Source organism: Ochotona princeps, chromosome 1, assembly GCF_030435755.1.
Source record: "Ochotona princeps isolate mOchPri1 chromosome 1, mOchPri1.hap1, whole genome shotgun sequence".
Taxonomy (NCBI): Eukaryota; Metazoa; Chordata; class Mammalia; order Lagomorpha; family Ochotonidae; genus Ochotona; species Ochotona princeps.
The window spans coordinates 170,985,917-171,058,005 of record NC_080832.1 but is presented as its reverse complement, the minus strand read 5'-3'; the positions used below and the strand labels follow the sequence as shown (position 1 = coordinate 171,058,005).

Below are 72,089 nucleotides of genomic sequence, written 5' to 3'. Positions count from 1 at the left end.
TTTTGACTATTTTACCAGCTGTATAATTTACTACATACGTAACTTTTTGAACAAGTTACTTAGCTTCTCTGCTCATTGGTTTGCAGATCAATAAAAATAAAATCAAATTTACTGCTTTAAGGCAAAACAAAATAATGTAATGCATAACTTACATTAAATAAGGGGTTCTTTTTCACTTTCCCCCCTTCTCTATCAAATTATAGTACAGTGCAGTGTCACAAGCAAATGAACTGTATAGGCATTAAGCAATAATTTATAGTTTCCATGTAACATGTGGAAAGGCTAAGTAATGCTCTGCCATTAAATCATGACAACAAACTTTGCATTTGAAAGTTGATTAGAAAAGAACAAAATGTACCTTGTATGAAAATATGTAAAGAGATCACAAGTAGTTCTTTTTTGTTTTCAAATATCCTATAATATGATTGTTACTCTTATAAAGCAAAGTATTAAGGTTCTGTCACTAGCTGCTTTATAGATAGACATACTGTAAAAATTTCATTTAGCAAGTCCTCGGATCGGGAGAAAAAAGGGGAAGGCAGAGAGAGAGGGCTAAAAAGTGCCAGAAGAAGGAGCAAGTCTAGTTAAAAATAGTATAAACAGGTGTGCGAATCCCACAGGACACTGCAGAATCAATAAGACCCACGCAATTTGGAGAATCAACCAAAAATAACAACAACAAAAAAACCAAGGCAGCGCTCAGCGGCCGGCTCAGCGGCGCGGCAGCTCGAAAATGGTGAGTTGGGAATCCAACAGGGGAAAGGCCGGTGGGAGTTTTGACCGGAAAATATACAGGCAATTTTGGGAGATCATTGCACAAGGCCCCTCCAGTGGCGGCTGGAGACTGCAGGAGTGCTGAAACCTCTAGCACTGGTGGCGATATTAATAACCTTGGAGGGACCCAGGCAAAGACAGGGACGGCTAAGTAACACACATTCCCCCATAACGAAACGCTACGGTACTGGAAGGGCGCTAGGACCCTGAAGTGCGGTAGCCAGCAGCTACCCCAGGATCACAGCTAAACTAAATTCTGGGACAACCCAGACAAAAAAAAAAGAAAAAAAAAATCCAACAGAGGAGACTCCAGGGCCTAGGCACTGAAACCTAAGGCGCTGAAACCTGAAACCCAGAAGGAAAACAAAAACCTAGGCTAGCAAGCCTCAGGCCACCCACTATAGGGCAGTGGTCATCAAAACAGCCTGGTACTGGCACAAAGATAGAGAGGAAGATCAGTGGAGCAGAATAGAAACAACAGATGGAAACCCACACAGATACAGTCAATTCATCTTTGACAAAAAGACAGACAACAACCCAAGCAAATGGGAAGGTCTGTTCAATAAATGCTGTTGGGACAACTGGTTGATAGCCTGCAGAAACAAAAAGATAGACCCACATCTCTCACCATACACCAAGATCAAATCTAAATGGATAAAAGACCTAAACCTACATCCAGAAACCTTCAAACTTTTGGAAGAAAATGTTGGAAACACACTGCAACACTTAGGGGTAGGCCCTCACTTCCTAAAAAAGACTCCAAAAGCAGTAGAAATCGAGACCAAAATAAACAACTGGGACTTCATCAAACTAAGAAGCTTCTGTACAGCTAGAGAAACAATCAACAAAGTAAAAAACAACCTACAGAATGGGAGAAGATCTTTGCACACTACATAGGAGATAGAGGGCTGATCTCCAGAATATACAAAGATCTCCAGAGAAACCAAAACACCAGAACAAACAAACTGCTCAAGAAATGGACACGGGTAATGGGCAGACATTTCACAAAAGAACAAACCCAAATGGCAAACAAGCATATGAAAAAATGCTCAAGTTCCCTGGCAATAAGGGAAATCCAAATGAAGACAACAATGAGGTACCACCTAACTCCAGTAAGGATGGCACACATACATAATACCACCAACACTTGCTGGCGAGGATGTGGGGAAAAGGGAACCCTTCTCCACTGCTGGTGGGACTGCAGACTTGTACAGCCTCTATGGGAATCAGTTTGGCGAATACTCAAACAACTGAAAATCAACATACCATATGATCCAGCAATAGCACTCCTAGGGATATATCCAAAAGATCTCCTACACAAGAAACCAACATGCATACCTATGTTCATAGCAGCACTATCTACAATCGCAAAAACCTGGAAGCAGCCAAAATGCCCATCAATAGAAGACTGGCTAAGAAAGCTACGGTTCATCTACTCTATGGAATACTACTCAGCTATTAAAAAAAACAAAATGCAGTTCTTTGTGGACAAATGGGCCAGACTGGAATCCATCATGTTAAGAGAAATGAACCAATCCCAAAAGGTTAAATACCACATGTTTGCCTTAATCTGAGATGAAAAGATGACAACTTGGAAGATAGTACCTGTATATTGTAATATTAGTGCAGTCTCTAACAACCTGTATCCAATGCAATAAGATAATGCAATATAATCTATAAACCAACAATTAATGTCAGAATATTTAAGATCTACATCGAAAAACTGTAAAACCTAGTATACCCTCAATACGCTATGTTAACCGGTAATGGGGAGGGAGTGCAGGGAAATCTTTCAGGACCATAAGAATAGTGAGAAAAAAGTACAATATAGCCTATCAAGATCAAATCTGGTAATTCATAGACAACAGACTCAAAGCGGCACTAAACAATAAAACTACTATACCAATGCATGAGGGGGGAATCGGGTGCGATCCTGACAACCTCTTAACAGGAGGTCATGTGCGTGGAGCAGGGGGCACTCCAGAGTGGAGCAGGTGGTAAGGAGGAAGCTTGGATCCCAACCATGAAGACTCCCAGACCTTCACCACAAACTATTAATACGAGCAACAAGGACTATATCCCAACTGCCAAGGAGGCCACAGGGAATTGGATGCCCTCGGAGGCTGAGTACTCCGAGGTCACCCACCCCAAACCGGAGCTTCCCCAGGGGATGCAAGAAGTCCAAACAATACCACGCAGAAATCAACATCATCGGAAAGACAACCAGAAGCCCTGAGCGGTCCGCAGAAACAGAAGAACAATAAATGTCCTTCGGGACCAGGGAGGAGAGCTTTCTCTGGTCCGAGCCTGGCTCCACCTCTGGACCCCGCCTTCCCTCACAATGACCATCGGGATCGCTTCGAAAACCCCTCACAGCAAACAAACAATCATACAAACTAAAAAAAAAAAACCTAAAATAAATAGACAAACAACAGAAAGTAGAGTTTGAAATCTGACAGGACAGAGCTGGCGTGGATTGGCTCATGCCTTGCTGGGTGGGACACAAAGATTAGTCACTCCTCACCATGGTGTTGAGGATTTTCCTGCACACCCCACCCCCACCCCCCAAAAAAAGTTCTGCACCTTAAATGTCAACAAATATCTTGTTAGAGTTACAAGCCAGTCTAGATTAGCCCAAAATCTGCCAAGATCAACAAAATTATACTTCAAAACAACAAATGGCTAAATACTAAAATGAAATAGACACGAGACAGCTGAATGGTACCCTATAGCCATTTTAAGGTATATAGCAGCCGGTCCGGTCCTGCATATAAACTAAAATTGAGATGTCAATGAGCTAATCATAGGTTGTGGTTAGGACTTGTTTTTTTTTTTTTTGTTTGTTTGTTTTTTAACATACTGGTTACTCAAAACATGTCAATTCCATAATATTGCAAATTGCTGTTAATGTTATATTGGGACTCATAATTGACTGGGATGATATTCTACCAGCTCTGACTTCGGACCAGAAATGGTCTCCCCAAGAAACTGTTCAACCCATCTGGACAATAAGTAGCTGGACTCCATGCTTGGTATATGTTTGCAAGGAAAGAATCTTGATTGAATTTGAACTGTAATGCTGCACCAAGGTGGAGGAATCCACCAGGGGGGAGGGGAGGGGGAGGGGGGGGATTCCCAGAGCCTATGAAACTGTCACATAATGCAAAATATTAATAAAAATATAAAAAAATTTCATTTAAATTTGCATATTAAATTCAAAACCTAAACATTTCCATGAATTCTTCATCAATAAATGTACTTTAAAATGTTACACTCCATTCTAAATAACTATGATCTTCCTAATCCTAACACTTAAACTAGAGCAAATAATTGACTCCCATAGACTTCTCTTGTTTATCTATTCAGTTTGTTTCATTTTAACTCCATACTTGTGAGCATGTATTCGAATCATATATAGGGAATGGGTAGGTGATCACTTTTGAAAAACTTCAAAGTGTACAAGGATAAAAATGAAAAGCCTGCCAGAAACCTCCCCCCCCAAAAAGAAACAGTAGTAAGGAATTTGTACTTAAACTTTAGACAGACCTAAAATATGAACATTTTAGTTCTATTACTGACAAGTTGTGTGACTCTAGGCGATTTAAGTTTAATATTTTTATTTGTTTTCTTTCTAAATCTCATTGTTCCCATGGCCAATCTGGTAAAAAGAACAACATACCTCACAGAATAGCAGTGAAAATTCAATGAGATAAGAAAATCATCTAATTTACAGTTCCTGAAGCAAAATAATGATTTGTTTACTGATGCGTTTTCAATTATAGTTTCCCTAGAAATTGATTCTAAAGTTAGTATAACAGAATGTTTATTATTAAAGTCTCAATATACAAATACAGGGAAAATATATTCTCTACCCTTTAAACTATTTACAATCAGCAAAAGCAGCAAAAATGTTTTTCAAAGATATTGTTAATGTGAAAAAATGTGTCCAAGGATATATTTGGGTTATATATGTTACTATGGAAATAATAATAATAATGGTTTGGTTTATGAGGAAGAAAGTACCAAAAATCTCTAAGGAGATGAGTTAGGTCTTGAAAAGACAGGTCATACTTTTGTTCACTAATCAAATCAAATACAAAATAAATAGATTCTGTTTTTCTCCCCTGTTTTCAGTATTATTCATTAAATAAATAAGTACATATATCTACTGTAAAAAGGAAGCTCATGCTATTGTAGCAATAGTGAAGCTGCTTGAGAGGTCGGTATCACAGTGTATAGGTTTGACCTCTATTGTGCACTATTGCTGTGCTCTCTGCTCGTGTGCTGCATTGGAAGCAGCAGGGAATGATCAGTTCAGTTCCTAGTAGTCATAACAATTATGGATTCAGCTTCCAGCTCTGGGTTTCGAAGAACCCATAGTTGGTTCTTTCAGATAATGGGAGAGTGAAACAAAAGTCCGATATTTATCATTTTGGGGGCCCAGCACTGTAGTCAATAGCTAAAATCCTCACCTTAAATGCTCCAGGATCCCATATGGGCACCAGTTCTAATCCCAGCAGCCCTGCTTCCCATCCAGCTCCCTGCTCCTCGACTGGGAAAGCAGTTGAGGATGACCCAAAGCCTTGGGACCCTGCACCTATGTGGGAGATCCGAAAGAAGCTCCTGGCTCCTGGCCATGGATAGGCTGAGCTCTGGCCTTTGCAGCCAGTTGAGGGTTGAATCATTAGCTGGAAGATCTTCCTCTCTGTCTCTCCTCTTCTGTGTATATCTGACTTTCCAATAAAAATAACTGAATATTTTAAAAATATTTAAAAATATTTTTAATAAATATAATAAAATATAGTAAATATTTTAAATATATTTAGATTTTTAAATATCCTTTCTGCTTTGATCTTCAGATGAAATAAAATGATAGAAAAAATCAAAATTTAAAGAGTATTTAGAATATACAAATATGATTTCATCCATGTAATATTGAGTAAGTAGAAGTATGTTAAATGAAAAAGTTAATGAAAGGTAGTGCTCTATTTGTGAAGATTTTGTTCAAACACCCTGCTCATTATTAGTATTTTATGTACAATCAGTAAGTCAAGAGAGTTTTAGAAACAAAATGAGACAATTTTGGAAAAGAATTGGATAAACTGAAGTACAGGACCTGGCCCTTCGGAGAAATAGTGCATACTGACTGGTGTTGGCGTGTTCAAGGATCCAGAAGGGGGTGGAAATGAGGCAAAAGAGATTTACCTTTAGGGGAGTTTTCTCCAGACAAGGTCCTTAGTTCTCAACTTCTGAGAGGAATCCTTGTTTCCCAAATTGTCCCCACAATTACCCAAGATGCTTCTGTTTTTGAAAACAAGCCAAGTGCTCAGGAAGCAGGGCTCCTCAAGGACACAACAGTCCTGCTCACCAGTCTTCGGAGCGCCTCTGTCGTGACTGGCCCTGGTTAGGCATGACGTACGCAAGCTTCTCATGGTGTTGCTTGGCAATGGCCATTGTGACTGAGCTGTGGAAGACCAGACCTGTGGCTGGCCTTGGGTTCTCCAGACTGGGGAAACTGCAGGTAGCGTCAGTCACGAAGGATCTGCTTCACATTTAAAAAGGGCCAGTGTCTATTGAATGCCACTGAGGGTCAGGATGTCAAATGGGATGAAATCACAGTCTGAGAATTGGTTCCCAGGTTGGGATCTCGGGAAGCTGCACGGAGAAGCCAACGCAGAGGAGGAAGGCCGAGAACAGCACCTCCTGCGGCTAGGGACAAGAGGGCAGATCAGATAAAGGGATCTGTGAGCCTGCCTGCATACTGAAGGGTGGGAGAAACGGTGTCTCCCGGGGTCCTGGCACCCAAGAGCCAGACACTTCTGTGACTGGGGACTCTGGGCACCAGTCTTGGCTGGCTGTGCCATATCTGTTACACTTTAATATTAATAGGAAAGATAAATTGTAACAGGAAGTTGTCTTGACTGGGGAAAACTAGGTAGGCTTTTGTGTCATAAAACTCAGCTTTGAAGAAATAGGTTAAAATTTTGTAGGCAGCAGTTGTGGTGTAGTGGTAAAGCTGCTGCCTATGATGGAAGCACCCCATGTGGTCACTAGTTCTTGTCCTGACTACTTCACTTTCAGTCCAGCTCCCTTCTAATGCGCCTGGGAAAAGCCGCCCAAGATGGTTCAGGTGACTCCTGGCTCTACCCTGGATGAGTGCTGGCTTTCATGTCATGTGGAGAGTTTATCAGCAGATGGTAGTGCTCCCTCTCTGCAAATAAATAGGTAGATCTTTAACATAAAAACAAAGGTTTAGGGCCCGGCGGCGTGGCCTAGTGGCTAAAGTCCTCACCTTGAACGCCCCGGGATCCCATATGGGCGCCGGTTCTAATCCCGGCAGCTCCACTTCCCATCCAGTTCCCTGCTTGTGGCCTGGGAAAGCAGTCGAGGACGGCCCAAAGCATTGGGACACTGCACCCGCGTGGGAGACCCAGAAGAGGTTCCTGGTTCCCGGCATCGGATCGGCGCAGCACCGGCCGGTTGCGGCTCACTTGGGGAGTGAATCATCGGACGGAAGATCTTCCTCTCTCTCTCTCCTCCTCTCTGTGTATCCGGCTTTCCAATAATAATAAAATCTTTAAAAAAAAAAAAAAAAAACAAAGGTTTAAAATGTACAAAACGGCAAAGGTCCTAGAAGAAAGCACACATTTCAAGAAATTCTACAGTGAAAGAAATTACAAAAAAAAGAACTGAAAAGTACATAATTCTGAGAATTGATTTATTAAAATCAAAATCAAACTCGGGGTGAGTGTCTGGTAGAGCACTCAGTGCACTGTTTGGAATGGCCACAACCATTCAGCAGTGCCTAGTTTGAGTCCTGGCAGTGGTTTTACACTGTCACAGTGCCAGCCCCTGGTGTTCTTGTGTTAGCTCATATACATTTATAATTGCTAAGTCTGTTTTGTTAAATTAATCCTTTTTATCAAGATAAGATATCCTTTATATCTTTTTTACATAAGGTTTGGATTGAGATCTGTTTCATGTGGTATGAGTATAGCGATTTTCATTTGTGGTTTCCATTTGCTTGATGTATCTTTTTCCTGTCCTTTATTTTCATTCTCCATGTGTCTTCTTTGTCTTTGAAGTGAATTATTGTAGGGAGAATATATACTTTTTTTCCTTTTTAAAAGTCTAGTCAGTAACCCTATAGCTTTTAACTGGGAATATAATCTACTTGCACTTAATGTTAATATTGATAGATTAGAACTAACTCCTAACATTTCAAATATCTACTGATTATGTATGTTTTATTAGTGAATTTGATAGTCATTTTTCATGATGTTTACTTTTAATGTAGACTTTCTTCAAAATTCTCATAATGCTAGTCTGGTAGCAAATCAGCTGTGCAGGAAATACTTTTTTTCTTCTTCATTCTAAAGGATATCTTCACTGGATTTCATCATATTTGAAAGTTTTTTTCTTTCTTTCAAGATTTGACTATATTGTTCATTCTTTCCTGGCTTGTAAGGTTTCATTTTGAAAAGTCTTTGTTAATCTAATTTATTTTCCCTTATAGGTTACTTTACATATTTTTCTTACAGCTTTTATGATCCTCTCATTTTGCTCATATATATTTCAAACTTGAGCAGTTTTAATTATTATTTCAGGCTTTTTCTTTTCGTCTCCTATATATATCCTTATAATTATTTCTTTAAAAGATATTTTTGATGATGCTTAAGTAGTTGAGAAAGATGCATGCTCATGTGGACTACTGATTATGGAGGGAAGGGTTGAGGATTAGGAAAAAGTGGATGAGAACATTGTTTCCAATATCCTTTTTCTTCTTGTATCTGGGGAAGATGGGAGAGAAGGGAAGAAGCCACACTTAGCATCCAGTATCCATGGATGGGGAACAGACACCTGACATCATCCTAGGGTTCACAATGTGCACCATGTGCTGAGGTTTCTGCTTAAGTGGTTTCAATAGTTCTGAAATGCTGTTGATCTAATTGCTCCAAGGATAAGGAAATCTTTCCAGGTCCACTGGCTGACACAGTCCACCTTAGAATCTTCATAATCCAGATATATGGTATCTATGCTTTGCTGGGTAGTTATCTAATTTGTTCTGTCCTCCATCCTCTGCTATGGTAGTAGATGTACTCTGCAGGCCCCAGTGAACTGCCATATCTTCTGTGACATCTGGATATGCTGTTCACTGCTGTATCTTAGCAACTGAAGAGGCCCAGTTCTGACAAATGCATGCTCTTGTCAGACCACAGATCCTGCCGTTCACCCCATGGTTGGAGTTTCGAGTCCAGTGATTCACTTCGGGGACTAGGGGTGGTTGCTGAAGAGATTCTATCTGATTGGTCACAGACTTGATCCTTGTGTGTGCTTGACAGTATGGGGTCTGGCTTAGTATATCATCCTCATCAGCCTACACATGCACTGGTAATTGCAATTGCTTGGTCATTTCTGTCTCTGGACCCATCTCTTACTCAAAACAATGGATGCTATAGCCCAGTCCAACCCTGCCCAGCACACACTTGGCACTCATGTACACCATGGGAACTGCAGCCCAGTCAGAGTGACTCGCAATAACCCCACTAGCCCCACCCCAACCCCCACTGCCCTGGTTCCTTTGCTTGCCAGTGTGTATAGCAGACTGGTCTGGTCTTTCCCACATCCCATTCAGCTCTTGTATGCATCAATGGGTATTGGAGCCTAGTTCAGTCCAACCTACCCCATTATACAGCCCACACTCCTTCCAGCAGGTGCTATATCATCTCTAGCCAGGCCCTCCTCAAGCCCTGGTTCTCATGCTCACCAGTGGGAGATATAGCTCATCAGGAAAGTGCCCATAGTTTCCCTGCAAGGCCCGCTCCCTGTCCCAGATCTTCCACTTTCCAGGTGGATTAACAAGACTTGCTCTCAGTCCCAGCACTGACAGCTGATGATGTGGCAAAGCCCAACCAGCCTGCACTTACTCTGCCTCATGCATGTATACCAGTGGATATAGTTGCTTAGCCCAGCCTGGCTCTCCCCCTAGCCCAGTTCAATGTGGGCTAACAGGTGTTGTAGCCTTGCCTAACCTGTCTGCCTTTGTCCCAGTTCTCATGCTTACCAGCAAGTGCAGTGGCCGAGCAGGGGAGTCCTTGCAGTCACTGCCAAGCTCAGCTCCTCCCACCATCTCAGATCTTTTGTTTTCTGATGGGAGTTGTGGCCTGGACTGGCATAGCCCGCCTCACCTCAGCATTTGCTCTAGGGCGTTGTCTGGCTCAGCATAGTCTTCCCCTAGTTCCAGCTCATGATGGTAGGTACTTTAGCTGGGGAATCCTGGACAGACCCTAGTCCTGGCCCTAATGTTAAATGGCTGGTGTTGTAGCACAAACTAGCCTATTGTGTACACTGTCCTGGTTCTCAGATCTGCCAGTGGATGCTATGAACTAGCTCAACCTGGCCCACCCCCATGTATTTCGGCAGGTGTTGTAACTTGGTCTTGTCTGGGTTGCTCTCAGCTTTGGTTCTTACATTTACCTGCATGGACTGTGTTCTGATAGAAGAGTTTCTCAATCTCTTCTATCAAGTTTTGTCCAAGTTGCAAATCTTGCTCACACTGGTATGTCCCTGGCACAGGATGAGTTGGTTCACCCCCTTTCGTGGCAATAGCAGTGGCTTCCCTGACTGGTCCACACACATTCTGGTTCTTAGTCTTGAGTGCTACAGCCTAGCTATACCTGGTACACACCCAGACACAGATCTCACAATTTTTCAGTGGGTGCAGAGACCTAGCCCAGTCTGTCCTACACTTACCCTGCCTCTCACAAGCACCAGTGGATGCTGGAATCTAGCCCAGTCTGTCTTACCCCAGATCCAGTCCAAATCCATGCCAAGGGATACTGAAGTCAGGTCCAACCCAGATCTCTGCCCTCATTCCAGCTCTTGCACTCTCCAATTGGAGCCACAACCTGGGTGGAGTGTCTCCTTAGCTCCCCAGCCAGGCCTGTTCCAAGCCACAAATCTTGCACATGCCAGTGGTTGTTCTGACTCAGCCTGGCGTAGCCCATTCCCTGTCCTGGGTTTTTCCATCAGATGCTGCAGCCTTGCCTGATCCAACCCATCTTCAGTCCAAACTCTTGCTGGTAGGTGCTCCAGTATAGCCTTGCCCAGTTTGTCGCCATCCTTGTCTCTTGCAAATTGGTAATTGTGATTCCCTCGCCTAGCTCTGCATGGCCTGCACCCTATTCTGGCTCCTGCATATGTCAGTGTGCTATGGTTTGCATTTACCCTGCCTGGTCCACTCACCCCAGCTCCCAAACAAGCAACCCAGACACTTGCCAATGAGTAGAACTGCCTTGCTCAGTCTGACCATACCCAGGTCTGAATCACATGCTTCTCACTGGGAGGTTGGCCCACCAGGGGAGTTTCCCAAGTTACCCTCATCAGTCTCACTCCCAGACCCAGATATCACATGTGCCAGCATATGCTAGGCCCTTACCTGGCATAGTCTTCCCTGCTCTCTCTTCCGTTGCATGAGCTGGTGGATTGCAGCCCTGCCTGCCTATAACCTATTCTTGGGTGCAGCTGCAGGTGCTACAGCCTGAACCAGCCCAGTCTCTTCCCAACTCCAGTACTCATGAGTGCTAGAGGGTTCCTTGGTCATGCCTAGCTCATCCCTTTACTTCACCCTGCTGTTGAGCAAACCAGCTGGTATGGCAGATCCAAAGGGATGAGCCTATATATCCCCCACAGAATATGCCCCCAGACCTGGTTTTCTTGCATGCTGGTTAGTATCATAGTCCAGCCTAATATTACTTGTCCCATTATGACACTTACTGGTGGGTACTGTGATCTAGACCTGCCAGTTAGGCCCCAGCCCTAGCTTTAGTTTGCATTGGTGAGCAGTAGTCAGTGATGGTCCATGCTAACTAGCCCAAACTCAGCTCTCCCACATTGTCGGGTGCATTGGTCTGACCTAGGATGGTTCTCCAATTGCCCCTTTGAAACTGATTGGTCTCAGCTCCCTTGCTTACATGCAAACACAGTGGCCTCTCAATGCAAGTCCCTCAGAAGTGATTCCTCTCCCCTCAGTGGTCCTCCCTCCCACACATTCCCTTACCCGTTTCCCTGAGCAATCCACAGTTCCTCTACCTGGGAGCGCATAGGTTCCCCAGCCCAGCCTTCCTAAGCCCAGTATTCTGATGGGGTGGTTTGCTGGCTAGAGCTCTGCCTGCCCACTAAGGTCCCAAGCTCCTGACACACATGCTGGCCTGTGATTCTACCCCTCCCCACACCCAAAATCTAAGCACATTCAGTTTCCCAAGCCTGTTCCACCATCACACCAGGGCTCTCTGCTCTTCTCCTCCCACCCCATCTGGGACCAAGCATGTGGCGAAATCCCCAGACTCTCTCTGCCTGCTTGAGTGTGACCCCCCAAATCCCCAACATGCCCCTGATGGCACAGGCCTCCTGCATGCCCACACCTCCAGGCCACAATGAGCATGCCTGCACCAGTACAAAGGCAGTTGCCTGTCCAATATAATTATTTATTTAATGGTATTGTTCATGCAAGTCTTCATCATTATATTTTATTTTTGTCTGAGTTATTTTCAAAGTCTTTCTTCCATATTAGAAATTCTGTTTTTTTAATATATATTTTTGTTTTATTTATTTGAAAGGCAGAGTTATGGAGGGAGGGGAAAAGATGTCTTCCATCATTTCTTTTACTCTCCAAATGGTCTCAATGTCTGGGGACAGGCCAGAAAGAAGTAAGGAACCCAGAATTTCTAGGTCTTCCACGTTGGTACAAGGGCCCAAATACTTGGGCCATCCTCTGCTGTCTCCCTGGGTGTATTAGCATGCAGTTGTATTGGAAGTGGAGCAGCCAGGGCTCAGGTCGACAGCTTTTTTTTTTTTTTTTTTTTTCATTTTTTTCTTTATTTTTGACAATCTTTACATAGTTAATTAGGGCACATAGAGTCCAGGGCTACAGGAAAGTGGGTAAGACTACTATTCCCACATTTTTCCCTGTATCTGTGGTAAAGGGGGAGGTAAAGGGAGAAGCCCCATCCAGCCTCCCACCCATCCTAGGTCCCCGATGTGGGGCATGTTCTGAGGGTCTTGCTCAAGTGGTTTTGAAAGTTCAACAGTTTTGAATTGTTGCTAATCTCACCATTCCAAGCATGATGAAGTCATTGTAGAATCCACTGATTGACATAGTCCACCTTAGAGTCTCTGTTTGCCCAGGTTTTTCACTGCCAACATATGGCTGGGGTAGTTGATTGATTTGTTCTGTGCTCTGTTGTGGTGCCAGTTGTCCTCTGCAGGTTCTGATGAACTGCCATATCCTCCATGTGCACCTGGTTATGCTGTCCACTGCTCCATCTGAGCCTCTGAGGAGGCTTGGTTCTGACACTTGCACTCCATGACAGACCAGGGAACCTGCACTTCTTTTCATGGTTAGGGTTCTGAGTCTGGCAGTTCGATTAGGGGGATTCCCAAAGAAACTTTGTCTGAGGTGATCCCAGACCAGATTCTTGTGTGTACTTGCCAGTGGAGGGTCTGGCACAGACCATCGCCCCCAATCAGCTGGTGGTCGCAATTGCTGGGTCGGTTCTGTTTCCAGCCCTGCCTTCCACAAGAACCAATAGGTGTTGCAGTCCAGCCTGATTCTGCCCAGCATACATTTGATCCTCACATAAACCAGTGGGAGCTGCAATCTAGTTGGAGCGACCAATAATAACCCCCACCAGGCATGCCCCCCACCCTAGTTCCCGTGCTTGCTGGTATGTGCAGCAGACTAGTCCAGTCTGTCCCACATCCCATTCAGCTCTCATACATGTCAATGGGCATTGAAGCCTAGTTCAACCCAACCAGCCCCACTGTCCAGCCCACATACATGCTGTTGGTTGCAGTTCTGTCCAGCCATGTCTGCCCCAAGTCCTGGTTTTCATGCTGTCCAGTGGGAGTGGTAACCCAAGAGGGAGGTGCCCATTGCTTCCCTGCCGGGCCCACTCCCGGATCATTCACTTTCCGGGTAGTTCTGTAGTTTAACTTGACAGATTAGCCACCAGTGCCAGCATCTGCTATCTGGTGCTGCGGCAAAGCCCAATCAACCCTCACCCATTCTGCTTTATGTTTGCACCTGTAGGGACAGTCAACAAAACCTGGCTCTTCCCTGATTTGGCTCACATGAGATCCACAGATGTTGTAGCCCTGCTCAGTCTGGTCTGCCCCCATCCCAACTCATGCTCCCCAGTGGGAGAGATGTTCCAGCAGGGGGGCCCTCCACAGTCCCCCTACCAACTTTACCCCCTCCCTCCCTGGTTCGTACTAGTTGGGCTCTGCGGCCCAGTCTGGGATGACCCACCTCACCTTGGCATTTGCTAGTGGGTGCTGTAGCCTGGCCTGGCCCAGCCCACTCCCAATTTCAACTGGTGAGGGTTACAGTCTAGCCCAGCCCAGAATATACCCTATCCAAGCTGTAATTTGTACTGGCATGTGTTGCGACCATACCTAGGCTGACAAGTGTTAAGGAATGCAGACACTGCAGAGAGTGGCTTAAATTACTATGCCACAGAACTGGTCCCCAAAGTAAGTTTTTCCTCTGCTTCATCTTTTCTGCTCTGGTGGTCTCCAGTGGAATTTTTTATTTCATTGATGAAAGTTTTCATCTCTAAAATGTGTTTCCTGTTACTGATTATTTTCTCTATTGTATTTCTCATTCATGTTATCTATTGTTTTCCTCACTTCTCTTTCTCTCAATGTCTGTATTCCGTTGCATTTTATTTTCCTTAGGATCATTATTTTGAATATTTTTACAGGAACTTTATGAATTCCTTATAGGTCAAAATGTATCTCAGGAGAACTACTGGGCTCTTCTAGAGATGTCTTTCTACCTTATTTCTTCTAGTTCCTGTGTTCTGCTATTTGCAATTGAACATCTGGAATAATAGTTTTTACTTATGAAATAGGTTTTCTGATTGAAATCTGGCTTGAGTTGCTAATTTGGTTTAAATTATAGTTGAGCATAGCATTGTGACTTCTCAAAGATTTCCTCAGTGCTAAACAATGTCAGCAAGTTGTCTAGTCTGCAGCAGTTTGTGGACATTGTCATGTTACTGATTGGGGCATGAACTGTGAAAGGCATGCTTTTTTGTTCCCAGAGTGTTGGATGTCAGTCACACCAGACTTTTTTTAATGTATATTGCTGTGTTTCTAATGCTATAGGACACAGGTTCTTTTCCCTTTTCCTGAGAGGCAAGCAAGAGTGACACTGGGCCTGTTCACAAACAGCCGTGGCCTTCACACTGTACTATGTAGATAGAATCTCCTCACGAATAATGCTGGGGCTTTTAGCACCAAAAATCCAGTTCTTAGCCCTGCAAAGTATTAAGAAGACATCGTCTAAACCCTATGTGGTGAATACAGAAATACTAAAAACTCCACATTTTCATTTGTCAGCCTATGGAAATGATATGCAAGCAGTTTCTTCCCTCAATACTTCAGAGTTTGTTCTAAGGACTTTGAGAAATATAATACTGACTGCCACTGACCTGGAGCTGTGGGATACAGTGTGTTCCTTTCCCAAAGCTCACAAGATGAATGGCACTTTTATTAGTCATTGTAAAGTGACAGTAACTAGTTTGAAACAGAAATAGTGGCAGAGTTCTCTAGCTCCTAGTTAAGTACAAGCTGTTCCAGAGGTTATAGCACCATCAGCAACAGTCACAGTTCATACAGGGCATGCACAGGTGAAGCCTGGATTTGTGCTGTGACCTCCAGCACCCTGTGGTATGAACTTTGGAGTGTATTTCCTTGGGCGTGGTCCTCTTATATTGAATCTTAACTGCCGTAACAACTATCTCCAAGTAGCCCTGGGAAATTCCCTAGTTGTCATAGAGTAGGCTCATGGCCTTGGTCCAGTACTACCATGGTAGTAGGAATCACAATGGCATGCCCTCTTTCCTGGAAATTTCCCTTGCTTTTTCTAGGGACATCTGGTCGTAACGGAGGTTAAGGCAGGTAGAAATTTGCAGCTTCCCAGTAGCAGCATGAATCTGATGCATTGGGGATGGAAAGAGGATGTGTGGTTTTCCTGTTTTTTTTTTTTTTCCAAAGTATTTTCTTGGACATAAATCACCCTCAAGATTGTGCTTAAAGGCCTGGTGTGATAGCCTAGCAGCTAAAGTCCTCACCTCACACAGGGCAGGATCAGTGAGGCAGAATAAATAATCTAAGAGTTAGAAGGAACTTCAGACAAAATGCCTAGTCAGAAATCTGTAAGAGGAGTTGAGCAAAGTTAAAAATATCCGGAAACTAAGTGAAACCATCAAAAGGCCAAATATGTGGTTCTTAAGAGTGCCCGAATGCATGGAAGGAGAATTTGAATTAAAAGATATATTCAATTAAAAGTTTGGGAACTTCCTTTACACCAAGGAAGGAAATGGAAACCCAAACACAAGAAGGACAGAAAGCCCCAAGAAACATGACCAAAAGAGATGTCCACCATGGTACATCACAGTTAAATACTCGTCAGTTGGCCATAAAAAAAAATACACAAACGTTCATACAGGAAATGTTGGGCAGCTTGTAAAGGAACACCAATCAGACTCACAGCTGACTTCTTATTGGAAACACCACTGACCAGAAGAAAATGGAGTGACATATTTCAGATCCTAAAAGAAAAAATAAAAAACAAACACATAAGCAAACAAACAAAGAACTGTGAGCTCAGAATAACATACCCAGCAAAGATTTCATTCATGTTTGGACATGAAATAAAACATGTCCAAAGCAATCCAAAATTTAAAAATTTTACCCCTAACAGACCAGCCCTACAAATTTTGCTAAAAGATGTGCTAGCTATAGAAAAAAAGGGGATCTACCATAGCCAAAGAAGGAAAAAAGTGGGAAGCATCTCAGTGAAACCACGAAAGAAACTTCAATCAAACAATGAGAAACGCAATGCTAAAATGGCAGGAACGATTCATCTGTTGATATTAACCCTGTTTGCAAATGACTTAAATTCATCAATCACAAATGTAGATTATCAAGCCAGATTAAAAAAACAAAACCAGGATCATTTATTTTTGCCCACAAAAAGTACATATCAGCAACAAAGATACATAAAAGCAAAGTGAAAAGATGGAAAAAGATATTCCAGGCTAATGGGAAAAAAAATCAGCTGATATAGTCATTCTAATAGCAGATAATACAGATTTTTATTGGAAAACTATTAAAAGAGATGAAGGCCATGACATTAATTGATCATTAGTTGATCCACTCTGAGAATAAATAATGGTAATAAATATACTGTGCAACCAATTCTAGCACGCCCAGCTATGTGAAACAGAGATATATACTGCCAATACAATACTGCTGGGGAACTTTAACATCACACTAAATCCAATGAACAAAAATGAGACAAATTCATAAGGAGACAGCAGAACTCACCCACACAACTGAACAAATGGACTTGATATCTACAGAACATTTAATCCTACAGTCATAGAACGCACAGTACCTTTTCCAGGATTGATCTCATTACAGACTAGCCTCAGCAAACAAGCCTCAGAAAACAAGCCTCATCAAAATTTTTAAAAATACAAATTTATACCAAGAATCTTCTCTCACCATCATGGAATGAAACTGGAGACTAACAAGTTGAAAAGCCCCAGGAAATATGCAAATACTTGGAAACTGAACAATCTGAAGGAGCTATGGAAACAGCAGAAAAATAAACCCAATATTAGCAGAAAGAGTAAAAAATTAAACACACCAAAGAGAAAAAAAGGAAAAATATGTAAGATCAATTAAAGAGCTGGATCTTTGAAAAAATTAACAAAACAGACACACCCCTAGTCCAACTAATGAAAATAGAGAGTGAAGATACGGGTTAATAAAATCAGAAATGAAAAAGGAAATATATAATAGATACCTTGGGCATTCAAAGAAGCATCAGGAACTACTATAAGCAACTATACGCCAGCAAATCAAAAGATTTAGAGGAAATGGATAGCTTTCTGGACACATATGATTTAGCAAAACTGAATCATGAGGTAATTAAAAACTTAAGTGGGGGCCTGGGTGCAGTGGTCTAGTGGTTAAAATCCTCGCCTTGAATGTTACAGGATCCCACGTGGGCGCTAGTTCTAATTCTGGCAGCCCCGCTTTCCATCCACCTCCCTGCTTGTTGTCTGGGAAAGCAGTTGAGTACGGCCCAAAGCCTTGGGACCCTGCATCAGCATGGGAGACCTGGAGGAAGTTTCTGGTTCCTAGCTTTGGATTGGAGCAGTTCCGGTCATTGTGGTTACTTGGGGAGTGAACCATTGGATAGAAGATATTCCTTTCTGTCTTTCCTCCTTTCTGTATACTTAATTTTCCAATTAAAAACAGAAAAAAGAAAAAAACCCTAAGTGGACCTATAACCAGGATGGAGATCGGTCAGTAATTAAACCCCTCCCAATAAAGAAAATCTTAAGACTGGGCTTCACTGCTGAGTTGTGCCAAATATTTCAAGAACTTACACCCACCCTCCACAAGCTATTCCAAACAATAGAAAGAGAGACAATCCTTGCAAACTCGTAATATTAAACCAACATGACTAATACAAAAAACAGATAGAAACACGATAGGAGAACTACAGACTGATATCCCTAATAAAAATAGATACAAAAAATACTCAACAAAATACTAGCCAACAGAATGCACAAATATATGAGACAGATCATTCACGCAGATCATATGGGAGTTATCCCTGGCATGTAGAGGTGGTTTAATACATGCCAATCAATAAATGTTATATACCACATCAGCCAAATGAATAGAAATGACATGATTTTCTCAATAATTGCAGTGAAGGCATTTGCTAAAACATAATGCAATTTCATGATAAAAACTCTAAAAGAAAGGTACAAGGGGAGCATTCTATAATACAAAGCAATTTATGAAAAACTGAAGAGCAGCATCATATTGAATGTAGAAGGCTTCTAAGCTTCCCTGTAAGATCTGCAACTAGACAAGAATGTCCACTTTAATCATTGACAGTATAGTATTGGTAGTCCTAGCTAATACTATTAAGCAAGAAAAAATTAAAGGAATTAGATGTGGAAATGAGAAGTCAAATTATCCCTGTTAACAGATAACATAGGAGAACCAAAAGACCCAATCAAAGAGTTTTAGAACTTGTAAGAGCATTGGGCAAAGTATTAGTGTACAAAATCAATGAATATAAATTGATGGCCTTGGTGTACACAACTCTGTGGCTGAGAAAGAACTGCTAAGAGCAGTCCCAATTAAAATAGCAGAGAATGAACTCAGCGTAATAGCCGAGTGGCTAAATCCTCACCCTTGTATCTACCATAATACAAGGTATTGGTTCATGTCCTGGCTACTCCACTTCCCATCCAACTCTCTGCTTATATCTTGGAAAAGCAATAGAGGTTGGCCTAAAGCCACCTGCATCCACATTGCAGACCAGGAAGAAACTCCTGGCTTCAGATCAGCTCAGCTCCAGTTATTACAGCCACTTGGAGAGTGAACCAGAGGATGGATGGCCTTTTATTCTGTGTTTCCTTCCTTCTCTTTGTATATCTGCCTTTCCAATAATAAAATAAAGTAAATCTTAAAAAAAGATAATACAGCAGAGAAAAACCTTATATACCTTGGAATAAACCCACCCAAAGTCATGACAGACCTCTATGATGACAATTTCAGAACATTTAAAAAATTGAATAAATCATTAAAAGATGGAGAAATTTACTGTGTTTCTAAAATGGTAGAATCCATATAATCACAATGTCCACATAACCATAATTTACAGATTCAATGCAATCCCAGTCAAAATCCCAACAAAATTCTTCTCAAAAATAAAAAGGACGATACAAACACTTATCTGGAAACACAAGAGTTCATGAATAGCCAAAGCTACCCTGTAGATTAAAAATAGTACTGAAGAAACAAAGCAAACTACCCAATTGGGCAAGCAAAGGAGCAGGTATTTTTCTAAAGATCAAATTCAAATGATTAATAGACATATGAAAAAATGCTTAAGCTCCATAACTATTGAGGAAATGCAAATAAAACCACACTGAGGTTCCACCTAACTCCAGTGAGAATGGCCTACATATAGAAACCAACTAACAGCAACTGCCCTGTGGGGATAAAGGTGTCCTGTGTCATTTTTGGTAGGGGTGCAGACTAGTGCAGCTGCTATAGAAGCCAGCATGCAGGGTGCTCAGACTACTGAGACTTAATCTACCATATGACCCAGCTATCCCATTCCCGGGAATATATCTGATTGAAATGTAATCTGTATACAAGAAAGCAACTTGTCACTCTGCATTTAAAGCAGCACAATCCACAGTAAAGACATAGAAACAGCTCAACTGGAGACCATTATGCTTAGTGAAGTAATCAACTCCCAGGAGGCAAATATATGTTCTCTCTGATGTTAGTCAGCTTTCTTGCAAAGAACAAAAATCAGTAAATATATTGATAATCAAGTATATACATATATTCTCATAGATGAACTGCAAAATGCAGACTAGCATACGAGGAAGTGAGCATACGTTGTCTTATGTGTCTCTACTCCTGTGTTAAAATGAAGACTCTCAGTAAAATAATTGGCAATATGATGCTAGATTTCTGTCATTTCCTTTACCTACAATTCCATGAATCACGAAGTTAACTTGCCACTGTTACTTAAGGACTATGCTACTGTCATAATATGGGGAAAATGGTGGGAAGGAAAAACTGGGAAGGAGGAAGGGGGGATGGAGGAATCACTGAAGTGACAAAAATGTATCATGAAAAATAATACATTTAAATTTTTTTAAACTTAACTAGATGTAAAATATTATTTAAAGGAATAAAAAACTTTTTCTTAATTAAGTATTCAATATCTAAATAAATGTACATATATAATATTCATACATAATTAATGTCCATATGCACTATTATAATATATTATATACTTATTTGCAACTGTATAGCATATGTATCTGTACAAGAAGAAGAGAAAGCAGGCTGGGAACTGTTGTGTCAATATGAGCTAGTCTGAAGCGTCTTCCAGGTCTCCCAAGTGCCTGCAGGGTCCAAAGGCTTTGGGCCGTCCTCGACTGCTTTCCCAGGCCACAAGCAGGAAGCTGGATGGGAAGTGGAGCTGCCGGGATTAGAACCGGCACCCATATGGGATCCTGGTGCATTCAAGGCAAGGACTTTAGCTGCTAGGCCACGCTGCCGGGCCCACATTCATTTTATTTTTCATGATATTTAAGTACTTGAGAGGGATGCGTGCCCATGTGGACAACCCATTAGGGTGAGCAGGGTAGAGGACTAGGGCAAAGTAGATGAGATAACTGCCTCTAGTCTTCTTATTTCTTTAGGTATTTGCAGAAAGTGGAAAGAGAAGGGCTCAGGGCCTCTCCTAGCAAGCCAATCATATCACTACCCAGGAATAGGGGAAAGATACCTCGTGTCATCCCAGGATTCCCAGTGTGAAGCATGCTCCAAGAATGCTGCTTAAGTAGTTTTGATAGTTCTGAGATGTTGCTGATTCCATTGCTTCAAGGTTGAGGAAATCCTTCCAAGGTCCATTATTAGCTAACATAGACCACCTTAGAGTCTCAATTTGTCCAAATACTTGTCCAGAAGGGCTGCCCAATTTGTTCTGCAATCCATGGTACTAGATGCCCTCTGCAGGCCTATTGGTCTATAGTTCTGTTTTTCTTTTGCATCTCTGTTTGGCTTTGGTATTAAGGTGATATTGGCTTTATAGAAAGGGTTTGGAAGGATTGCCTCCCTTTCTATTGTTTGGAATAGCTTGTGGAGCATTGTGGGAAGTTCTTTTTGAAAATTTGGTATAATTTTGCAGTGAAGGCTTCTGGTTCAGGGCTTTTCTTTGTTGGGAGGGCTTTTATTACCTGTTCAATTTCAGTCCACATTATAGGTCTGTTTAGGTTATTAACTGTCTCATGATTTAATTTTGGTAGATTATATGTGTTATGGTGATGTCATTTCACTGCAGCAGGTATGGGAGGGCAATATAATCCCTAAGTAGTTTATATTTTTATCCTAATGTAAATACAAATTTCAATTTGTTCATTTTTATTTTATTTTATTTTTAAACTTTAAAAAATATATATTTATTTTTATTGGAAAGGCAGATGTATAGAGACGAAGAGAGCCAGAGAGGAAGATCTTCTGTTCGCTGGTCCACTCCCCAAGTGGCTGCAATGGCTGGAGCTGAGCCATTGTGAAGCCAGGAGCCTCCTCTGGGTCTCCCACGTGGGTGCAAGATCCCAAAGCTTTGGGCTGTCCTCGACTGCTTTCCCAGGCCACAAACAGGGAGCTGCACAGCAAGTGGGACTGCCGGGATTTGAACTGGTGCCCATTTGGAATCCTGGTACAATCATGGCAAGGACTTTAACCACTATACTATCGTGCTGGGCCCTGTTCATTTTTATTTTGAAGTAAACTTACTGATTTTTATGTATTTACCTTGTATCCTACAACCTTGAAAATCACAGCTGTTTGTTTTAGAAAATTTTTCTGGAAACTCAGGAATTAGGCTGAAATAAGTCGATATTACTGCTTAATGAAGACCCTGAAAAGACCCTTGTGCCTCAGGAACAGTTCACGTCCTGGCAGTGGCTCGTTTCATGTGATCATGTGCGTGATACCGAGGGAATAAAAAGGATCACTAATCTTTCAGTCCAGGCTTTACCCAGGGAAGCAGAGAAGAGGACTCAAATGCCAGGATAACTGTGTCGTTTACTGAAAACATGCTTTCAGTTCACTTATGTCTTAGGACTGACTCAAAATCTAACAATGAAAGATTTTCTCCCTGGCACATAGCAGTTGTTTCATAATTATAAATAAATTGAAGATTGATAAATACTGAATGAATCAAGACATCAATTTCAAGATGTCCTTTATGAGGAAGAAGAAATGTCCATGAAATTGACCGGGGCTATCTCCAGTCTCATTGAGCTCTACACACACACACACACACACACACACACACACCCCACACACATACACTAAAGCAAGCTCTTATGAACACCAAGGAACTGTGCTGTTTTTAAATTTTCAAAGAAGGTTGTGACCCAGGAAACATTTGTAATTGCTTTCTCTATATTTTTCAAATGTGCTGATGAATGAATAACTGGAACAAAGCTCATTGGTTCCCCATGGCCAAATATGGGCCAGGGTTGGCCTCTAGGAGAGTCTTGATGACTACACAAGATATCTCCTGATATGTGAGTCTGAGCTTAGGGCTCCTTTACCTGTCTCTTAGTAATAAACCTCCCCAGGCAGCGGGCACTGATGAAGCAAACCAATTAGCATCCATTGAAACCTTGCCAAGAGAGCAGTTCATTTTTCTGCATGGCCGGGAGAAGCCCCCGGAACATGGCCTCTCAAAGAAGGGACTAAGCCTGGATGCGGTCTTTGTTCCATTTTTACCACTCCAGCCTTCGACATCTTATCTTCCCAGAGGTGAGATGGTGGGCAAGGGAGGAGACATTCAGGGCCTGACTTCCTGCAGGATGTGCAAGCAGAGGAAGGAAAGCAAGCGAGGGATAGGGCACATGGTTCGGCCCCAGCCACTCTGCTTCTCCTCACAAGGCATACTTTGCATCTGGATGCACCTGGAATTTTATTAGGTTCCATTAAATACGAAAGGTATTGAGACTACTAGAAAGCAGCCTGAGCTCTGGAAAGAATTAAAAAGCTAGTGCATCAATGCAAAGTGCAGAGCAAGACTGGTCATTCACACTCTAAACAAAGCGGGTGATTGCAGACTCGGAAATGGCTTCAGTTTACTGATTGCTAGAAAAGGATATATCATTGTACTTCTCGGAATTCGGTGTATAATTGATGCACTATTGCCTTTATCACACCAAAAAGGAAAACACTGCACTGAATAAAGATGCCTTTGCACTTTAGCCCTACTTTTTTACTGTATTTGGCTTTTGAATGAGAATGACAATGAGAGAGATTAAGAATGAAACTGAGACCTCTTCTGTGTGTTTTATCCCTCACAATGCAATCTTGCTTCCTGTGTTTAATGAGCTAGAATCAGCAAACCTGTCTGCAGCTCAGACACTGCGAGTTGCTCTCTTTAAGACTGAAAAAGAAAATCCAGGTCTCAGACAAGGTATCATTATCAAACGGTTAGAGAACAAAAAAGCATAGACATGAACTTCACTGACTCTTCTTAATGTCACTGCTGAAGGGATCTAATGTGGAATGGGATGAATGCCATCTTATTATTTTTTCTTTTTAAAGATTTATTTATTTTTATTGGAAAGGCAGACTCACAGGGAGAAGGAGAAACAAAGAGAATGATCTGCCATCCACTGGTTCACTCCAAAAATGGCCACAACTGCTGCAGTTGAGCTGATCTGAAAGCAAAAGCCTGGAGCTTCTTTCAAGTCCTGCAAGTGGATGCAGGTCTCAAGACTTGTGGCCATCCTCAGCTACTTCCCCAGGCCACAAGCACGAAACTGGATCAGAAGTGGAGCAACTGGGACATGAACTCTTGCCTGTATGGGTTTTTGCACTTGGGGGTGGAGGATTAGCCAATTCAGTCATCATGCCAGGCCAGGTGAATGCCGTTTTACACCATATTTTTGTGAAATAGAACTTACCCGTAATCTCACACTGAAGATTTCATATCACTGTTGCTATTTGCTTTTCATAGAATGGGATAAAACTTTTTCTTTGTAAGTTCCTTTCATGAACAAGAGGCTGAGAATGCCCTTGCCACCTCTGACAGAAAAACAGGAGCAGCATAATTAAAGCAAAACAAATTTAAAAATAACTTGAAAAAGTCCCTTTTATTGTATATGATCAAATAAAGGAAGAAAGATAAACAGCAGTTTTCCTGTTAGCCAGAAAGTGTGTTTCTATTCATTTGGGCTTTGAAGTTCAGTGTACCCAACAACTGTGTGCATATAGGTGTCTGTGTTTGTGTAACCTATGCAGCACAATAGCCCCTAATATTTTCAACTAGTTTGCCAAACCATTAAGCTACTTAGCCAAACAGAATACTACTATATTACATTGAACAACTTTCCATACTTGCTTCTTTAAAATATGAGGAACACATTTATTTAGCTTGTACGGGACTGGAATAATACAGATATTATCTTTTTGTTGTGTTTTTGTTTCAAGAATATGGCTCTTAAAAAATTGGTTTTCTGATCTCCAGAAGGAAAGGTCCCTTTAAAAAAAATCTGAAACTGACCTGAAGCAGGAAGAATGTTTTCAGATTTGGCCAAAGTTAGATTGCATCTAAACTTTGACGGAGAGGCCTCTAGGGGGCCCTTGGCCGCCAACAGTTTTCAGGCTGATTTGCTATGAAGCACGTTTGTCGAAGTATCTCCACTCGGCCAGCAGAGGGCACTTTAAACATCTCTACACCACTTTGAGAGTAAGTGCAGCTGATGCAGAAACACAGCGCTCACCCTACATCAGGAAAACTCTCGCAGATTTTCCTTTTGAAATTCACACACACACAAATAGAACACATGGACTGTGCCACAGGGTTTCATTTGGAAAGCAATGAGCATGTGTGACGTCAAAGAGGGAGGGGCATGTGTTGTTTATGACGTTGACATCCAGCTCGCTTCTCTTCCCATCGACTTTTCCTCTTTCTCTTCCACCTAAGAGGGGAGGGAGAGGAGAGTATTTTATTCTTCTGTCTGTGGCAGCTGAACACAGGATAAGGCTTCCTAACTCACATGAGACAGAAATCACATACTCTGTCAGATGTACTCTGGAACCAAGTGGTTCCTGGAAGCCCCAGGCTGCCTAGTTCTCATTGTTCCATTCAGAACGTTGGAAAAGGAAAAAAAAAAGTGTGTTCTGTATGGCTCTGCCAAACTCACTAGCATGAGGCTATGCAAATATGGGAAAAATACTGTTTTGTTGTTGTTGTTATTGTTGTTGTTCTGTTGAAACGTTAAAAAAAAGATTAAGGCATCTTTTTTCACAGGGGCTATACCTACTAGCTTTTCTGAGCAAGGTTTAGCTGTCTGCCACAGTGTTGCTGTTCTAGATCTGTGCCCTGTGTCTCTTCCATTTATCTCTTTCCTATGGGCTCCAGTTTGATGTAGAAACAGAGAACGGATTCTGTGTCTGTGTGCTCACAGTTTCTTAAAGGCATTCCATCTTTAGAGAACTAGAACACCTAGGAGATAAATTTTTGTTACTGTTTGCCTTTACTGTGAGCACCCTTTTGTTTCACCTCCCATGCTGTCTCGTGAGTTCTGATTGGTTCTACAAACTGAGGGGATGGGACTGCCCGGCAGCTGTGTGTGGAAATGACGATGCACTCAGCGAGTCCTCGCCCAAAAAAGATGATGAACTTATTGGGCTTGGCCCAGTCATTCCTCAGCTGCCTTGGGTTGTATGTTTGCTCATGTGTTTTGTTTTGTTTGTAGCTGCACCATGTGTGATTCCTTGTGACATTTTCTTTTTTGGTTACTATTTGGGTGACCCAGCTATGGCTTATGCCACGATGCCAAACACGATTCAGCCTTGGTTGTTTTTCCACATTTTGCCGATATAAGCCTCAGAGATGAAATGACAGAAGAGCACAAGGGAGTTGAGTTGCATGAGTATTGATCTGCTTCTTTCAGTGGAAGACCAGGTAGTTAATGACAGCCCATCAGCTTCTGAGTGATCTGGACAAGGTGATGAACACAGAAACTCCCGAGAGACTCAGAAACCCTCAGCCCACAAGGCATAGCAAGCACATTGTGGCATGCGTGTCGTTGTTCATGCGCACAAACTAGCTGTCCCTGGCCATCACGCCCTTGTAGGAGTACCAAGCACATAGGAGCACAATGATGTCATGAAACCAGTGCAAGAAGATCAGCTTCTGCTTCTTTAGAATAATGAAGACTGTATCTCCTAGCTCTGCTGCTTTGCTTTGGACAAATGTGTAAGTCCAGAATTTGATGACAGGTCCATTGTAAAGACTGACTAAACTCTGGTCAGAAACTAACTGCATCCAACCTTTGGTCATCAGAATATACACCATAGAAGCACAGTTCAAACAGCACCAAGTATACTGAAGACTGAAAGGGTTAGATCCCAGAACACAAATGGTTTTCTCAGTTCAGTCTTAGTTTGTCCAGGAGGGGCCTCCCACTAAATATAAAAGACAGCATACAGGGTAGAAAACAGGGCAGATTTCCTACAGTTTTCCCACATCCACTGGATGGCCTCATTCTTGTTTGAACTGTTTTTCAAAGTCCTGTTCTTGTAAAGTCAACACTGACATGTTCATTGGGGCTGATCTCTTCGGAGTTGCTATGTGCTCTGTTTGCTCACAGAGCTTCTTAATTATGTGCTGCCAGGGGAGGATTGATGGTAGCAGTTCTTTAAGAACTGCAAGTCAAAAGAATTTATACCTTAACGTGGTGTTATATAACATTGCTAAAAAAGCATTATAATTATTGGTGTTTATTTTTGTTATTTTAACTTGAAAGTAATATGCTAGCGAATACTATGTTTACCAATATTTGGTGGCAAATATTGAATAGTTTACATCTGCTAAACATTTATTTACTTAAAAAAATAGCGACAAGAAATAGCAGTTTGAAGCTATTCCTGTGTTTGTTCTGAGATTTGCCTGAGGGTTAACGTTCTATATAATCTTTATCATCCATAGTTTGTTTCACCATAGAGAGGTTTCACGGAAATATGCATGAAATATTCATGTTTTCATTTTCAGCTGTAAAAAAAATGAAAAATTCAGAATTTATCTTTCATAAAGTTTTCAAATGTAAAAAAAATGGCTAGAAACTTAATATGGTAGTATTGTCTCACAGCTGCTTCAGTGGGTCAAAAATCCAAATGTGGCCAGGCCTTCTGCCACAAGGTCTCTCTGAAGCCTACGTTCACAGGGTTATCCAAACCTACCATCTCAACTGTGGGAAAATTTTCCTTCAAGTGTACTCACAGTGCAGTCAGTGTGACTCATTTTGTGCGAAGGTCTTTGGTCCAAGGGTCCCAGCTTTTGGCAGTCATCAGACAGAGATCAGATGCAGTACTTTGTCATGTGTGGCTCCTCAGAAGGAGCTAATGGGGCTGTTAACTTTCCCGAAAACCAACCAACCAGAGAGTGAGAACAAGAGGGAAGCCACAGTTTTTTCTTTAATTCCCCCAATCCTGAGTGCTATTCTTGTCGCCTCTATTCAGAGGAAGCAAATGATGAGTGCAGTTCACATGCAGGGGCAGCCATTTACATGGGCAAAGAATCCCAGAAGATGTGTGATGGCAGTGTGGGTGGGTTATGTCACCTCATTGTGATGCTAGCATCCCATGTGGGAGCTGTAATTGAGTCCCAGCTACTTCACTTCTCATCCAGCTCCGTGCTAATGCACTTAAGGCGGCAGCATATGATGGTTCAAGTGTCTGGGCTTCTGACATCGACATGGGAGGCCAGAGTGGAGGTCTCAGCTCTTGACTTCAATGTGGCCTGGCCCTGCTATTGTGACCTTTTGTGACACGAAATGATGATGGAAGATTCTCTCTCTATCCTTCTTTGTCTTTTAGATAAACACATCTTTAAAGACCTTAGCAATTAAGAATGTTAGGAGCTAGAAGGTCTTGCCTACACATCCCTAAATGCAATAGCAACTGCTTAAAGTAGAGAAATCATTAGGTGAACAAAGAGAGATGCAAACAGTAAGCTGTTTAAAAGAAAATGCAAACTGAATTCATCTGGGCTCACAGATCTGATCACCACACACTAACCGTGGAAGTGTCACACACCTGGCTGGCTGTATAGCCAGGGTGATCGTGCCAGGAGGGATCTCTGTGTCACTGCAGGCCTGGTTTTCCAGTGAGGGAGATGAGCACACACTGCACAGGTGTACAAGTGTGGCTTGGGCTGCACAGATGTAGCAAGAACTCCCAGACCTTCAAGGATTGGGAAAGCCTAAACCTGCAGCTGTTCCAGCAGGTGGGACTTAGAGAGAGAGGAGCCCCTTTTGGAGGCAATGAACAGTGCCTGCCATCCTAACAAAGGCAGAGGAGGGCCAGCTATGGCTTCAGGCCAACCACTGGGATTCTCTCCCAGCCTTCTCAGCCTCCTAACATGTACTAGCTCAGCAGCTGCCAGCAACAAGGGCAGCCTGGATCTACCAAGGGACAGTAGGGGTCATGAGCAGTGTAGCACAAGGGAGCTGGTATTTACCTTATTCCAGTCACCTCCTGCCACCCTGGGAAAACAGCATTAAAACAGTCCCATTTTCTAGAAGATACTGTTGCTCAAACCTGGAAAGACCCTTGCTGGAAGCTACAATCCAGCTCCCTGTTAATGTGCTTGGGAAGGAAGCCAAAGACGGCCAGAGTACTAGGGCTCCTTCTACCTATATGAAAGACCTGGATGGAATTCCTGGTTCCTGACTCTGGCCTGACCTAGCTTTGACTATTGTTGGCCTTTCACAAGTGAACAAATAGATGGGAGATTGATCTAAACATTGCCATTTCTCTCTCTCCTTTTCTGTAATTATGCCATTCAAATGAAAAAAATTTTTGAAACAGCAACATGCAGCCTGGAAAACCCTGACGCATGCAGCTCAGCCCTCACTTGCCCATAAGCCCTGCCTCCTGCATAGCCCATCCCAGCACTCGGCCCTAGAGAAATGTAAAATGGCAGCTCTCCACTCAGTTGACAGTACCCAGGCATAGATCCAGACCCTATAGTGGCTTCCTGCTGTGGAATAAAAAGCTTGTGATTGCAGGTGAAGCATGTGTGAGCCCTACAAACAAGCGCTCATTATCCCTGACCAGCTTGTTGACTTGAGCATGCGCCCTCTAGAGGCTCAGATGGGCGCATGCGTTAAGGGAGTTGCTTGGCAACACTCATTGTGAGGCTGGATTGTGGGAATGCTGGTTGTGGCCTGCTATTTCAGTTGGGACCTCCAGGTGAGACCTCTGGCTCCTCTGCTGGGCTGGCCTTGGACTCCCCAGGATGGGAGAAACTCTGGTAGTCTCGCCATAAAGGTTCTTTTCTCCATTTAAGGGCGAGTGTCTCTTGAAGGTCATCCGATGGGAGGATGGCGAGTGGGGTGATATCACAGTCCGGGGATCGCTTCCCACAGGGGGATATCAGGAAACCACCTGCGGCAGCCAACGAGGGGGATGAAGGAACAGAACAGCAGCTCCCGAAGATCAGGCCAAGAGGCAGGAACCATGGAGACCAGACCTGGTAATGGGGACTGCTGCCGGGGAGGGTATTGCAGGGCTGGGTGCTAACCTGGCCACGGACAATGCTGTGACTCGGGATGCCGGGGCTCAGGTGGCTCTGTCAGCTGTTTGGGTGTTTATCTATTTTACATAAACAAAATAAGCATAGCAGGGTTTTACAATTCTTTGTTACCGCTACCGTCTTTTCTTTACTCCTGTAAGAACATTAGTTGCCGTCATCAATTTGAAAATGTGCTATCAACGTTGCTCAAAGTAATCATTTGTTGCTTATTGAAAACACAAATGATGGAACTTAATAGGAAATTTAGAAATCACCAAATATCACATAAGAATTTGCAACTTGATAATGGTTGTATTTCGTATTAATACAAAAAGATGTTATAACTGAAATGGATATTGACTAGAGCAAACTAGGCAGATTGTCATAAAATGAAGTTGCTGATGGGTGAAACTTAAAATACACAAGCTGAGAAAAGTACAAGAAGGAAACCGAAATTCCTATAAATAATTTTGATAAATTGTTTTTAATTTTATGCTAAAAAGAAATTACCAAGCATCAACTCAAAAGTGTTTTGAAGGTTTATTTGCCAAAATAACAAACAAATCCTCCTGAGGTTGGTATTTGGCACAGAGGCTAAGATGCCTGCTTGTACGGCATGTCCCACACAGGTGTACTGAGTCTGAGTTCCAGCACCACCTTCATGCTTGTGAGCAGCCAGGGAAGCAGCTTGAAGATTCAAGTCCTGTATCTCTGACATCCATGTGGGAGACCTATACTGAGTTCAGCCCACACTGTGACAGACATTTGGGGAGTGAAACAGTAGATAGAAAAATCTCTTTCCCTTTCAGTACAATGAGAAAAAAAAAGTCTCACATGGATCCCACGTCTTAGCCTAGACCTGCATGGTGTATTGTCGTTTGAAATTCTTGTCTTTCCTGCTGGAAAATACTATTTGCTGGAAATTAGCTGTCAGGTTCATATTATGTTGTAAAATCAAATTTCTTTCTTATATTCGATTTTTATGCAAAAACCTTTTTGTGTTGGGTAGCACCTTTTTCTTAGATTATGGAATGTCCATGTCACTGTTTCCCAGAGCAGGCACCATAATGTGTTTGTACACTTAAGTGATCTGTTTTCTGTAATGAACCCTAGTGAGAAATCACTACCACAGTTTTCAGAATATTTTGAGTCTATCTTAGAAAGGAAAACAGAGATGAAAAATTCATTATTTATTGATTGTTGTAGTGTGAGTTAGATATTATTTAATGTGGTTAACAATGGTGATTTCTCATAGAGATTACAGTAGTTTTGAAAAGGATAGGTTATCATAATTAGTTTTTATGCTAATTAAGCAACTGTGGTTCAGCATAGTGGATTAATTGACCCTTAATTCCATAGTTAACAAGTATGTGACCCATTAGTTGGTGGTCAGCCTGGCTCCCAAATACATTCTTTTGATCCTTAGGCTGGATGTACAATGACCTGTGCAGCATTGGGTGAAGACACAGCTACAACTCAGATAAATTCTGAAAGTGATTTATGTATAACTGCTTTAGAGATTTTTATACTGACAACTTCAGTGGCAACCAGTGTGTTTCTGTCATGTTAGCTTTTAGGACAGATGTGTGCTTTGTTTCCAGGATCGCAGGTCATAAGCAAAGACACAAGCAGTATTACGTAAGCTCTAAGGAGGAACTAGTTTACGTTAGTGAGAAATATTTACGTATAGTTGTGTTTGTTATAGATTGCATGTGGTTATAGGATATTTCTAGTTGGCTTGTCTACTTATATTTCAGTTCGGTAGTTGCTTCATCTACTGGCTTATATTTCAGCTTTACTATAATGAAGTATATTTCTAACTCAGTTTTGCATGACTCTCATTCTTTTGATTTTTTTACTTTGCTTTCTAGTTTTCTTATTTCTTCTGTCCTGATTTTTCTTTCTTCTTCTAGTTGAAATATTCCCACTTTTCTGTTGACAGAATGGAAAACACATAGGATTTTAGAATTTTAAGGTATCTTGAAGAATAATGAAATGTCTGTTATTACTCCAACACGTGTTTAACACACAATTTATATGGTTATTCAGATGGGATACCTGAAATTCAAACAGTCTATAGTGACTTATATAGGTGTAGGATTTGGCAGAAATGAAGTATTTAACTCAGGTTTCTTGATTTTAATCCAAGAGCTCAGCATTATTTGTTATCATCTAGATATGTTTTAATAGTAGAGACAGGTAGTAGAACTAGCGTACCCAGTGGACAGATAAAAACAGAATTAGCAGTCATACCCAACGGGGAAAGATAAGAATGTATTTAAGAGTTAAAGACCAAGTTCTAAGAAGAATAACAATAACAGGATCATCAGAATTGGGATTTTCTGATCAAGGTTCAGTATAAGAAGGAAGGACAAGGACTTGGGGAATTGCCTAGGAAGGTGTGCTAAGATTAGAATTCCATGAGCAGGCAGTGCGGTGCAGCTCGTTAAGCTGCAGCTGAAGATGCTCCCATCCCCCATCACAGTGACGGCTTGATTCTGGCTACTGTGGTTCCAGTTCATCACCTTCATCTGTTTCTCTGCAGTCTGTTGCATATCATTTTCCTTATTATCATTATTTTAAATTCTTTTTCAGGACCTTTCTAGATTTCCTACAGATCAATGTCTATCTCTGGAAAATGACTGATTTCTCTTAGAGTAGTTATACCACTTTGTTTTCTCATATTTCTTATGCTCTTGTACTGACATAAGTACATCTGCTATGCTTTTTCTTAAAACATAGATTTCCATTTTTTTCTAGGGACAATTTTTCTTCAGCTCTTAAAGACCATGGGTTTCGGTCGAGGTCGTGGAGCAGCATGAGCAGGTCTGAAATCAGGGTGGTGGGGTCCAGTCCTAGCAGGTTTCATGAGATCAGTTTCTAACCACCTGGCTGTGAATGGCACAGCTCACACAGTAACACTTCACGTACAGATTGGGAAGCATGTAGATGTTGGACAAGCTTGCTTCTGAGACATCCCTCACAGCCATGGCCTCTACTACATTCTGGTTGATAAACTTCTTGCTGGCTTTGTCTTTGGGCATGTACCACACCCAGTTGGTGCAGTGTATATGGTGCATGTGGCTACACCCTTTTTTTAGCATAGTGGTTTTTCCTCCTGCTCTTTGTCTATGACAAGATGTGGCCACAGCTACCTGTCCCAGCTCATCCGACCCTCTCCCCATCCCAGTGTCCTGAGTTCTCAGGTCTCCATGTCCACTTCCTCACTGAGGCCTATGACCTCTGGTCCCCACGACTCGGCAATCGGCACCCCTCAACTCGCTCTTGGACCCTGAACTAACAACATGCCGCTGCTCACCATCTTGAGATGGAGAACCCCAAAACTGCCATGATCACTTTTATTAGAATAGGTTTCACTGGAAAAGACTTTTTTGAATGTTGGGTGTGACTTGGATTATTGATTGGGCTGTGGTTATACTTGACTCTCACAATATAAGTCTTGACAGATTTCTTCCCAGGTGGTCAATGTCTGCAGTGTCTACAAGAGCCACACTTACCTAGTCTGCAGCAGTATGTGCAGGCAGTGAAATTACTGGAGTGGACAGGACATTCCACAGGTGTATTTTTTAGTCCCTAGGGTGTTTGGTGTCAAGTATACCCAATTGGAAGCTTTTGTTTGTTTGTTTTAATTTGTAGTCATGTTTCTGATGCTTTAGGACACAGAGGCCCTTTTCCCCTTTTCCTGCTAGACAAGCAAGGATGATGCAAAACCTGTTGCTCCAATGACTATGGCTTTCAGACTGTAAGACGTGGATGGCACTACCCCAGGTTTTGGCAATGTGAGACTCAATAACCCAAGACTTTTAGCACCAAAAACCCAATTCCCAACCCTTGGAGATATTAAAGGGACTTTATCCAATTGCCACAGAGTGACTAAGGGACAATGCAGAGGGTTGTGCACTAGCCAGTTTTTGATTGAAACAGCACATTCTTCCCTTAGTCTTGTAGATTCTGTGCCAATGACTCTGAGGAAGGTAGTGCTAGTGGTACCAGTTGTCACAGTGCTGCAGGATGTACTGTGCTCTTTACCTAGAGCACTTCTCTCAGGTTGAAGGCCATTTCTTCCAGATGTTGTGAACTGACTAACCAGTCTGTAGCAGTGGGATGTAGGCAGAGCCTTCTGGTTAACACAGGAGAGAGCAAACTACTTCAGGAGTCATAGTACCACCACCAGCAGTCCTGGAGACCTAGAGCAGGTGACCCAGTTCTTGCAGGACATCCAAGGTGATACCTGGGATTGTACTGTTGCTTCCCAGACCATGTGGCAAGAACTTCTCAGGCTGAGGCTTAGCATTCTACACGACAATGTCACCATCTTATATGAATGGTGGTTGAAGTCCTGGATACTTTACTTCTCATCCACTTCCCTACTAATGTGCCTAGAAACAGTGGAAATTGGCTCAAATATTTGGGCCCCTGCACCCACAGGGAGACCTTTTAGATTCCAACTGGTCAAGCTCTGGTTATTATGGCCATTTGGGAAATGAAATATTTGGTTCAAGATCTCTCTCTTTCTCTTTCTCTCACTTTCTATATATGTGTTTCCCTTCTCTCTGTAAATCTTTCCAACAAACTTCTTTTTTTTTTTTTTTTTTTTTAGAACTGTGGAGTGTGCTTCTTCATGTGTGGTTTTCTTGTATTGAGTCTGGACTTCTGACAACTGGCTCCAGGCAGTCCATGGAACTTCCCTCAGTGGCACAGAGGTTTAGGTCCAGGGCTTTGGCCCAGAACTCCCATGGCTGTATTCACAGGGACCTGCTTTCTTTACTGGAAATTGCCCTTGTGTTTTCTGGGAACTTCTGGTATAGAAAGGATAGCTTAATTCCTCCTAATTCAGGTGGAGTTTTGTAGCCTCCTAGCAGCATGAATGATAGTTTGGGGAAGTTAGGAGGTGGTGTGGTTTTCCTGTTATGAGCAAAGTACTCTCGGACGTAAGTCTTCCCTCTAGACTAATTCAGATCAGTATATCTGAGGAATTTTCCCATAGTCAGTGCTGCCATTCTGCAGTGGGGGTGGGAGTTGTAGAGTTGTAGTCCTTTCAGATTACATCTTGTAACAAAATGGTTTTCCCAGCAAGGAAGCTCGGGAAGGAGCTCTGATTGGCAGCATCAACTGGTGTGTGTGTGTGTGTGTGTGTGTGTGTGTATGTGTGTGTTCACATGCCTATGCTCACTCATTCGCTCTCTCTCTGTCTGCCTCTCTCTGCTGACCTTCAGATCTGTACTGTTTGCAGATCTTGTCAATTCTTTACTGAAACTTTTTCCATCTTTTCATTTCTAATATAGAGTCCCTCAGCAGATAGAGTCCCTCAGTTGAGTGGACAGGATAGGAGTGGGTGGCAGTGGCAAGGCAGCACAAATGGCAGTGGTTATGATGAGCTTTGCTTTCTGTTGGTCCAATGGAAAGCTCTCTGCCATTTACAGTTCTAATCTTTACTGAAGTGTTTCTTCTGTCAGTATGCTCAGTTCTGATATTGTATGTTTATATATATATTTATGTTTATATATATTTATTTATATGTATATATTATAAATATAAATATTAAAGAATACAATATATATTTTATAAATATAAATATTATATCTATATTATAAAAAATGTATATTTTTTCCCAACATGATTGTGTTCCCTGGCTAAGACACTGGGGTAAGAGTGACAGAATTTTTCATTTTTCTCTCTAGGCTGGATTTTAGTCTGCTGTTTGTTGTCCCTGTCAATTATAAACTTTTCCTAAGTCTTCTAGAAATATTGTTTGTTTCTCATTGAAACTTCCTTGGTGAGATAGATGTAGATTCTCTGTTTTCAGGCATGTTCTGTCATTTGTAATTTGCCAAAATAAGTAAAATAAATGGATAGTAGATAAAATGGATTTGGAAAATTCTGGCCATGGTGTTACAAACCATCGTATTGTAAATAAATCACATAATGCTGAAATGTATTGTCTTGTACAGACTGTTATCTAGGCATGTCTGTCTTAAAAGAGCTGTTTAATGCTGTATAGTTTTGGGGACAGTTGGAATTTAATAATTAAAAGGCCTGCAGAAGCATAAGGGGATTAATATCCATCTATCATAGCAGCCTAGTATTTAGAGGCAGACTATTAATTCTTTGACACTCAGGGTGTGTTTACGATGTAAGCTAGCAGGCCCAGGTTGTGAGAAAGGATACTTAGTCTAGGGCTTTCATGTTGCCAGCGGTACAGTTTCTTGAATGGTCTCCATTGCCTCTGAGTAAGTTGGAAGTAGGAACCAAAACTGGGAATAAAAATCTGGCACTCCAGTGGGTTATTTGAGCATCTTAACTGCAGATGGGATATTATGATAGGATTGAACATTAGAGTATTGAAGTAAAAGTTAAATAGTTATTCATAAATTGTATATCTGTGATTACAAAAATGCTTAGGCTGTACTTTACAGAATTCTATTATTCCTTGCTAATTCTACCTGTTACAGAATCATTGACATAATCAACATGAGCACCTATGACTTTGCAAGGTTCTCTAAAATAGTTCAGCTTCTGAGGGAAAGGAGAGAATTTTTTGTAAAATAAAAGAGTAAACTATTGATGATCTGTCACAGATCATGACTTTTGCATTACAAGGTTCTAAGAAATAAAATTCATGGTTCCTTGTTGATATGTGTTAGGTGCTCAATAAGTATTTTGTAAAATGCAAGGATAAACAACTTAACAAATTGACTAATGTCTGCTAATAAATTTCTTCATTCAGAAAGATACATTTTAGTTCATCTAGTGTAGACTTTGAAACATGCCTATATATGAAACTTATAATTTTGACAGATATCTGCAGGAGTCACAATGTAGTGTTCATATAGCAATAGCCAATAGAATGATAATATTGGTTATTCTATCTTTAAATTTCTTAGAAGTAAAATTTGTACATTGTGGAGCCATAATTCCTAGGATTGAATCCAGAATTTGCTGCTAAGAAGCTGTGTAAACTTAGGCCACTGTCTTGGCCTTGTTCTGCCTAGGTTATTTCTTCTGTAATATTTCTAGTATGTTACTTTCTCATGGAATTGTGAGATTTAACCCTCACCATTGTGAATTTAATGCATGTACAATACTTAAAATTATATTTACTGATTGCACAGTAAATCCTGAGTAAATCAGTAACAGCATCATTAATAAAGGGTTAGCTCACAGAAATACAAATTAGTGTTTTCCAGTTAGGATTTAGTGAAAGGGAGAAGCCCTACCCAGCCTCCCACCCATCCCAGAATCCCTGATGTGGGGCATGCTCTGAGGGTCCTATTTAAGTGGTTTTGATAGTTCAACAGTTCTGAATTGCTGCCAATCTTGCCATTCCAAGCATGATGAAATCTCTCCAGAATCCACTGGCTGACATAATCCACCTCTCTCATTCCTAGCTTTCCAATAAATAAATGTTTAAAAATGCAAATAACATTTTTGTTTAATTTTGACTGCCAGAAAGATAAACTAAATTACTTTGTGTTAATATTGCTGATAGCATATTTTTTCTTTTCTGATGTTACTATTGATGTTCATTAAATTTTATGCAAAGTACTATGTAAAAAGATAAATGAAAAGACATGTTAAAAGTATAATAGTATATGTCTTACATTTTGTATATATAATATTTTGAAAGTGCTTATTTGTTTTTTAGGCCTTCAAGGAAAGCGATTAATGGAATTAAACAGGTATTATACAAAATAATAAAATGTATTATTGCATTGAAAAAATATATCACAGAAGACAAAGTGATATATTACAAAAGCCTGAATTTCAAAATAAAATGTGAAAGGTAAATTCAGAAAAAAACCCAGGAATTTTGTAAAGGTCTCTATTTTAGAAGTGTGATTGAAACAGTCGGATTATTTTCTTCAAGGTTTTTAATTTTTGTTTTCATTGCTTTAGGAACACATTAGTAATTCAGTAGCATGGTATTTAACTTCATGATGTTGTGAATTTTCTGTTTTTATTCATGTTGTTTATTTTGTTGTATTTTCTTTATTTAAGGGTTTATATACTAACTGTGTAATAGAAACTACATGAAGATGCAATGCAGTATGCATCTCTACTTCCAAATCAAAGAAGAATCCCCAATGGAACTGTTGCATGTATCTTGACAATAGAATGCTGGATGCTCTGCCATTGTCCATACCTACAGTGTCAGGATACATAATGATGGAACCAGTGCTGTTTATGAAGGGCTATACTGCTGTAATAATATAGGAGAAATTAGTGGAAGGGGGAAAGGGGCTGTGGAGAGGGCAAAGTGAAATTCTGGAGCCTATGGAACTGTATCATGAAATAATAAAATAAATAAAATACTTCTGTTTTTAAGAGCAAAATTCAAGAAACTAAAGAAAAAGCAGTACCTTTGTATCAGCATCTTTTTGACAAGAACTCAGGCCTTGTGAGAAGTATGTGTCATGTCATTTTTCTTATGCAGAAAATGAGTCGTCATTACTCTATTTATAAATAATTGTCTAGATTTTAAAGGACACTTTAAAACGTATTTACTTATTTAACAGGGTCAATGCCAAATAAGTTCCGCAGATGATGAGATAACCCAGTCACTGGAGACAGTCTCAGAGGAATATGAGTGGCCTCAATCTAAGAATTCTCTGTTACTAATTGAAAAACTGCGAATGGACTGTAAAGGTGAGACATCCACCTTACATTTCCGTATGTACCATAGTAATATCTGCACATGCTGTTCAGCATTGAGATGAACTGTGTATTAAAACTGAATGAAATCTGGAATATATTTGTACTCTCAGCCAACACTAATGATAATTTATACAGTCATTTTCTCAGTGAGAATGACAGTCCCAGATTTTGTTGATTTTCTTGGTTATCACATTCTCCTTCCTTGATGCTGCAGTAACCCTGATCCTTTATGTCACCAAAACATGGTCTGGTCTGCAGCATAATTTTATTCATTTGAAAACCATCAGGTGATGTTATTGCCTTGTTTAAAAACCTGAGTGTCACTTGTCATTTTAGTGAATAATCTTGTTAGCCTTTATACTGCACCATATTATTTGCTTTGTATGTGCCAACCACTGTCTTACATGTTTGTTGCTGAAGTAGATTTTGTTCTCCCTTGTACTTACTTAGGTGTAATTTCTATGTAATAAGTATCATATTTATAAAGTATCCAATTTATATGTTTTTTTTTAAGATTTATTTATTTTATTGGAAAGACAGATATACACAGAGGAGGAGAGACAGAGACGAAGATCTTCCATCCGATGGTTCACTCCCCAAGTGAGCCACACGGCCGGTGCTCGCCAATCCGATGCCGGGAACCTGGAACCTCTTCCGGGTCTCCCACGCGGGTGCAGGGTCCCAAAGCTTTTGGGCCGTCCTCGACTGCTTTCCCAGGCCACAAGCAGGAAGCTGGATGGGAAGTGGAGCTGCCGGGTTTAGAACCGGCGCCCATATGGGATCCTGGGGCTTTCAAGGCGAGGACTTTAGCCACTAGGCCACGCCACCGGGTCCCAATTTGTATGTTTTAAGTTGTGAGGAGAAACTGAATTTTTTGAAAAATTTATTTATATTGGAAAGTCAGATATACAAAGAGCAGGAAAGACAGAGAGGAAGATTTCCCCCACAGTGACTCACTGCCCAAGTAACCACAATGGCTGGTACTGCTCTGATCCTAAGCCAGGAGCCAGGAACTTCCTCCAGGTGGATGGGAAGTGGAGCAGCTGGGATTAGAACCTGTACCCATATGGGATCCCAGTGTGTTCAATGTGAGGACTTGAGCCACTAGGTTACCACGCCGGGCCCGAGAAACTGAATTTTTAAGTAGCCCCATGAGCAAGATGTTTAACAGAGCCATCATACCCAAAATGTGTCTATGTCCTTCTGTAAGATTTAATAATAATAATTAAAAAAAAATGCTGATTGGGCCCAGCGGCGTGGCCTAGTGGCTAAGGTCCTTGCCTTGAATGCACTGGGATCCCTTATGGGCACCGGTTCTAATCCTGGCAGCTCCACTTCCCATCCAGCTCCCTGCTTGTGGCCTGGGAAAGCAGTTGAGGACGGCCCAATGCTTTGGGATCCTGCACCCGTGTGGGAGACCTGGAGGAAGTTCCTGACTCTTGGCTCTGGATTGGCACAGCACCGGCCGTTGCACTCACTTGGGGAGTGAATCATTGGATGGAAGATCTTCCTATTTCTCCTCCTCTCTGTATATCTGACTTTCCAATAAAAATAAATCTTAAAAAAACCCTGCTGGATTATTTTTCAAACTATTGGCATCAATGTCCAGTCTCATCAATATTTTATGAGAACTCTAGTCCCCGGTTATCTTCACAAATAGTATTGTCTATTTTTGAAATATTAGCTATTCCACTGGGTATGAGTTGTAATTACCATTATGTTTTTACTATTGATTTCCATAGTCACTAATAATAGTGAGCATTTGTCAAGGAACTAGAATGTTTCACCAGCTTAAAATAGATTTTTTAAAATAGAAACCACTAGATATGTATTAGATAAATATATAGATTGAGAGATACCCGGTGTTTTTGTGTTTTATTGTTATTTTTTTTTTTTTGCAAAGAGATTTTTTTTAAAGATTTATTTATTTTTATTGGTAAGGCTGATATACAGAGAGGAGGAGAGACGACAGAGTGGAAGATCTTCTGTCCAATGGTTCTCTCCCCAAGTGACCACAGCTGCTGGAGCTGAGCCAATCTGAAGCCAGGAGCCAGGAACTGTTCCAGGTCTCCCACATGGGTGCATTATCCCAAGGCTTTGGGCCATCCTCGACTGCTTTCCCAGGACACAAGCAGGAAACAAGATGGGAAGCATGGTTGCCTGGATTAAAACTGGCGCCCGTATGGGATTCTGGCGCGTGCAAGGCGAGGACTTTAACCACTATGCTATCAGGCTGGGCCCTCCAAAGACATTTTGTCCTGATATTTTTCTTAATATGTTTTGAGCAGAAGTTTTAAATTTTGATGATGTCTAGAATGTCTGTGCTCAAGCATGGATTTTACTTTTTCTATTATATCTATCAGTGTTTTCCTAGAATGAGGTAAAAATATTTCCTCTTATACTTTCTGCTAGAAATCTTATTATAGTTCTAAGTCCTGCATTTAGATTTATGATACTTTAATGCTGATTTTTTGCAAAAGAGTTTATATGTAAAGCTAATTTCATTATTTGAATGTATGTATCTAATCATTTTATTCCATATGTTGAAATAATTATCCCTTCTTCACTGAAATGTCATTGTGAGTTAATCAAAATACATTAATTGTTTATATGTGCACCTATATCTGAACCTTCTGTTATGTCCCATTGACTTATGTGGTGTTATTATAATTTTCATTTTGTTGTGATTAAAACGTATTTATAGAATAATTCTTGATGTCATCCACCTGATCTTATTCTTTTTGGAGGAGTATTTTGGGTGACTCATATACTTTGTACCTCCACATGACTCTTCAGTTAAGATGATATTCTGTTGTCTAGCTTAGAATCAGGATGAAATTTATTGTGTCTGTAGGTTAAAATGTAGAGGGAATTGATGTTTTAGTAGTAATGATTCTTGGGTCTACTGTTGTGTGCTCTTGTTGTGTGAATACCCCTCTCAGATGGTTCACCCTCCAGATGCTCATTCCTCAATGGTGTGCCCTCCTTGCTGGGGGTGGGGAGCGGAAGGGGATTATTTTTTGTTTGTTTTGTAACTGTTCTTTATTCCATTATTTTCTTGTTATCTTCCTTGTGATTTGATTTTTTTGCAATTCATTTTTTATTATTAATTACATTGCATTATGTGACACAGTGTTATAGGTACTGGGATTCCCCCACTGCTCTCTAAACCCTCCCCCCATGGTGGATTCCTCCACCTTGTTGCATTACCACTGTTCTAGGTTCAGTTGAGATTCTTTCATTGCAAGCATATACCAAGCATGGAGTCCAGCATCTTATTGTCCAGATAAGTTCAACGGCTTCTTGGTATGAAGATAGAGCCAGCAGAGTGTCATCCCGATCAATTAAGAGCCCCAACATAACATCAGCAACAATTTATAACGTTATGGAATTAATTGACATAGTATTGAGTAACCAATATGTTAAAAGAAAAAAATGCCAGTTCTTAACTACATCCTGTAACTTCTTCATTGACATTTCAATCTTAGTTTATATACAACCGGGTTCTATACACCTTAAAAGGTTATAGATTATTATTCAGCTGTCTCGTGTCTATTTTCATTATAGTATTTAGCATTTTATAACGTTGAAGCATAATTTTGCTGAACCTGGTTGTTTCTCGGGTAGTCTAGACTGGCTTATAACTGTAACTATACATATGTCGACAGTTTAGGTACAGAAGAGTTTTAGGAGGGGTGTGCAGAGAAATCTTCAGTACCCTAGTGAGGAGTAACTAATCTTGGTGTCCCACCTAGCAAGGTATAAGTGAATCCACCCTGACCATTTCCTGTCTGATTCTAAGCTTTCCTTGTTGTTCTCTGTCTATTCTAGATTTTTTCTGTTTGGTTATTTGTTTGTTTTGAGGGGTTTCCGGAGTGATCCTGATGGTCATTGCGAGAAAGGGTGGGGGTCCAAAGTTGGAACCAAGCAAAGACCAGAGAAAGCTCCCTTCCGTATTCCGGAAGCAAATTTACTGTTCTTCTGTTTCTGCAGACCACTCAGGGTTCCTGGCTGTTGTTCCGATGACCTTGGATCATACAAGGAAGGATTTGGACTTCTTCCATCCCATGTGATAGATCCAGATGGGGGTGGGTGACCTCAGAGTTCTCAGCCTCCGAAGGCACTCCAATTCTAGAAGGGGATATTTGATTGAGCGCCTGGGAGTTTCTCCTCAGGTTTGTCTTTCGTCATTGGTGTTTTGCCATAATTATTTTTACCCCCCACTGTCTCTTTGACGAGGATCCTGTTGGAAGTCTTCATGTTCCTGTTCCTTCCATACTGATTCAAAACTCATTATGCTTTTGCTTGTGGTTTGGGGTGCCTTCCCATGTCTTGACTGCACTCACATCTATGGTCTGCTAGCTGCAATCCTGGAAATTCTCAGAAAATTTTCCTTGTCTGGGTGTCACCCATCTTCCTTCGGTGAACTCCAGGGAGTTTCTGTCATCTCTACTGGCAATCCTCCCTTTCCAGGTTACTGCTCCACTTGATCCTGTCTTAAAGCTCTCTGCACGTTCAGCTACCCCTGCCTTTCCTGATTGGCCTTCCTGTCATCTCCAAGAATTCATTTTTTAACAGCTGGTTTAGTTTCTCATCAAAATTAAGGGGGAGATACAGTTATTTGTTATACAACCCAAGTTTGTCCAGCCACCTCTTTTATCAATATGATCCTTCTTTCAAGAAACCTGTTTATTTTATGTAAGTTGTCATTTCGTATACACACACATTTCATATCATCATATTGTTCTTTTAGCAGCTGTGGAAGTTGCAGTAATATTGTATTGTTAATTTTTTATGTTGACACTTAGTATATTTTATTTTCACTGTCAGCCTGACTAGACAGACATTTGTCAGTTTTATGATGTAAATGTTGTAATTTCATTGAGTTTTGCTGTTTGTTGTCAGTTTTCTGTTTAACCAATTTCAGATTTCATGTTGTCACAATTTGTCCTGACTTCTGTAATAACCTAACAGTGTGTAGCTTATGAATAACAGAATATATTTATTTATTTTTCTTTTTTATCTATTTTATTGTATTGTTGTTGACAATCTTTACATAGTTAATTACAGTTAAAGAAAAAAAAAGGGTCAGGGGGATAGGGAAGTGGGTAATACTATTATGTCCATATTGTTTCCATCATGTATCTGAGGTAAAGGGGGATATTGAGGGAGAAGCCCCACCCAGTTTCCCACCCACCCCAAGTCCCGGATGTGGGGCATGCTCTGAGATATTTGCTCAAGTGGTGTTAATAGTTCTCCAATTATGAATCGCTGCCAATTTCTCTCGATGAGGTCGTCCACTGATTGATATGGTCCATCATAAAGTCTCTGTTTGCCCCATATTTCGCTGCCAACATATAGCTGAGATGAATGATCTGTTCTATCTTCTGTCTTTTTATAGATATATTTTTATTAATTATTATTTTTTATTATTTATTATTTTTAATTCATTAATTACATTGTATTATGTAACACAGTTTCATAGGTACTTGGGTTCTCCCCACCCCTCCCCAAACCCTCCCACCATGGTGGATTCCTCCACCTTGTTGCATAACCACAGCTCAAGTTCAGTTGAGATTCCCCCATTGCAAGCATATACCAAACATATAGTCCAGCATCTTATTGTCCAGTCAAGTTCAATGGCTTCTTAGGTATACCCTTTCTGGTCTGAAGACAGAGCCAGCAGAGCATCATCCCAGTCAATTGAAAGCTCCAACATACCATCAGCAAAAATTTACATCATTATGGAATTAATTGACATAGTAATGAGTAACCAATATGTTAAAAGTAAATGAGAGTTTCTAGCCACCTTCTGTGACCACCTCACTTACATTTCAATTTTAGTTGATATACAACATATAACATTCATAACATAACATGTTATACATAACATCAAATCATCTTAAATTAAGGCAAACATGTGGTATTTAACCTTTTGGGATTGGCTCATTTCCCTTAGCATTATGGTTTCCAGTTTGGCCCATTTGGCCACAAAGAACTGCATTTTGTTTTTTTTAATAGCTGAGCAGTATTCCATGGAGTAGATGAACCATAGCTTTCTTATCCAATCCTCTGTTGATGGGCATTTTGGCTGCTTCCATGTTTTTGCAATTACTGATTGTGCTGCTATGAACATAGGAGTGCATGTTGGTTTCTCATAAGACAGGTGTTTTGTATATATTCCTAGGAGTGCTATTGCTGGATCATATGGTATGTTGAATTTGAGTTGTTTGAATATTCTCCATACTGATTTCCATAGAGGCTGTACCAGCCTGCAGCCCCACCAGCAGTGGAGTAGGGTTCCCTTTTCCCCACAACCTCGCCAGCAAGTGTTGTTGGTGTTTTTCATGTGGGCCAGTCTTACTGGCATTAGGTGGTACCTCTTTGATGTTTTAATTTGGATTTCCCTTATTGCCAGGGAACTTGAGCATTTTTTCATATGTTTATTTGCCATTTAGGTTTGTTCCTTTGTGAAGTGTTTGCCCATTTCCCGTGCCCATTTCTTGAGTGGCTTGTTTGTTTTGACATTTTGGTTGTTTTGTAGTTCTTTGTATATTCTGGAGATTAGCCCTCTATCACCTATGTCGTGCGCGAAGATCTTCTCCCATTCTGTGGGTTGCCTTTTTACTTTGTTGATAGTTTCTCTAGCTGTACAGAAGCTTCTTAGTTTGATGAGGTCCCAATTGTTTATTTTGGTCTCGATTTCTACTGCCTTTGGAGTTTTATTAATTATTTTGCATTATGTGACAGTTTCATAGGCTCTGGGAATCCCCCACCCCTCCCCCTCCCCTCCCCCCTGGTGGACTCCTGCACCTTGATGCAGTATTACAGTTCAAATTCAATTAAGATTCTTTCCTTGCAAACATATACCAAGCATGGAGTCCAGCTACTTATTGTCCAGATGGGTTGAACAGTTTCTTGGGGAGACCATTTCTGGTCCGAAGTTACAGCTGGTAGAATATCATCACAGTCAATTAAGAGTCCCAATATAACATCGACAGCAATTTGCAACATTATGGAATTGACATGGTTTTGAGTAACCAGTATGTTTAAAAAAAAAAAAAAAACAAGTCCTAACCACAACCTATGATTAGCTCATTGACATCTCAATTTTAGTTTATATACAGGACCGGACCGGCTGCTATATACCTTAAAATGGCTGTAGGGTACCACTCAGCTGTCTCGTGTTTATTTCATTTTAGTATTTAGCCATTTGTTGTGTTGAATTATAATTTTGTTGGTCTTGACAGATTTTGGGATAATCTAGACTGGCTTGTAACTCTAACAAGATATTTGTCGACATTTAAGGTGCGGAACATTTTTTTTTTGGTGGGGTGTGCAGGAAAATCCTCAACACCATGGTGAGGAGTGACTAATCTTTGTGTCCCACCCAACGAGGCATGAGCCAATCCACGCCAGCTCTTTCCTGTCAGATTTCAAGCTCTACTTTCTGTTGTTTGTCTATTTATTTTAGTTTTTTTTTTTTTTTTTTTTTTTTTTTTTTTAGTTTGTATGATTGTCCAGCAGTTCGATTGGGGAGATCTCCAAAGAAACTTTGAGGTATTCCCAGACTAGTTTCTTGTATGTTCTAGCAAGCACAGGGCCCAGCACAGTCCATCACCCCGATCAGCTGGTGGTTTCAATTGCTGGGTTGGTTCTGTTTTTGGTCCCGAGTTGCACTGGAACCAATGGGTGTTGCAGTCCAGTCTGGTTTGGCCCTTACATCAACCAGTGGGAGCTGCAGCCTAGTCGGGGCGACCCACAATAACCCCCACCAGGCCCGTCCCCTACCCTGGTTTGCTAGCATGTGTAGCAGAAGACCAGTCTGTCCCCCATACCATTTGGCTCTTGTACTTGTCAATGGGTATTAAAGCTTAGTTCTATCTAACCAACTCAACCATCCAGCCCTCACGCGTGTTGTTGAGTGCCTCTCTATCTAGCGACTCTATCTAGCTACTCCCACTGGAGAGTGTGGGCTGGGATAGAGACAGACCAGACTAAACAAGGCTACAACACCTGTGCGCTGCATATGGACTAGATCAGGGAAAAGCCAGGCTGGGCTGATTATTCCTGTGGGTGCAAGCATAAATTAGAGTGGGTGAGGGATGTTTGGGCTTAGCCGCAGCATCAGCTGGCAGAAGTTGGCACTGGGGACTAATTCTGTCAAGTCAAATCACAGAACCACATAAAGAGTGTATAAACCGGGACAGAGAGACCTGGGAGGGAAAAAATGGGTTCCCCCTTCTTGGGTCACTATTCCCGTGGGAGGGCATGAAAACTAGGACTGGCCTGGGATGGCTAGACAGAATATATTTATTCCCGTTTCTGGGAGCAGACAAGTTCAAGATCAAGACTAAAATATTTGGCCACTGATGGGCTCCTTCCTGGTTTATAGACATCAAAAAGGACAAAGACACTTCCAGGTGTCTTTTTTATAATGCTTCCACATCCAGTTTAACTTCCGTAAGGCCTTACCCAGTAATGATACCATCACCTCTGTGATGACATTTCTGCATTTGAATTCTGTTTCTAGAACACAGTAGATGTTTTGCTGGATTTCTTTTTCTTTTCTTGGATTTAATGTACTCTTTTTCCCTAGTTTTTTAAGTGGAAGTGAAGGTCATTGGTTTGAGATTCTTCTGAGTGGGCTTAAAGTGCAAAGAAAATACATTTTTTTAAAGATTTATTCATTTTATTGGAAAGACAGATATACACAGAGGAGGAGAGACAGAGAGGAAGGTCTTCTGTCCGATGATTCACTCCCCAAGTGAGCCATAACGGCCGGTGCACGCCGATCTGATGCTGGGAACCTGGAACCTCCTCCGGGTCTCCCACGTGGGTGCAGGGTCCCAAAGCTTTGGGCCATCCTCGACTGCTTTCCCAGGCCACAAGCAGGGAGCTGGATGGGAAGTGGAGCTGCCGGGTTTAGAACCGGCCCGGGTTTAGAACCGGCGCCCATATGGGATCCCGGGGCTTTCAAGGCGAGGACTTTAGCCGCTAGGCCACGCCGCCGGGCCCAGAAAATACATTGTTTTAAAATTTTCATGCAAGCTTTCTGAATGTATTGTATAGATAGCTCTAAAATGTTCTTACTCTATCTGTTCCTGTAACTATATTATATAAATTCTGTTGTTGTGTTTTAAAATTCCTTCAGTAACAAGTGTTTTGTGTTTTCTCTCATCAGTACCTCTAAGACTCAGAGCTATTTCAGTGTGTATTCCTTTGTTTCCAAATGCCCGAGTCCAGCTCCACCTGAGTTCAGAGCTTGAGAAGGGTGTGTGGAGTTGGCAATAAGAAAAGACACAGACACTGTCACTTGGTGCCCTTTTGTAACAGCTCAAGATAAAGTTGTCCTTTTTATTTACTCAGACACAGTGCAAGCTTCTGCACAATCGTTTGATTGTTCCATTTTAACTTCCTGACTGTGTAGGTATGCACAGAAATTGATTATTTTATGTTTTACTTCATGGTCAACCAGGTGCTCTTAAAGATAATTCTGTAAGTTACTATAATCATTTTCTTCAAAGCAAGCCATTATTCATTCTTCAGTAGTAGCCATTGGGTGACAGCCAGGGCTCCGAGGCCAAGGCACCTGAAATTATATACTAATTAGTAATACAGTCCTACCACATTTCTAGTTCCACAACTTGCCCATTATTTAATGGGAAAATTATGTTACAAGGGAAAAAAACATAAAAATCCAAGACAAAAAGTTTAAATATTAAATCCCCCTATAATTACAGGTTCTGAAACCCCACAAACAATAACCAAACATATATCTCTATGATATTAATAAAATCACCCTATAATTCCTCTAGTTAAAAACAATTATTAAAACGGCTGCATTTTCTATGTTGTAAAGAGTTGCAAGGGCAGGCTAACCTTTTAGGGTCACAGTAGGTATATTTTTTTGCCATAGCAGTTTCAACTCAACTCCCATCACTTCCATTAGTTTGTAAGATTCTTATCAAGCCATTTCCCAGAAGGCATGCTACATGTCTGGCCCAGATCTTAGGGCAATGTGTAGGCACACAATAAGATGTCTAGAAATGGCATGGGCTTAATTGTACTCCTTTGTGTAGTTAAAGGCCCACTCACCAAGACATTATCAATAACATTAAATCCCAAGCTCACATCACCTTACACAAGCCACCTCTCAGGGACAAACAACAATGCCTCGATAGATTACAGAATTATTAGTGGGGTGTTTGAGTGTCCATGCAAAAAGAGGGTGAAACCTCATCAAGGTGGTCAGAGAGACATCTGCCAGGCCCTACCAAACAGCTGGAAGCTTCCCGGGGCCCTGCCAAACAGGGGAGCTGTTTTCTTCACACCTTTGTGTCATCCACCCCTACTGCATGCACCCCAGCATCCAAATACGCATACAATTTGATTGCTTTGCAGTTAGGGAGCATTTTCTGCACAACTTAAATCCTTTGAGATTAATTTATTATTTATATCTTCATGGTATGTCATCTAGTCTATTTTAGTAAAATATCCATGATTGAGAAGAATAATGCTCTCAAATGTATATTCTTGTTGATTTTCACTCTACATCTTCTGTAATTGATTGATTATGGCATCTTGAAATACAGGATGTTATTTCTAAATTTTCTTTACAGTTCCATTTTTCCTCACATATTTTGAAATTCTTTTTAGATAGAATTAGGTTTGTCTATCCTTATGTTGGTTGATTTTTTTAAAAGATTTATTTATTTTTATTACAAAGTCAGATGTACAGAGAGGAGGAGAGACAGAAAGGAAGATCTTCCGTCTGATGATTCACTCCCCAAGTGAGCGCAACGGCCGGTTCTGTGCCGATCTCAAACCAGGAACCTCTTCCAGGTCTCCCGGGTCTCCCATGGGTGCAGTGTCCCAAAGCCTTGGGCCATCCTCTACTGCTTTCCCAGGCCACAAGCAGGGAACTGGATGGGAAGTGGAGCTGCCGGGATTAGAACCGGCACCCATAAGGGATCCCGGGGCTTTCAAGGCGAGGACTTTAGCTGCTAAGCCATGCCGCTGGGCCCTATGTTGGTCGATTTTTCTCCCAACTTTTTTTTTTGCTTGTTTTAGATTATTGCAATGCTTTTTAAGAATTTTGTCTTCTTTCTCTTCTGTGAAGGATTATTAGCTATAATTCTTGATTTTGTCACTTTAAGAGTTGCTTCAGTATGTATAATTTTTCATTGCCCAGTGTGGCCATGTTTTTCTCAGGGAGATTTGCCCTGGGCCCAGTGTAGATCAGATTGTATAATGTGATTATAGAATTCTACTTTCTTACAGAATTTCAAGGTTGTAAATTGATTTATTTCCTCCAGTAGACTGTAAGCTAAATGAAAACAGGGATCTTCTTTCTTATCTGGAAAACTCAGCACAATATATTACATTACAGATATGAACTATACATGTGTTCAGTGCCTAAGTGAGTGAAATATGAAAACAATTAAAGAGTTTATAGGGAAAATATCATAATTTATTTCTATATTTATTTCTTTATGAAAGATTCTGTCAGCTTATTGAAAATCCAGGATGCGGTACTTGCATATGAAAGATTAATAGAATTTAAAAAAAGTCACTGCAGACTGCTGAGAAGAAAAACTAAACATATGGAAAATAAGGTCTGTAGACTACACAAAAAGCTCTCAGAACTAAGAGAAGTGAAATCACAGTTGGAGCACCAAACAGTAGAATGGGAACAAAAGTGCTGCAGTTTGAGGTATGACATTCTACTTACAAGGAAATATTTAAACTATGTCATGTTTCCAAAATCATACTGGAGAAAGAGAAAGAGTGTGTGAGACATGACTGTCTGGTAAACTCATCAAGTACCTGTGAAGACCTGGGGAGGATCAGGGCCAATGCCAGCATCTAAGCATTTTGTCTGAGTGGTGAGCAGCCAGGATTACCTGAATCATAAGCACTATTCTCCAGAATCAGCATTGGCAGGAAGCAGGAACTGAACCCAGACCTTCCTGCAAGGGGCACAGATACCTTAATTGCTAAATAAAATGCAGCCCTGAACTATTTACTTTTTTGCTGCAAATGTGCAGGAGAATTTGCGTTCCTGTCATATCTGCAGATACTTTATAGAAAGGACCTTTTAGTCATGAGGGATGAGAAATTTATGGAAAGGACATGTATATATCAGGTTTATAATTTGATAATTCTGATACATAAATGCTTATTTTTCAAAATCATAATTTGAATGGCTATACAAGTTTCTGTAAAATGAAATTTCATTCTTACCAAGTTGAATTTTCACTGTTTTTTTTAAAGAGATGTATTTATTTTATTGGAAAAACAGATTTACAAAAGGAGACAGAGAGAAAAATTTTCCATCCACTGGTTCACCCCCCCAGATGGCCTCAAAAGCCAGAACTGAAACATTCTCAAGTCAGGAGCCAGGAGCCTCTTCCAGGTTTGCCTCGTGGGTGCAGGGTGCTAAGGCTTTAGGCCATCCTCCATTGCTTTCCCAGGCCATAAACAGGAAACTAGATCAGACATGAAGCAGCCGGGATATGAACTGGCATCCTTATGGGATGCCAGCACTGCAAGAGAGAAGATTAGCCATTTGAACCATCATTGGTTCCACTTTATGAAAATATTGCTAATATAATAAGGAACATCATTTTATAAATCTTCTTTTACATTTTAATTGTGTAAATTCTTCTATAGATGTGTTTATCAAATTGAAACTTAAAAAAAATCTAATGTTCCTGCATCATTCTCAAGAAAGCTTATATTCATTTACAATTGAACAACAGAGTTTGAGGTGACCATTTTCTAAATCCATGATGCTTTTAAAGGTTATTTTATGCTTAATTGTAATAAATTGTAATAATTGTAATAAAAAGTAAAATCTTCACACACAAATATAATTAATTATTATATTTGAAAAGCTTTGTTATTCTTCATTACATTTTTTTCCTTCAAAATTTTTTGAAACTGTTTCTAAAACTTAGAATACTTTTGGCCGGCATGGTGGGCTATCAGTCTAATCCTTCACATGTGGCTCTGGTGTCCCGTATGTCTACTGGGTGGGGTACTGGCTGCTGCTGTTCGAATCCAACTCCCTGCTAATGGTCTGAGAAGGCAGCAGAGAATTATCCAAGTCCTTGGGACGCTGAACCTGGAAGAAACGTTCGTCCCCTAGCTTCAGAGGTCAGCTCTGAAGTTCATTTGGGGTTCTTGTCAATTCTCTTCTCGCTGAAACTGAAGCAAAATTAAAATAAATAAAACATTAAAATAGTCAACAACATAATAGAACAATTGTCACCAAAAGAGCAATGAAAAATGTGTATAGTAACAGATACTTTCTTTTCTATTCACGGATTACTGTACTCTGAAGCTATATTGTGTGAAGATACTGGATGGTGCTGCCTTCTGTTGTGAATCATTTTCAAGGATTCTTGAAATATGTTATGGAAATATTATATAAGTGCTAACATTAAAGTTAGTGAAAGCTAAATTTTGTTTTAATTAAACAACTCTCTTTTTACAAGGCAATTTTTAATTTGTAACTTTGCTGAATCATTTAAAATTAACACACGCTTCAGATACTCATAAAGGAAAGGAAATTTGTCAGTTGTTAAAATGTTCCTTCATCACCAGTTTTCAAGTGTATCTGTTGTATGGGAAGGAATAAAATGAGAAATTAAAAATGTACAAATTAGAAGAAAAATACTTCATAACGCAGACATTAGGATAACAAACCAAATCACTAAAATAACTTTATTTTCCAATGAAATTAATTTTGAGATAATCTTATATACCTGCAGATTTACATTAAAGAAAGAAAAAGAGAAGAGAAGAAATGCCAATATACTGTGTGAAAAAATTAGGGAGGAGTTAAAAAGAAAAGAAAAGCAATATAGTAAAGAAGTTGAAGAGAAAGGAGAACTTGAGCTTACCCTGAGAGCACGAGAAATGGAATTGAAGATTTTAAGAAGTAATTTGAATCAGGTGGATGAATTTTTTGTACAAGCTGATATTTCTAACTGTATTTATTATTACTTACACTTAGCCCCTTATTTGAAATGTATTATTTAGATTTAAAGCAAACAATAGATATAATCTTCAATTATAAAACTTATACCTGAAAGTTATTTATTGTAAGTCTGGCGCTGATAATGCTTAGTACATTTTTAAGAATAATGCAATGGAAAACAAGTTGAATTTAAAAACTAGTTCTGACACTTTTATTTTAAAATTCAAGCATTCTAACTTTGAGACATGTGAAACTAGTCAAATATTTTACAATGTCATATTATTGCATATTCCCTACCTCCCTGCTTTATACAACAGAATGATAGAGGAGGATAGAAAGAGAGATGGTTGAACTACTGATTCACTATCTCAATGTTCACAATACCCGAAGCTGGTCCACGCCGAAGCCAGGAGCCTGGAGCTCTTATCTGAATCTCCCTCATGAATGACAGAGGCCCAAGTATTTGAGCCAAGCTCCATCGCCTTCCCAGGCACATTGGCGGTTATCTGTATCAGAAACAGAACAGCTGGGATTAGAGGTTACACTCCAATATGGAATGCTGACGTCTTAGACAGCAGCTTACCTTATTTATTGTGCCACAGTGCCAGCCCACCTGCCTGTATTTAAAAAATGTTTCTTCCTCTTTTTAGTTGTAATCTACGCAGTTAACATGTGAGCTATTTTTGTGAGAAATTTACTGAAATGTATCTTCTTTGACACATATACATCAATATTATAAAATTTAAAGCTTTAATTTTCTGAGTGCATTTTAAGCACTTCTAATGTAAAATTAAAAGCACTTAAACCTAGAAGATAGTTTTCTTTCAAATATTCATGTTTTCTAACTACCAAAATATTTAAATTTTATTTCATTTTATACTCAAGTTTATATTCATTATAAGTGAGGTTTATAACAAGTACATGAACCCTAACTATATCTTTTCTGATATGCCATATCATGTAACGTTAATCCACTCATCTGAGAGCTTGCTTCAACAACTTCATATAGTTGCCAGGGTGGAATTTATTTGGGAATGCTGTCTCATAGAAAGGGTGCAAGTTTTATGATGTACTGGGAATGTGTCTTGCGCTGCATGCCCCTTGTGTTGCCAATTTCAATAATATGAAAAACAAATCAGTGAAGCTTGTAAGGGGTCAGTTTTCTGCCATGCCATCTAAGCAAAATGTCAAAATGAGCAAGAACATGAAATCAGTAATATGACTCACTATGACCACATGCTCTTCTAAGTACTCTACCTTTACTCACAAACTTACTTTCCGTGTAATTTGATTTGGTGGATATTATTCTTATCTCCAGTATACAGCTAAAGATCCAGAGACATAGGAAGTTCATTTGCTTGTGATCATACAGTTGGTAATTGGTAGATCTGAGGTTTATAGTGTGGCATTCTGGCTTCTATGCAGATACTGGCCAATTAAACAATTTGTCATCTAAAATATTAGGTTAATTTTTAAAATCCCTAGCGAAGTCATCATTATTCACTTAAGTCAATTTTTAAAAACTATGCTTAATATGGTACATTTGATATTCTAAATATAGAATTGCTTATCATACAACATGATTTTTAATCTTTGTCCAGTTGATCAGTTTTGTGTAATTATCTGATAGTGTATAATTTAGAGCAAAGAGCTAATGTGCTTGAACCTAAAGCATGGTTATTGATGTTATTGTGGAGGACCAGAGAATATTATTTTAAGTTCTTCTGTGCCAGAAGATCACTGGTAGAAAAGCTCAGCTCTGCAGTTAGAGTGTAACACAGCCCTAAGCAACATGCAGATCACATTGTATGGCAAAAATTTACGCACATTTTAGTGAAGAATGCAAGCCATGAGCAGAGTTATTTAAAATGATTAATAAAATTTTTCCATTGTCGCCTTTGTTTCAGGTGCAAGAAGCCCAGAATTGCAATGCTGTGCAAGAAACCATGAAGAGGCAGGACTACTTGGAGAAGTACAATTGAAACTAGCACACCAAATAGCTTAAATATTTACAAAGGGAATGAGTGTAGTATGGGAGTGGTATCAGTGAAACCAGAGAAAATTTTCAGCCTTAAACCATCTTAAAACGCACAATTTTCCATGTTATTCCTATATTTGTGATTATCCAGAAAACACATTAAAAAATGGTAGAATTACTGAATTATTTACTTTTAAATCATTCAAGGATTAATGTAAATTATGTCTTAGATGTTAATCATTTATGTGGTTGGGTTTGTAGTTACATATGAAAATAAATAATTAAAATATATGTTTCAGCCTTGAAAGTGAAAATTTGCAGTTAAAACTTACAATCAAAGAGCAATCAGACAAAATAAAAGAGATTCAGCAAAACCTGTTAAGTTCAAGTTCAGTAAGTCAATTATAAAAAGTTTATGTCTGTCATAGTTTTGTATAAGATATTTTAGGAGTGTAAAGGGCTTCTAATACAAGTTTTTTTATTTATACGCATATTCTTGGCACTCTTAGTGTTTAACCTCTTCTTTTAGAAGAAATCAACTGGATTCATAGACTTATTTTGGTAGTAACATCTTAAAAGTCATGGTAGTCTAAAAATAATATTTCATGTATTTTATAGTTTTGCTCATCCACTTATGAACATTTCCTTTTGATTTCTAGGAATCATGTTGCTGTAAGCAATGATACAAAACTTTATGTTTAAATCCTTGCTAATATTTGTATTTTCAAATATTTTTTCCTGAGTCTAAAATGCTTTCTATGAGATTGTGCGACTGAAATACTTTTATGCTATAATCCTGTCAATAATGGAAACTAGGTCATTATACAAGCTTTGTTCAATAATGGGAATTTAGGAGAAAAGGAGAGATTAGTGAATAAGCAGAGATGGTTCCCCAAGCACATATTACCAGGAACATAATGCTGTTAGCATTGTAAGTTTCGAAACTAACTTTCCATGAGCATGTGTTTAATAAGCCTTTGAAGGCCTTCGTCAAATCTTACAAAATATTGGTGTGTGTGTAATCCATAATTCCTATTTCTAGATGCATAGTGGAAACTATATAATTATGTAATTAACTAAACAAGGATTGTCTACTCCTGCTTTCCTTCGTAAAAGTTAAGATCAAGGGCTAGTGTGGCGGTGTAGCATGCCAATCCTCTGCTAACTAGTGCTGACACTCCATGTGGGTGCCTGTTTATGTCCCAACAGTTCTATTACCAATTCAGTTCTCGACTTATGGGCTGAGAAAGCAGCAGAGGATGGCTCAAGTCCTTGGGCCCCTGCACCTATGTGGGGGACCAGGGAGGAAGTTCCTAGCTTCTGGTTTCAGATGAGCTTAGCTTTGGCTATTGTGAACATTGCTGAAATAAACCAACTGGTGAAAGACCTCTCTCTGTCTTTCCTTCTCTCTTTGTAAAATTTGCCTTTAAAAGTATATAAATCCTTGAAAAATAAGATTAAGAGACTGTATGTAAACACTAAATTAAATCAGTTTAAGTGGCAACTCCTCATATTTAGTATCAGGATCTGTGCTAGTTTTTTTTTTTTTTTTCTCACGTTGTAGAGAAACACTTCAAAATTCCCAGTTCCTGGGCAGGTATAGCCCAGTACTGAAGGGTGAAGGCACCTCAGTGTAAGGGAGGAATGCTTGGGCTTGATTGCTGCAGGCTCCTCTGGCTCTGGATCCTAATTCCATTTCTGCCAGTGGAGGCCCTGGCAGATGGTGGCTACAGTACTTGAGTCCTTGCCACCCATATAGGAACAAGGATTGAGCTCTGGTTCCTGGCTCTCCCCAGCCACTGGGGGTATTTAGCAGGTAGGAACTCTTTGCATTTGACTTAGTGTGCTATCTGTAATTTCAACAAGACTCCATGAACCACTAATTTCTTCTCACTTGACATCATCTGCAGTGATTTAAAAATGGGGATTGGAAATAATATAAATACTTATTCATATATTTGATAGTTAAAACTGGCTTTTGGCTGATTATTCACCTCGAGGCTTGTTGGTTTTCACAAGATGATTGTTGGGCTGTAAGCATGGACTTGTATAGTTGGGAACTGCATCACATTTGGTAACATACAAAGGTCACAGAGAAGTTCTGTAATATTCTATTTACTGAGGCCAGTTTATGTTAAGGGGAGGGGATTTAATAGGAGAAATATCAGAAAAGTTGTAGACATGTTCTGAGTCCAGCATTCTACTGGCCTTTCCAAAATTCAATAATGATTAGGTCTGCAGGAAATTAGCTCTTCCTGATTCCAGACATATTATGCTCTAGCAATGCTTTTTCCTGTTCTTGTGTAGCACAATTCCTTATTTTGTGAAGTTTCAAAAAACTACAAAACAGCATTGCTAATGTTACTTATTAGAGAACATAGGGATCATGTTACATCTTATATCCACCAGAAAATGTAATAGATCCTTTACCTCAAGGGTGATTTCTCTTTGAAATGAAATTCAGTGTTGTGGTGTGGTGAATTAGGCCTCTGCCTGCTATTCCACCATCCTACATGTGCACCAATTTTAGTACCAGCTGCTGCACTTCCAGTCCAGCTTATTGATTATGGCCTGGGAAAGCAGCATAGGATGGTTCCAGTCCTTGGGAACCTGTACCCACCTAGGGGATATGAAAGAAGCTCCAGGCTTTGGACTAGGCCAGATCAGGCATTGTATTCATTTTGGGATGAAGTCAATTGTAGTCCAGAGAAAGGCTTATGCCATTAGAGTCTCTACTCACAAGATCTAGCAATTTTCAAAGTCTTATTCAGGGAGCCATTTATTGACTACAAATTAAATAAAATAATACAAAATCCCTAAAACATCTTTTTTAGAATATGCTGAATGAAAGTGGTAGAAAGGAAGGAGTAAAACATTTTTTGTAGATTACACAGGTTATAAGAATACATTAATTCATTAGATTCTCAGAGCAAATGCATGATGATTATAGCACAATTCTCATCAATTCTGATATTATTGTGATATTAATACAAGCAGTATATGTTTTTGTATATTTAAAGGTTTATGTATTGCTTTGAAAGGTAGAGCTACAGACAGAAGGGGAAACACACAGAGATATCTTCTTTCCTGTGGTTTGCTTCCTAAAGGGTCTGGCTGGTGCTGTGCCAGAACTGGAGCCTGGAACTTTATCTGGGTCTCCCCCATGGATGCCAGGGCCAAAAGATTTGAGCAATCTTCCACTGTTTTTCCAGACACATTAACAGGGAGCTTGATTGGAAGAGGAGCAGGCAGGATCCCAGCCTGGTGTTGGTATAGGATGTTAGCAGTCTCAGGCATCAGCTTAGCCAGCTGTATCAGAGTGCTAGTCCCCCTCCCCCTTTTTAAGTGTGACTTAGAATCATCTTAAATGAGAAAGACCTGAAACAATGATAGGAAATAAAAATTTAAGATCAAACACAAAGGAAACATGACAGATACAATGAGAATAAAGAATACATTTTGTGATTCTTGATGGTTTTTGCTTTGCTGATAATTTGAATAAGTAGCTCAAGGTTACTGTATGATTTTATAGAATGTATTTTACTGCCTTTGGATTTATTTCAAAATGTATCACCATTTTTGTAATAGACTGATTCAGCCTAAGTTTTCCATTACTGACCTATATTATTTTATCCATGCAGACTGATGATCTGAGAAAAAAGTTGGATACTGTGTCTTCAGACTTTGAACATCTGTATACAATGAATGAGGCTCTTCAACAACAGTTGATATCTTTGAAAACAATTGAAAAGAAATACAAAAAACTGAAAGAAGAGAAAAATCAATTGAAACAGATAGTAGCAAACTTGAGAAGTCATATAGAAATGAATATGACAGAACATGGTCAAATAGTGTTGTATAAACAGGAGGTTGAAGAAAAAGCAAGGCAGTATATTGTAGACAGATTAAAAGAAGTCAATCTATTTTTACAGGTTAATTATATATTCATAGTATGTCCAATTTGTTCACTGAAACAAATGATTTGGATATACCTGAGGATATTGTGTGTATTTCCCATATTTTCTTTACAATATTTTGTTTTGTAGATTTCTAGAAGAGAAGCAGCATGTTAATTATTTTAACTAAGTTTCATGATTATTAGAACCAAGCTGATCTTTCTAAATTATAATTTTCTTTAGTTTCATGATTGTTAGAACCAAGCTGATATTTCCAAATTATAATTTTCATTTGATTATTAGGATTAGTTGGCATAAACTCAGATGGTATTTTAAAATGATTGCTCTTATGTGACACTATTTGGTTTTTAATTTTTTAATTAAATTTTGTTCTCTGAATTATAAAATTATATGAGAACTAGCAGAAGGAGTTCAGGTTTTATTGTAGTTCAAAATTACTTCAGTGTATAGTAAAGATAAATATTTTAGATGTTATCTATTGTTCACATCTGTAAGACTGTTCTCAGAATCACTGAATGAAAAATGAAGAAAAAAATATGCAACAATTTACCAGAGTATAATTATCTTAAGGCATATTTTTCTGATTTTATTTAGGCACAGTCAGCATCTCAGGAAAATATAAATCAGTTAAGAGAGAATAATGATTCTACCGTAAGGAGCCACATGGAACTCAAAATTAATGATCTAGAATTTGAACTCTCTAAAATGAAAACTGCTCACGATTCTAAGATTACAGAATTGGAAAAATATAAACTATTCTATCAAGAAGAATTAGAAGCTAAGAAATCATTGTCAAGTGAATTAAATGAGTAAGCTAAGCCATGAATACTATAAAATAAGTTAAGCATATTTATTTACCTCTAAGCCATTATTTTTTAGAGATGGACTTGTAAGATTAGTAGAATAAGAATTCTAAGTGGACCAAATACTGCTGGAAATTATGTCAATCCAGAGCTGGATACTTGGTGCAGCGCTCAAGTGATTACTTGGGTACTTGCAATCCACATCAGACACCTGGTTTGAGTCCCAGTAATCCAGCATCTGTTCTGGATGCCTGCTAATGTTCACCGAAGGAAGTACCAAATATTGGGTCATATACTTGGCTCACTGACACCACTTGGAAGGCTCAGATGGGATTTGAGGAAACTGGCTTGGCCTGGCCCATCTCTGGCTGTTGTAAGCCCTTGTAAAATGAGACTTTGGTAGGAAGGTCTATTTGTGTCGCTGCTCACTCTTTCAAGTGATAATAAGACACTTAATACTAGATTAAATGTCTTTCAGAGTCTCAGGACTCAAATCCAAAATGCCAAGTACAACTATTGTTCTTGGCACAATCTTGCCCTCAGTAACTTAATGTTCTCTAATTTTCATCATTGTTGTTGTCACTAGAGTGTGCCTTGAGAAAAATTATCCTTCCTGGTCTTCCAACTCCTGAAATAGGGAGATTAATATAGAATGGTTAACAATAAAACCCTGGGGCAAATATTACAGTGTGGCAGTTTGGGTTGCCATTTAGGTGCCTGAATAGCCAATGTCAGTATGCTTCAGAAGGAGGCCTTGTTCTGTTTCTGATCCAGTTCCTGAGGCTTCTTGGAGGCAGTTGACAGTCAAAGTGAATCACCCCCACGTTAGAGAGACACTTGATGGAATTCCTGACTCCTGATTTTGTTGTGGTGTGCCTCTGGCAGTAGCTGGTATTTGGGGAGTGAATCAACAAATATAAGTCCTCTCTGTCTCTCCTTTTCTCCCTGTCTTTGAAGTAAACAAGTTAACAAATACCTTATTTTCTTTATTTCTCATATTTTTTTATTTGAAAGAGTCAAATAAAAGGAGAACCAGAGGGTCCAGTGTGGTGGCCTGTTAAAGTGCAGGTTCTAATCCTGGCAGCCCCACTTCCCATCCAGCTCTCTGCTTACAGCTTAGGAAAGCAATTGAGCATGGCCCAAAGCCTTGGGACCCTCACCCATGTGAGAGAATGAGAGAGACTCCTGGCTCTTAGCTTTGGATTGGCACAGCTCTGGCTGTTGTGGCCAATTGGGGAGTGAATCAGTGGGCAGAAGATCTTCCTCTCTGTCTCTCCCCCTCTCTATATATCCAACTTCCCAATAAAAATAAATAAATCTTCAAAGAAGAAGAGCAAGAGAGGGAGAAATCGTCATTCAGTGATTCATTCTTCAAGTGGCTACAATGGCCAAGGCAGAGCAGACTGTAGCCGGGAACCAGGATCTCCAGGCACATTGGCAGGGATCTGGATCAGAAGTTGAGCATCCAGGACTTCAGCCAGTGACCAGGTGGGATGCATCACAGTGCATAACTTCACATGCTGTGCCACAATACCAGCCCTGTTTTGTTTTTCAAATAAAGAATTTAAGAAATAAACTGAACCTTTGTCAGCGTGAGGTGGAGTAGATGACAAAGTTTGGTTCCCACCATTGATACCATGGCTAATGAGCTAATTGCCTTTAGGGCTGCTCTAGCTCTTTTTCTTCATCAGCTTAGCTAACCATTTGCCCAAGAGGTTGCTACCCTAAATGGCTATAGTGTCAAATGTTTAGATTCCTAAGGTAAAGGATGAACTGCAACGTGATAAAAACAAATGCTTAAAAATGTGTTTGAGGAATTTTGTTTTTTCTGATCTGATTTAACTAAATATACAAGTGTTTCTAGCATTTTTACAAAGATTTTGAGGGTTAGATTGTGATGTAGTGGGTGCATTCCTTATGAGAGTGCCAGTTTGAATCCTAGCTCCTCCATTTCTGATCCGGCTTCCTGTTAATGCATTGTGAGAAGGAGCCAGATAATGATCCCATTGCTTGGCACCATACATGGATATTGAAGACCCAGATGGGATTATAGGCTTTTTGGTTTCAACCTGGCCCAGTTCTGGTTGTTGCAGGCATTTGGGAAGCAGAACCACAAATGAATTTAATCTCTCTCCTTTTTCTTCTTTCTCCTTACTCTCTCTCCATCCCATGGCCCTTTAATTCTACACACTTCAAATAGAAAAAATATAAACGTTAAAAATAAAAGACTTTTGTTGTATGTGTTCAATGTGTTGACCATAATGTGTTGATATATTTATGTGCAGAAAAATGGTTATTATAGTTCATATAGTTAACATGTTCATCATCTCACATATTAGTCTGAACTATTAATATTGCTGACCTCACCCACAAGAATCTTGTAAGTAGAGATTTTCTAAGAAAGTTTCACCAGGCCAGCCATACATCATTAACAGTCATTTGTTATTCCTGCTTATTTTAGTTGTTCATTAGAAACGCGCCTATAGCTACACGTACTGCCTTAGAAGAATTTACAACCTGTAAACTTTATATTACCTGTGTGCTCTGACATATTTTGCACTGAAATATTGTTTAATGGAAAATTCTTCCTGTTTGTGTGCACTGTGGTTCAGTGGCTTAATCTGCTGACTCTGCTGCTGTCATCCCACATGAGCACTGGTTTGAGCCTTGGCTTCTGTGCTTCTTAACCAACTCCCTACTAACACAGTAGCAGATGCTCCAGTCATCAACATGAGAGGTCCTGATGTAATCCCAGGCTCCTAGTTTTGGCCTGGGCCAACTCCTCCATCCATTGTGGTGATTTGGGGAGTGAGCCAGTGGATGGAAGATGTATCTCTGTGTCTCTTCACTCTGTCTGTAACTCTGCTTCTGCAATTAGTAAACCTTTTAAAAATGCAAGACATTTAGGGATTACTAGAGTCAACTGGGTAAAGTGTCATTTGAACAATTCACAGCACTAAGAAGAGGCTAGCAGCAGTGAGCAAGGAGCTTCATACAGAGAAGAGAGTGAACAGATCACTGCTCAGTGCTCTGACGGTGAGGTCTGTCCAAGCGGTGCCTTGCTGTGGGAATCCTAAGAACAACTTAGTGCTCAATAGAGATCTTGTTGTGAAAGAGAACTTGCTGATTCCTGTCTTAAGAGCACAGCCATCAAATAACAGCATGGATGACTATTTGACCAAGGTCAGATAATTTTTTTTTCCTTTGGGCTTCAGATTTGTTATAAAATTCACATTTTTAATTTAGTGAAAGATTCAGTTTGACTTATTTTTGCTAAGATCATAATTAACTTTATCACTATGGAAATAAATTCTACCTCTTGTTCAATAATAGAATTGAAGCAACAGTTTAAATTACTTTAAGAGATGTGTCTGTATAATCTTTTAGAAGCAGAAAACATTTTCTTCATAACTAAAGGAGTACTTGGAAATAATTTGACTTATTTGCCAATGGAATTTGGTTTGACTGGTTGAAAATGCTATTTGAGTTTTAATGCACTGTACCAAGTTTTGCACCCTTAATCATCTAAACACTTAACCACTGATAAATGTTTATTATTGATTGAAGGAATAAAAGATACTTACTTACATATGAAAGAACATATAGCACCACTAAAGATTAATTTTTTCTTTTAGAATATTTCATGATCTTAAATAACATCTCTTTAGTTACTCTTTATTTTTACCTTTTTAACTTCAACTTTTGTGAAGTGTTTCCATTGATGGGAAAATGTATAAGTTATTAAAAAGTTAAATTAAGCAGATACTTGAAGTTGTTACACATTTACTCACTATCACTTGAATGCTTGATTCAGTTGATGGAAATAGTGTCTGTAAATATCAACTATCACGAAGCAGAATCGTATATTTTCTTCCTACAGAGAAGCCAGTGAAAGTGTTCACACAGTCCATATCTTGATTGAAGACACAGTAGAAACCATCCAATCTGACTTTGTGATTTTGTTCCTAGGAAAAATACATTTTGAGGATTTAAGAATAGGGTTCAGGAGTGATTGTCAGTTGTAAAGTTGATAAAATTCAGTTGACTCAGTTTGAGATAGTTCTCATTTGTTTGCCAAGAGATCAATAAATATCCATTTGAACAAAGCTCCCAAAGCTAAATCTCATTATTGGTCACTGTTTTAAATTTTCACTGAGTTCACATTGAGTTGTAGTTCCATGTTTTCAGCCTTCTAATTGCAGAGAAGCGTAGCCTAGGCCCATATCAGATGAAGATATGAGCATGTTTTTGTGACTTCATACCCTGGTATATCACAGAATAGTAAGTCCAGAGTTTCTTAGCATTGTTTTATTTTTAAATTTTTTAAAAAGATTTATTTATTTTATTACAAAGTCAGATGTACAGAGAGGAGGAGAGACCAAGAGGAAGAGCGTCCGTCAGATGATTCACTTCCCAAGTGACCGCAACGGCCGGTGCTGTGCCGATCCGAAGCCGGGAACCAGGAACCTTTTCCGGGTCTCCCACGTGGGTGCAGGGTCGTCCTCAGCTGCTTTCCCAGGCCACAAGCAGGGAGCTGCCAGGATTAGAACCGATGCCCATATGGGATCCCCGCGCGTTCAAGGCGAGGATAGCCGCTAGGCTAGGCGCCGGGCCCATTAGCATTGTTTTAAACTAACAGCTTAAACTATTAAGCTACATAGTTTAAAAGAGAACAGATTAAGTGATTGATACAAAAAGTTGTAAGATTCTACCTCTTTTTATGAAATTCTTAGCTCAGTTTCATTTTAGTTTGTAATAAACTAGATGATCTTGTCTTTGTCCTCCAAAATTATGATGTAAGATTAGTAAATTAAAAAAAATGTACCCTCAGATTTTAAGCAATACAAAAATGTCCACTTTTGCCACTCTTAATCAAGGTAGTACTGGAATAAACTTAATTAAGGAAGAAAAAGAAACAAATGGTGTCAAAATTGGAGAGAAAAAAATGAAAATATGACTACTGATGGCATAATGTTGTGTACGGAGAAACCTAAACACTACTCCAGAAAACTTTCAGGACTAATATAGCTATTCAGTTAAGTCACAGGTTATAAAATTAACATGCAAAAAATCATTTTGTAAGCTTAAGTTTTACATGTTTATTATAAAGATGAGGGGATTGCAGACCCATGTGGGCTACTCTTAGGATGGAGAGGGACAGGAAGGTGTGTGGGGGTGGGGAGAGGGAGAACCTGGTGCACTGCTCTTTGCTGTCAGTAACACAGCATGATTTCCAGGGCAAGAGACAGTCTTCATGTAGCCTCAAGGATCCCAATGCAGGGAAGAATGTTCTGATGGTCTTATTTGAGTGACCTTGATTGTTATGAGAAATTGTTGACCTTCTAGTACCAGAGATGAGAAATTTCTTAAAGGCTCGCTGGCTGTCCAGGTCCTCCTCACATTCAGGTGCTTGCTCCATTGTGCTTGCTGTAAAACTTCATATGAAGTGCTGTTTGACCAGCTTTTCTTATACTCTTTGATAAGGTGCTTGAAGTCTTCTGTTAGACCTTGGTCCAGGATCCTAAGGACTTGGGACATCCGCCACTATTTTTTGAGGCCATTTACAGAGAACTAAATCAGAAGTGAAGCATCTGGGACACAAACTGGTGCCAAATATGGGATATCAGCACCAGCAGGATGCGGATTAGCTTCAGGTCTGGCAGTTGCAGCCGTCTGGGGAATGAACCAGCTGATGGAAGACCTTTGTTCACTCTAAAAGCTGCCTTTCAAATAAAAATTTTAAAAAAATCATAGAAAAGTCTATAGTCAAGTAAGAAATAGACATTTAAATAAGTATTGTATCAGCATCTTTCTTGTTAAAGATCTGGTGGGTTGGCCTGGAAATGACACTACCCCTTCCTCTTACGTGTTCAAAATAGAGGAGCCAGACAGATGGTAACTGACTTAGTCATTTCTAGTACTAATGTCCTGTGATGGGGTATGGCTTAGATTGCTGCCACAGTGGTCTTCCAAACACTTCATCCCCAGGTTACACACTTTCTCACACAATTGTATATATCAGAAACAAATGCTCAGTGACCATTTGACCAGCTGGCTGCTTCTTTCCAAGATGGCAACATATTTGAGTTCATGTGACGTTGGGGAGCCATTTTCCTTTCAGAAAAACATGATGCAGAGCAATCAAAGCCTGGGAGATACGCTTCACCAATTTCATGGATTGGACTAAATTTACCTCTTTCATGAAGATAGAGTTCCCATCCTCAATATGAAAAGTATTCTGTTTCAGTTTTGTTCATGAATCAAAAGTTTTCTCATGAATATAACATGCTGATGACTACTGTCAGAGTGTGATTATAATTTTATTCTCTTATTGATAATGTTGGAACTCAAAGTTATGTTAGAGAGTTGCTCTTACGTTTTATGCCTAAAAATAATTCAACTGTGAAACAGGTTTTACATATATATATTTTTTGAGTTATATTTTAAACTCAGTATATCTGTCCTGAATATGAAGGAAGTAGCTGCCATGTATCTTCAGACTCAGAAAAAAGATACACAATTAATTGCTGACCTATGGTCAGTTGAGTCTGTGACCTAGGGATGATGCAGTCTCTCTCAGCCAGGACACTCCATATGTGACATTGGAGACTTTGCCTATTGCAATGGTTTTGAAGGCCAGAACCTTTTCTTTGTAAAAATCAGTGCACGAACCCATATGATAAAAAACATAGCTATGTAGAGCTTTGAAAATAAAGACACATGAGGATCTGAAGCTGTGTGTTCCTAACAGATAGTCTACTCTATAGAATGTAGACTTCTTTGGGACATAGTATGAAAAGTTCCAGGTGGAAGTAAACATGGCTAATTAGTTAAAACCTGGTGGGATGTTGTTCTTTCCTTCATAGCATCCTGTGAAAGGGACGAGTTTCAATGACGTTTCAGTTGTGCTCTTTTCCATGCTAACATTGGATTTCAAATCATTCCACCTTCTTTATTTCTTCCCCACACAAATGAAGTCTATAAAGGAATGGAGTTGTTTTAAAGTGTACATTTAGCTTGATTTGACAGTATATCTAATTTCTGACTTAGTATTATTCATGAAATGAAGATTAGCAGTTGATTAAGTTGTATTTCTCCTGGCAACATTCATTTTTTTTCTTTAGCTATTGCTCTGCATAGTTCAGAGCCATTTTTGTTACCTTATGTAACAAAATAGGACGGAATACCACCATGGCATTATATTTTTCTTTTTCCCTCTACAAGTTGTGTCAGACAATGTATTTAATAGGGGACAACCATTGTCCATATCTGTGTTTTATTATTCCTATGTAAGTAAGAATGAATTGATGGGAAAGATAATTTTAATATATATTACTTGAAGGAATGAAAGGGATGGGAGAGAGCGAGAGGGATAATTGGATGTAGACACATAGACATAGCTCCCATCCATCAATTTATCCCTCAAATCATACACGAGCCAGAGAGCTACACCAGGCTAAAGCCAGGAGATGGGAACTAATCTCCTACGAGGTGTCAGGAGTCAATTATTTGAGTTTTCTCCTATATTGTGCACAAGAAGCTGAAGTCATAAGTGTATCCTGGGCTGGAGTACTCCAATATGGGAAGTAGGTATCCCAAACAGTATCTTAACTGCTGTTCCTAATACTTACATCTGACTTAACTTCAAAAAGACTTATTATTTTGGGGACTGGTGTGATGGGTCAGTGACTAAATCATCAACTGGCAAGTACTGAGATCCTGTATGGCCTCTGGTTTATGTCCCAGCTGCTCCACTTTCCATCCAGCTCCTTGCTTGTGGTTTGGGAGAGCAGTAAAGGATGGCCCAAAGCCATGGGATCCTGCACCTGCTTGAGAAATCCAGAAGCTCCTGGCTTCAGTTTGGCTCAGTTCCAACGACTGCGGCCACTTGGGGAGTGAGCGAGCAGATGACAATCTTTTTGTCTCTCTTCTCTGTAAACTTGTCTTTCCAATAAAAATAAACAAATCTTTAAAAACCAAACAAATTAAAAAAAAAAAACTTGTTAGTTTAAACTTGTGAATGTGGGTGAAAGCACTCCAATTTCCTATGAGCTGAGAGAAAACCATAGCCTTCTCTTCTGCGCTTCCCAGGGTAATTCTTACCAGTGTTTTGGATTTGTCCTTTTAGCCTCTGAATATTTAAATCTTCCCTGGAATGTCTTTCTCAAAGTCACTTTTGATCAGTAAAGTTTGAAAGATCGGGAAAAGACTGGAGGGTAAATCTCATATCAGAGACCATTCCAAGGCTTGGAAAGGGGTAACTGTTTCCACCATGTAATTCTAATGTAGAGGTTATGTTAAATAAGGCTTTGCTTGTGGCCAACATGGTGGTGTAACTTGTTAATTCTCTGCCTGTGGTACGGCCCTCCGAAATGGGTACCTGATTGTGTCCTGGCTGTTCCACTTCTAATCCAGTTCCCTGTTTATGACAGAAAAAGCAGAGGAGGATTATGCTAAGTTCTTGAGACTTTGTTCCCAAGTGTGAGACCTAGAGGAAACTCCAGGCCTCAGAACTGCTCAGCATCACCATTGTGGCCATTTGGGGAGTGAACTGTGGATGGAAGACTGATTTCACTCTCTCTCCCTCTCACATTCTTCTATCTGTAAAATCTACCTTTCAAAAATAAATCTTCTTAAAAATTGTCTTGCTTAAACTTTTTCACAGCATTAATAAGGGATTAAGAAATGCAGACAAGATAACATTACATGGCAGTTCTCTAATTTACACCATGCAAAATGTATTTTATGTTTTGTATAGTCTGTTCACTTAAGATCGTTTCAGTGAAGTCTTCTCTTTTCATCTTCTATTGACTTACCATATATACTATGTTTAATTTATTACTATTTCAGACCATGTTTGGGCATTTAAAAATTATTTTGGAAAGCTTTACAAAGAGAAGGAGAGCCAAAGATCTTCATTCATTGGTTCACTCCCCAATGGTCGTAGCTGAAATGATCCAAAGCCAGGACCCAGCAGCTTCTTCCGGGTTTCTCACATGGGTGCAGGGTGCCAACGCTTTTGGGCCATCCTCTACTGCTTTCCTAGACCACAAGCAGGGAGTAGGATAGGAAATAATGTAGCTGGGATATGAACCTGTACCCATATGTGATCCTGGTGGATGCAAGGTGAGGATTTAGCCATTAGGCTGTTGTAGCAGGACCCCATGTTTGGACATTATAGTGAGATAATCCCTTTTTAAAGTATTTATACAACAATATTGTAAATGGGTATATTTACTATACAGTTTGAAATATATTCATGAATTTTATAATGAAGGTATACAAGTAAAATTGTTGCTTCAAAACATGTTCTTAATTGTTGAAAATAAATAAAGTTAGTGTTTAAAGTACTAACAATTGTTTGACATATATGTAATTCTATAAAGCTCTCATAAATATTTTTCCAAGCAAGCTTTCTTCACATGTGTGTCATATGAATAAATACTGAGTCATATTAAAACTGCATATTTTATTCAATGTTTTGCCTGTGTAATTCTTATTAATTTTTTTCCAATAGAAGTTTCAGACAATGTTATGATGCTATCACTTTCTTCGATTAGTAGTAAAGACTGTGTGCTGAAAAGTAAGCATAAAAACACCTTAAAACATTAATTTTCTGCTCATGCAGAATAGAAAAATTATTCTTGAGAAAAGAACATTAGAAAAAAGACATAATTTTAGGAAAGACAGTGTTTTTTTTTTACTAAATACAAAGTAATTCATACAGAAAAACATGATGAGGTTCCTAACTTTTGCACATGATTAAGATCATCCATAAGAAGTATTTAATATTCAGTCAACCAATGTCAATTATACTGTTTATAAGTCCATTAGATACTTAATATGTTTCTTAAATTTATATGATTGTTTTCAAATAAGCAATCTTCAAGTGAGGTTTAGTATTTTTTAAGTTAAATGTTACAGATAATACTTTATTTATTTTAGATACATCAGGAGTTGGACGAATATATCACTAGAGAACTACAAAAACAAAACGGTATGTTACCAAAATTTGACAAATAAATTTCTATTAACTGATTTCTGAAATAAACTGCTAACAGAAAATAGCATCACTTTCCATTGTTTAGTTTGTCATTTATATAGTCATATTGTTACTGAGATGCATCTAATAGAATACATGAAAGTATTCATATTTTTCTATAGCTTTTGGGGTTATCAAAATGTCTTTGTATGTCTTATCTTCTGACCTTATGCTTCCTTCACATCTACCATGCCAAAGAAACTGTCAGTCTGTGTACTGAAACAAAAGCACCACCAACTTCTCATGGTTAGGTAGTTGTTTAAGGTCCCCACATCTCAGATTGTTTCCTAATACTTACTGAAACAAAGACAGTTATTCTGCTCTTACCTAACAGATAATATTCTAAATTTCCACTCACTTACTTTGTTGTTAGTTTTGTCCTCAGGAAAAGGTACAAATTCCCCAGTGAAGAATTAAAGACACCGGCTCATTTTGGTTCTTATCAAGTGATCCATCCTGTTCTCTTACCACTCCTGGATCTAGCATTAGCCTGACTGGAGTGCTTAGAGTTTCTCGACACTCTTCTTTACCTCTAGGGCTTCATATATGCTTCCACTTTTTCCTCTAGCTGGGATATTTTCTCCTTGTCTTTCATGTGTTAACTGGTATGCCACCACCCCTCAAAAGTCTACAATAGTGACACCAAGCTAGAATAAATGTTACTTCTGTGTGTTTCAGTAGTGTACTGTTTTATTCCTTTCATGGACTATATGACTGTATAGAAGTTGCTTCCATAAGGTTACATTGATAAAATTATTGAGGACTATACATCATCTCCATTTAGTAATCCTGGTGCTCAACACATGGCTATTGGACAAATGAGTGCAGAAGAGAAAAATCAGAAGGCATGATACTTAGCTCACAATGATAATTAACTTCAGTGTTTATAAGGAAATCCTAATTGTAACTACAGTCTTACATGTGCATTTTTCTTTTTCTTATGACAGTAAATACCCTCAAATATTTACACTGAATAAGACTTAAGTAACTATGAGATATTTGAGATAAAAATAGAATTTGGTTTTCCAGGTGCTGCTGACTGTACATCTATATTCTACCAGTCTTCTCATATGCAATCTACTCAAGTTGAAGATCTACTTTTAAAAGCATCACAAGAATATGTACAGTTCTTAAACAAAAAATATAAGGTCTGAAAGACAAAAATTTACGTATCAATTTAGTTTTTTTTCCTCTAGTAAATGTGTGATCTTCAAAATCATGACAGGAAAAGTGTGGAATAGGCATTTCCAGCAAATTAGAAAGTGGGCAGGAGGACAGGACAGAACTAATGAGGCTGGAGCAGTGGCAGGTAAGTTCTGAACTTTTAATAGAGATGACTTCCTTCTACATAATGGTTTGCCATGGCATTCCTTACTACAGGAAATAGAGTACCAAATAAGGAAATCCATCCCTGGGCTGTTAAAGTATGGTCAGTTCACTAGTCAGATCTGTGAATTCAACTTGATAGAGCAAGAGTGCAGCACACCTTGACTCTTGGTATAAATTCCAAGCTGTCATCAGTGCCCCCTGGCAGAGATATGTAGCATGGAAGTGACCAAGTAGGATGCAACTATGAAAGCCATGACTATTGTGCTTCAAGGAGCCAAAGCTAAGGACAGTAGAAAATCAGAAGCATCATCTTACCTTTCCCATGAAGAAAGACTCTGAAAAGAATGCTGAACTTCAGCACAGTACTCCTTCAGTCTCACATGGTTATCTGGTCTGAGTCCTACTATTACATTGATTCAGTGTGTGTGCCTTCTGGGGAGCCCCTGCAAATTCTGTCTTCTAGTTGGAGATTTGAACTTTCTCCTGCTGCAAGTGACTCCATAACAAAAAGCAGCAAAACAGGTAGCAGTGGAGTAAGCCAATAAAGCCTTAAAAGAGGAGACAGCTGGGCCCAGCGCGATAGCATAGTGGTTAAAGTCCTCGCCTTGCACATGCTGGGATCCCATATGGATGCCAATTCTAATCCCGGTGGCCCTGTTTCCCATCCAGCTCCCTGCTTGTGGCCTGGGAAAGCAGTCGAGGATGGCCCAAAGCCTTGGGACCCTGCACCGGTGTGGGAGACCAAGAAGAGCTCCTGGCTCAAGCTTCAGAAAAGCTCAGCTCTAGCAGTTGTGGCTCACTTGGGGAGTGAACCATTGGATGGAAGATCTTCCTTTCTATTTCTCCTCCTCTGTATATCTGTGTTTCCAATAAAAATAAATAAATCTAAGAAAGAAAGAAAGAAAGAAAGAAAGAAAGAAAGAAAGAAAGAAAGAAAGAAAGAAAGAAAGAAAGAAAGAAAAAGAAAGAAAGAAAAGAAAGAAAGGAAGGAAGGAAGAGAAAGAAATAGAAAGAAAGAAAGAAAGAAAGAAAGAAAGAAAGAAAGAAAGAAAGAAAGAAAGAAAGAAAGAAAGAAAGAAAAGAAAAGAAGAAAGAAAAAGAGAAGACAGCCAACTCCACAGCCTCAGCTGGCCAGTCTGCACTTCAAACACAGATTCACTTGAGCCTTGGAGTCTGGAATACTCAACTGGATACAACAGATGGGAAAGCTCATCAGGTACCTGAACATTAGCACCGTGTGTGCCAGATCCCATAGCTTTCCTGCTGAATTCAGGATGGTTGGATCAGTTCAGACCTCATGAGCCAAGTAAGTTTATCAAGCAGAAGTTGGAGGTCTCTGGCTCCCAGCCACCTACGTAAACAGCAAGAAGC

General features: G+C 39.8%; 1 protein-coding gene and 1 pseudogene across 3 annotated transcripts; one reads left to right on the top strand and one right to left on the bottom strand.

The window, feature by feature from the left end:
- Positions 1-26,256: 26,256 nt before the first annotated feature.
- Positions 26,257-27,016, bottom strand: LOC131481533 (elongation of very long chain fatty acids protein 6-like; annotated as a pseudogene).
- Positions 27,017-29,675: 2,659 nt separating this feature from the next.
- LOC131481151 (ankyrin repeat domain-containing protein 26-like) lies at positions 29,676-69,420 on the top strand. Of its 3 annotated transcripts, none has more exons than XM_058668736.1 (11): positions 29,676-29,947; positions 37,653-37,686; positions 38,524-38,653; positions 50,165-50,378; positions 52,441-52,624; positions 54,557-54,621; positions 54,927-55,020; positions 58,269-58,559; positions 59,139-59,353; positions 62,302-62,530; positions 69,293-69,420. In XM_058668736.1, the coding sequence occupies exons 1-11, from the start codon at positions 29,796-29,798 to the stop codon at positions 69,368-69,370; spliced, it is 1,686 nt and encodes a 561-aa protein (XP_058524719.1). In that variant the 5' UTR covers positions 29,676-29,795; the 3' UTR covers positions 69,371-69,420. The 3 variants fall into 3 exon arrangements, with proteins under 3 accessions (XP_058524719.1, XP_058524726.1, XP_058524731.1); XM_058668743.1 differs by lacking the exon at positions 69,293-69,420 and adding an exon at positions 68,865-68,900; XM_058668748.1 differs by lacking the exon at positions 37,653-37,686 and having other exon boundaries at positions 29,808-29,947.
- Positions 69,421-72,089: the final 2,669 nt, after the last annotated feature.

What these genes read in the sequence shown, in the direction of transcription:
- LOC131481151 (XM_058668736.1), top strand. Translation starts at nt 29,796, where the DNA reads ATGGCGAGTGGGGTGATATCACAGTCCGGGGATCGCTTCCCACAGGGG. An exon ending in CAAAAGTGCTGCAGTTTGAG is followed by an intron (nt 50,379 to 52,440) that starts GTATGACATTCT and finishes ATATACCTGCAG; the next exon opens with ATTTACATTAAAGAAAGAAA. An exon ending in ACCTGTTAAGTTCAAGTTCA is followed by an intron (nt 55,021 to 58,268) that starts GTAAGTCAATTA and finishes TTATCCATGCAG; the next exon opens with ACTGATGATCTGAGAAAAAA.